Source organism: Chlamydotis macqueenii, chromosome 25 (genome assembly GCF_036417535.1).
Source record: "Chlamydotis macqueenii isolate bChlMac1 chromosome 25, bChlMac1.mat, whole genome shotgun sequence".
In the NCBI taxonomy this organism is placed as follows: Eukaryota; Metazoa; Chordata; class Aves; order Otidiformes; family Otididae; genus Chlamydotis; species Chlamydotis macqueenii.
In genome coordinates this window covers 1,556,727-1,620,093 of record NC_141580.1, presented here as the reverse complement: position 1 = coordinate 1,620,093, position 63,367 = coordinate 1,556,727, and the positions used below count along the sequence as shown (strand labels likewise).

Genomic DNA, 63,367 nt, shown 5'->3' with positions numbered 1-63,367 from the left:
CCCCTCCCCCACCCCTTTCCCCCCGGTGCCTCAATGGGATTTTTCTGGGTGTAAAAAACTTCGGCATCAAAGGGGCCGGGAGGTCCCCTGGCGCCAGCAGATTGGGGATGGGGGGGGGCGTGGGACACACGGCCCTCCCGCCCCCCCGAGGCTGGCCCGGCCCGATGGGGGGATCTGGGGGGGCCCCCCGGGGGGGGTATTGTCCCCAGCATTGTTTTAAGCCCCTTCATGTGCAGCCCCGCGGAAGCCTTCGGGGATGGGGGGCGGGGGGCTGCTCCCGACACAAAAAGGCCCCACGCTGGAAGGGGGTTGTTCCCCGACGGGGCCGGGGCTGGGAAGCAGGGGGGGCGTCGGCAAAGCAGCGTGTGCGGAGCCCCCCCCGCCCCCCTTCCCTCCTCGCCTGCCTTTTCTGGAGACTTTTATTTTTAGGCTCAAGATGGGTTGAAAATAGCAGCGAGTCGTCCCCCCCCGCCCCCATTCACCCACCCCCTCCCCTTCCTGCCTCCCCGACGGGGCGGGCGGGGGCCGGGGGGGCTCGGGGCGGGGAGAGGCGGGGACGGCCGCGGGTCCCCCACCCCCCCGGACACCCCCCACTCCCCTCCGTGCTGCAAGTAGAGGCACGGTCCGGCCCCTCCGCGCCTGCAATTACGGGGAACGCGCCCCAGAAAAACTCGCTCCCGCCCTGCCCCGCCCGCTGGGCCGGGGGCTCCGCGCCGCGCCCCCCCCCCCCACCTCAACCCCCCGGAAAAAAAAAAAAAAAAATTCCCGAAGGAAGGTTTTTTTTCCCCGTGGAGGGAAAGGCTCGGCTGAGGGCTTTCCGGGCGCGGCTCTCCCGCCCAGCTCCGCGCTCCCTGCGCGGGCGCGCAGCCGGATCCGCTCCCCCACCGCCCCTCCTTTCCCCGGTCGCTTTGGGGGCGGCCGCGCTGGGGGGCGGGCGGATCCGGTTCGCCCCTTGGTGCTGCGCGGCCGCGCCGCGTTCCCGTGCGAGACGCGGGGTTTGGGATTTCGCTAAATCTCGCTTTGTTGTTATTTCACCCCCCCGCCCCCCCCCCCCCCCCCGGTTGAGGAAGAGCCACGCGGAGAATTTGTTGGTAAATAAATGGGATGTTATCGAGGAGCCCGAAGTTGTGCGAACCCCGGGGAACAGATGCGGCAGCTTCCTAGGAAACTCATTAAATGAATGATAAAACCCTGGGAAACGGTCACTGAACGCAGGGAAAAAAAAAAAAAAAAGCCTTTGGCTTTCCCTCCTGCGCCCGATCCATGCCGTGATCCCGGGATCTCCGCCCTGGGACCGTGCGGGGAATTCGGGGCTCCCGTCCTGCGGCACCCACCCAGCCCGCGGGGCGCGGTCCCAGCTCAGCACTCGCAGGTGAAAAGAAAAGAGCGCTGAAAATTGGGAAATCTGTTTCCTGCCGCTCAGAAAGCGCGCTTCAAGCCTTCCCTGGCCGAAAACGCAGCGAGCACCTTCCTCCGCGGATTCGTGTCCCACGCAGACACAGCTACAATCAATGATCTGCTTCGGGTCTGGGCTAATCCTGACCAGAATCCTTCTGTTGCTTTTATTGGTTTGCTCAGTGCCTTCGCCGTGTAACCTAATCCCTTGCAATAATGAAATGAAGGAAACCAACCTAGGAAAAAAAAAAAAAAAAAGGAAAAAAGAGAAGACAAAGATAAAAAGAAAAAATAAAGGAAAAAAAAAGAAAAAAAAGAAAGAAAAAATAAAATAAAAAAGAAAAAGAAAAGAAAAGAAAAAAGAAAAGAAGAAAAAATAAAAATAAAAGAAAATATTTAAAAAGGAAAAAAAGGAAAAAAGAAAAAAGAAAAAAGGAAAAAAGAAAATAAAAACAATTAAAAATAAGAAAAAAAGGAAAAAGAAAAAGAAAAAAGAAAGAAAAAAAAAAGAAAAAAAATCCAAACAAAGAGGGAAGTCTTCAATTTAGATCTGAAACAAGAAAGGCTATCAGTCAACCTCCTTCCCCTCGCTGGAGCATTCCAGATGCGAGGTATTTGGGGAATGCGAAGAGCAGAGACGAAATCATTGATCTGCTGGGGGGGCAGAGCTGCGCTCACCCCTGCGCAGGGGCTGAGGGCTGCCCCCCCTCCAGCCCCAGCTCTGCAAAATCCCCCCCGAGGGAACCGGTTCTCCCCTCCCTGATTTAAATGTTACCAGCAACTGCCACAGAAATCCAGTGGGATTCCTGGAGCCAGGGAAGGGCTGAGCAACAGTTTGCACCCGGGCACTGTCACTCCTAAACCCCTCTGTGGCCTTTTCCCTCCCTCAGGATTTTCTTACATTGAGTTGCAGTTTTCAGAGTCACTCTGAGGAGCTGATTTTTTTTTTTCTTGTGAGTTTACAAATATTTTCAAATTTTACTGCCCCACCCTCCCGTCAACGTAAAGCTGCTTTTGATTTTACACATGAAATCTGATTTGGGCAAAAGTTGGGGTTTTTTTTTTTAAGATTTAAATATTTGAATCAGGCAGAAAAGGGCTTAATGAGTTTTTACAATTTATCTACAAGTTCAAATGGTTATTGTTGCCACTTAGGGGGCTGGGGAAATTTCTTAAGGGAGAAGGTTGAAGCTGGGTGGTGAATCGTGCAGCTAAGATTTCACTGAAATGGGGGTTTGGTACAAAAGGGTGTAATTACTGCAGTCTGCTGAAGTGGTGGTGATCTGAGGCAGAAAATAACTTAAATAGAAATAGTCTTTGTGACAGATTAGCAGTAAACAAGAACAGATTATATTCTTTTCTTTTTCTGCTAGGTATCATTTGAATCTTTCTTTAATTTGTTTTTTGTTGTTTTTTTTTTAATCTCTGGCGATATCACTGGTGTTTAAATTTGGAGAACATTAAGGATGCACTTAGAAACCCCAGAAACTTTGACAAAAATCTTGATTTTCAAAAGTTTGAAAATAGGTGTTAATTACTATCTAATAAATATGGGCTGAAAGTTTTCAGTGAAATACATATGTCATAAACAAAAAAAAAAAATAATTTCGGTTTTGTAGAACCTGTTTCAATCAAATCTCAACTAGCAGGAATAGTCTGAACACGGAGCAAGCCTGTCCTTAAAACATGGGTGAGAATTCAACAGAATAAGAAGAGTGAGGGTTACAGTTGGGAAATATTTCCTTTTACTTAAGTGGAATCCCAGTTTAAACCACCTTTTGTTCAGTTTTTATTATGTGGAAAATATTCATGACTGGAAAAAAGCAGCTCATATCTAGGAAGATCCAGCTGATTAAAGCTCATGTTGGTAAATTTGTTCAGAATCAAACTCGCTACGAAATTAATGGTTTGCTTTAAAACAAAATTCAGGTTTGGAGTAGATTATTAATGATCCCCTGGTTCTCTCTGCATTCCAAACGCCCTCTTGGCATCGACCGCTGTTCGGTTCGAGCGGAGGAGCACGGGAGCATCCCCAGCCCCAGTGGGAGATGCCCGGGCTCCCCAAGGGTGGGAGGCTCCCAAGCAGCAGCGCTGGAGGTGGAAATGGCTGAAGCTGCACCTTGCCCCAAGACCTGCCCGTCCCCCAAACATTTCGGTGCTTCAGTTACGAACAGAGCGAGTACCGCACTAAACTCTGGCTTCACAATCAGCTCCCATCCTGAAAAATCCTTTTGTTCTGGTACTAAAAAGCCAGAGTCTCTTTAAAACAAGCCCAACAGAAAACCACAACCAAACAACTGTTTGCTTCTCCTCTGCATCTGCTCGGGGCTGGGGCTGCTCGCGCTTCCCAGGTCTCCTGGAACAACAACCTGAATCCTCCGCTGGCGCTCGCGAACGCGCAGAGAAATGTTCAAATTTCCACCCAACCAAGCTGCTTTGCGTGGGTTTATTTTGTTCCCCCACAAGGATAAGGTTCGATTTGGGTTCTTCTGTCCCTTTCTTCAGGTAACAGGTAAACTCAAGATGGGAGGAAAGGAAAAAGCTGATCAGAATTAGCCCTGAGAAGTTGTTGTTCAGAAAGTCCCTTTAATTTTCCTTTTTTCCCCCGAATTAATATGCCACCATTTCTTTCTCGCAGACCTTTCTAACCTGTCGATTTAGTTTTTCTTCCACCAAAATCACCGTGAGCAGCTGGACGCATAGCTGGAGCAGCCATTTCTCCTACGGATGGCTGGAGCGGCGGGAGAAAGCTTTGGTCTTGGTGCGGCGATAAACTGAGCTAACGTGGTTGAGAGAGCATGGTGGGGATGAATCCTGCCGTTGCTGAACTCCCCCTGACCTTATTTCAAGTGGGAGCTGCTCTTTTGAACCCCCCTCCAAACATTTGCAGCACTTATGAAGCGCAGATTAAACGTTTTCCTTTCTGTAACTATAGGTATTTGTATCAGATTTCCTCCAGGCTGAAATAAATGCGTTTCTATCAGATTCATCCTCCGCGAGCACAAATTTGGGGGCCCTATAATTTCGAGTCATCGTTTAAATCCCCCGAAGAACCGCGGGCTCTCCAGCGCTCGCTGCTTTTCATCCCTCCGCTTTTTAAACTCCCTGTAGCGGGAGGCAACGGAAGGCTCAGCCACCGACACCGTTGCGTTCATGCCTAATTCTTTCTACCCAAAACAAGGGCATCCCGGGAGGTGGGAAGCTGCGCGGCAACACTCGCTGTTGTGGGTCACTTTAAAAAAAAATATAGGTCATTTCACAATCGAAACCTTGACCCATACCCCACCGCCTGCGCCGGGGCACCAGCACCGCTGGGCTGCCGGAAAGGTGATGGTAGGAGAGCGGCGAGGGCACGCGATGGAAATAATTTCACGTTACTGAACCGGCTACTTGGGCAGGCGCCTTGCCGTGGACCGGGTTGTCTAGTTTCTCGTCCTGCTGGTACATACTTGGGATTTAGCGGGACTGATTATTTCCTCTCTCGTCCTGTGGCTCCACCGCTCTAATCTCCCCAGCTGCTGGGTTCTGGCTCCGGCTTTGCTGGGAGGGGGAGCGCAGGTTGGTTTCCACGTGAAGATAGCTGCCGCGAGGTGAAGCGCTAACCGGGTAAAGCACGGGTAGGTTTAGTGCTGGAGTAGGTCCGGATCGCCTCTCCAGCCTCTCGAAGCGGCGGCAGTGCTCTCTGCGCAGAGGTGAAAGCCGCAGTGGTGAGATTTCTCACGTGCAATTCAGCGGTTCAAATAAACCTTCCCCGCTCGCGTGTTCCAGGTGCTGTCCTGGGCTCTTTGTGACTCCTGCAGGTCCCTGCTCCTCAGGGGGACGACAAGAATTTAAGATAAAAGAAACAAGCAGAGCGTGCCACAAGCATCCCCACCGTACTCTCCATGTTTTGTGGATCCCATTTTTAGTTCTTGTGGGGTTTTTTGCCCCCAGAAGGAATGGGCAATCAGGAAGGCTCTGAGACAGCCACCCCAGTGAGCTGAACTCCTAAAGCACAACCGCTGGAGCCTCAGAAGGCCCTGGGGTTTGTTTGCAGTTAAAAAAAGAGAACTGGCATTTAAAAACTCATCTGGTATTTTGCCATTGTAAAAAAAAACCTGTTCTGTCCCCGCAAGCGCTGGAGGGGGAGGCAGGGCTGAACCCCAAAGAGAGGACGGCGCGGTGTTTGTCGCTCCAGAGATGCTCTGCAAACCCTTCCAGCCCGTCACTCGTGTCCCCAGCGCAACTCGCCGTCACTCGTGTCCCCAGCGCAGCTCGCCGCGCGCGCTGGGCGGCGTTACGCACCCGGGGTGAGGAGCCAGGCAAACCCTCGCTGCCTTCAGCTTCGGCCGCGGGAAGAAGTTCGTATTTGGGACTTGTGCTCTGCCAAGGTGCAACAGGGTGAGGGAGAACAAAGCGCGTGAGAGGTATCTCCTCCGGGAGACGTTGCTGTAAGTCAGGGAGAAAAATGAGCTCCCAAGAAAAGCCTGGAGCCTCTGTGCCTTCGACGGCAGCCAAGCTGAGCTGAGAACAGAATCAGTCCTGACTCAGGACCGGAGATTGGATGATACCCCAACGCCTGTGGTGTCAGTGAGAGGATGGGCGTGAAAAACCTAAAAATCCCTCCTGCCGCTCTCCCTCTGATTTGAGGAGCAGAGCGAATGCTAATAGTGATCGATCGTAGCCGGATACAACCGGGAACCTCCGATCAGCCTAACGCTCGCACACAAAATGGAGCAGCCAGTGTTATTTCCACCTGGGACACACAACACCCAAAATCCTTCCCTGGCAGAGCAGAGCTGCCCTGAGCGGTGCCACGCAAACAGCGACCGAAGGGCACTGCTCCAGAGGGAAAGGAAAACCTTACCGCATCCCCTGGGAAGAGCGGAGAGGTGTGAACTGTGCCATTGAAGGCGAGATGTTAGAGCCGAACACTAAAAATCCCTTGAGAAAGTTTGCAGCATTTCCATTTCTGAAAACTTTGGGGAATGGATCAGACTCATCCGTTCGGAGCGATTTAAGCGGAGCCGAGGCTGTCTGGGAGCAGGGGAGGGAAGGGATGACCTCTTAAGGTCACTGCAAGCCCTATTTTCCATGATTACAGGGACATTTAATACTTGAAATGCTTTGTAATCAAAGTTGCCCTTGAGATGTTTCGGTGTCTCAAAGCGGAGCAGAAGGACCGTTTCAGTAACGCAGCTGTGATCTTCCCAACGCATTCCCGAATTCCTGAAACACCAACTCCTCGCTTCAGGTCTGGCGCGGAGGAGAGCCGAGCTCCCTCACCAAGCGCTGCGTGGATGGAGCGGGGCAGCCCCAGTTCTCCCGTTGAATTTGCAGGGAGACGAATGCCGCGGCCGGGTGAAACCGAAGCCAAAGCGTCCCCTGTCCCACGCTGGGACCCAGCTGGAGCTCGCAAAACGACTTCTGTTATCAGCGGGGACCACAGATAACGCTACGAGGGTGGCGGTGCTGTGGGTGCCGTGGGCTGAGGCTGGAGAAGAACGAGGTTTACAGCGTTAATTACACCCCCTCGTTACCCTGGAAAAAGCAGATGTGGGCACGTGGCCCTGCTCCAGGTCAGCGCCTCAACTCCTCGCCTCCGCGCTTCCCCGAGTTCCCCGAACTGGCACGCGGAGGCTCGGCGTGCGGAGATCCCACTGGCAGAACCAAAGGCAGACGGTGCCCACCCGTCTTTGGAAATAACTGCTGCATAGCTGGGGTTTGGGGTTTTTTTTGTTTGAAAAATTGTGAGAAATTTTAGCGTGATGCTGCTGTCCGAACTGCAGCACGAGCAGACGCCCTGAAATAACCGTCACCGCGAACCCCGGGTCAACACTTAATGTTGCTGGATATTTATTTCACTCTATTAACTTTATATCCTACAGAGGCACTTAATGAGAGGAAAACAAATAGGTTGCACTTTGGAGAAACAAGATATCTGAGTTGGCTGGGAGTGAAGTGCCCAGAACACATATAATAAAGGCAGCAGGATAAACTATTGCACCTTATCGATCAGCAGCTGTGCTGGGAGTGTAAACCGGTTACCTGTAACTACGACAGTAGTTTTATTGCAGCAGGCACGACACTCCTGCATGGGTGAGAAGCTTCTGGGGACCCTGGCACGCGGGCGTGCTGGTGGCGAAAGGGCTGAGCCACGCGTTACGCAGCTCCCGTGAAAGCAGTAATTACTCCCTAATAGCGCTGAACTCTTAATCTAGACTAATAACGTCGTTCCGAGCCCTTATCGTAACGCAATATAGATGCGGCACTTTTTGCTGCAGAGGCTGATTGTGCAGGTCCGGAGCAGGAGGAGCTCGCCTCTGCCCGCGCCGGGGCAGGCTGGACGCGGTTCGTTCCGCGCTCGGCGCTCTCCTGGTGCGGGAACAGAGGGAGCGGTTGGAAGCAGCCTGTATCCGACAGCGCATCGCAGCAGCGCTTCTCAGCAGAGCAGGAAAAATACTTTTTAGAAAGGAACTGTGCCTCATCCCGCTGGCTCGCTGCGCGCGGTTGGGATAAGATACACGGGGGGCACGGCGCCAGCACAGCGAAACCCTCTCCCACACCAAAGCCACCGACACTCCGGTTTTGCCATTATTGCTGCGGTTCCACTGAGGGCTGCTTCGCGCTCAGCCCCATCAGCCAGAAATCCTCCTCCTTTCCCACACAAATCCCTGATGTAGCTGAGCCAGCGCAAACCTGGGAGGATACACACACAGCCCTCCTACACCCAGGTGCACGGGGTTCCTGCTCCGAGCCGCCCAGCTGAACTCCACACAAAAATAAAATAAACCAAAATAAAATAAAGCTGGCAGACCTGAGGGGAAGGTTGTAACTTGGATAACCTCCTGGAAAAGTTCGGGCTGCTCGGAGGAACCGAGCCGCGGACGGGACCGCGCTCTGCCAGCCAGCGCAGCCAGCCACGGGCACGGCGTCACGTCGGTGGTGAGGTGAGCAGGGCTCAGCCTCTGGGTTAGGCTGGCACCGACGTAACCCTGCTCTGCTCCTTCAGCAGACTGAAGGCGGGCGTGACGGGGATCCTAGAGCAGCAGGAGCAGCCCTGGTAGCGGTCCCCGAACGGGATTTATGCGTTAAAATGTCATGGGTCCAGTTCTCCCAGAGAGACCCAGGGAAAGCAGGGCAGGTCAGACGCTGGGGAGAACTTCTTACCAGGCACGGAGCCACAGCGGAGCTGATGGGAAGGGGATTTACCCCTCGTCCTCCGATGGCACAACAAACATCTGCAGAACATCTGCTCTCCTGGATCCAGCCGCGCAAGGGCAGGGCGAGGTGGTGGCCTCACTGACCCACATCCCCAGCAGCTGCAGAGCCACAGGGAACCACTCCATCACTCACTCAGGCCAAAAAAAAAAAAAAAAAAAATTTAAAAAATCCCAACCAGGTGCTCAGGTCCAGCTGCTAGCCCTCACCCCACATAGGCGGCCGCTGTGCCACCACCCTCACCTCGTTAGCCAGTGCTGCCTCATCGCTTCCTACTGCTTTCCCGTCTGCAACTCTCCATCCCAAGTTTTCTCCTCTTAGTGTGCACGTTTAGGGGGGCAAATGCCATTTTCAGTATTTGGGGTTTGCAGAGCACAGTTGGGATGCCCAGACTTGATGGTGACAAAAATAACAATGACGAGAGCTATTGCTTTTAGCAAAGTTATTCCTCCTGTAAGAAGGAGAGGGAGCAGATTGCATCTCTCGAAGATAGCGCTTACACTTGGCAAAAGAAAAGATGGAAATGAAGGTTGTTTTTACCACGGGAGGAGGTGGAATTAAGGTTCAGACCAACGCCGCGTGTATTATGCCCGCAATCCATGTTCGCTCTTGATTTTGCGATATAGCAATGTTTAATTGCCATTAATGTAAACATATTTTAGAAGGTTATTTTCCCGCTCTGTGGGTCAATGGAGCTAATGAAGCAGCCCTAAGTGGGTTGGAATTGCCTTGATTAGGTGCTCGATTTCCTGTTTACCGCAGGGAAGTGGGTTTGGTCCCGCACAGCGAACGTGTATAAAAACCCTGCAGAGTCCTCTCCGAGCACCAGGACGGGCTCAACTCCTCCGGGCAGCTTCAGAGAAGCAGAAAGGTAAGAAGCTCTCTCTCAGTTTCTCTTTTTAACCTTTTTTTACTCCTTCCCCCCCGGCCCCCCCAAAAGATATCAGTGGGAGCGAGCAGGGTTTGTGAGCGTCGGGCGGTAGCTGTAGCAGAGGAGGAGCAGCCCGTGCTGGTGGCTGAGTTTTTCCCAAAGTGGCCGGAGACGGTCCGTTTTCTCAGTGGCTTTGGCAGAAAAGACCTGCAGCAGCGCTGGGCTGTAAAGGCAAAGACTTATTTCGGAGGAGGACTCGGTACGCAGGGGATCTGGGCTTTTGAACACGGGCTGCGCAGGGAAATGAGGAGAAATTGGTTCCTAGTTGCTTTTTGGGACATCCCAGCTGTGGCTAAAACAGGGATAACGCTTTTTCCAAAGCAGAGAGTACTGCACAGGGGACTGGAAGGTCTTCACCTTGCACAGATCCCACCGGTTGCTCCTCCTCTTGTGCAGGAGTCGAACCGCAGGACCCAAGCAGCGCAGGTATCGCAGCAAACTCCGTGCCAGGCAGGGCTGGCAGGGCTCGACCGCAGGGCTCGACCGTGCCAGCTCAGGACCGGGGTCTTGTGTGAATCCAAAAATGGTTTTTCAGCAGTGTCTGAACACGTGGACTGCTTTTCCTCCCCGTCTGGGTAAATTCTGTCCTTTCTTAACACTAAGGCTACAACGCATTTCCTCTCCTAGCGTCACAAATAATTACCCGAAGCAGGACAATGTTCTTGCACAACCTGGCTGTTTTCAGATCCGTCATCATACCACAGTTACATCACCAGTACGTGAAATGAAAAGCAAATAAGAGGGAGAACTTCGGTTATTTAATCATGACGCATTTTTTTCTGTTCTCATTTAAAATATTCCTCAGCTTTTTGTATAATGGAATTTACTTCTGCTGTTAACACTCTGTAACTATTTGTCTTTTATTGCTTTAGCTCTGAGTATTTTAGGGATTTCGCCAGTGATCAGAATATCAAACCTTTGCTTTTCAGAGCACTCCTCAGAACCTGATGCGTCTGAGATAACGTAACACATGTAGTGTTTTTCTCACTTAATAGGAAGGGCTGGAAACGTTTGTAAAAGATGTCACAATTTTCCAGAAATAAAAAAAACTCAATTATGACGAGCATCCAAACTTGCAAATTCTCGCTTTCTCCAAAACAATAATTGGGCTGTTGTAAGAGTACAAATAACTGCTCAGAGGAGTAAAGTTCTATCAATGTATGAACGAATTTTTGCAGGGTGGGACACTCGAGTCCTGATCTGGAGCTTAGCTTTTGTTACCGTGTTACTCCTGTTAGCAGCAGCTCTCTGTCACAACGCAGTTTCTAGAAATATCCACAACAAAGAGCGAGGTGAGGGACAGCACCACATAACCGTGAGCCGTGATCAAACCCATTTTTGTACGGCGTTTGCAGAGCTGGAATAGTAATTAAAAGAGCTCAAATGTCCAAGGGCTACTGAGCCGAACTGCGGACATGAGCACTAGGAACAGCTTGAAACTAATAAATCTTGGAACCCGATCCCGTCACTGTCCATGGGATATTTTTCACAACTGATATTCACGGACTGCAGTCCCTACACAAGGCATTATCCATCCCAGCGTAAAATCCCCCAGAAATTAGATCAGGCTCCTAAATCCTGCCAAACTGCCGCGTAGGACGAGCAGGATGCCATTGCCGCTGAATTGCCTGGTCCAACGAACGTTCTCGTTCGCACACTCGAGACTGAATCGACCCTCAGAGCACAAAGAGGTACCCACAGGGTCAGCTTGTAAACACGGAGGGAGACAAAGCCCCTGCCTCCGGGAAGGCGCAACCCTCAATGAATTTGATGGTTACAATAAAAGTACAGGGAACCAACGTTAAAAGCCACCAGGGTGGGAAAGAGCATTGGCATTGAAAAAGTGATTTAACTGGGAATGGCAGAGGAGGGCTCTGTAGGACGAAGGCTGCTCCAAGAACAAGGGCTGAAGACACACGATTACGAGCACAGGCACGTGCCCAACCACCGCGCGTCCCCCTGGGTTCACTGTCCTGTCCCTTATGTGTCCCATGTGTTATAGGGCCGGACATCAGATTGCCCTCTGCTTTTGAACAGGGAAACCAGCCAAGAAAATGATGTCTCTCAAAGTGCTCCCTCTGCTCCTTGCTTCTCTGGGCTTTGTTTTGATGGAAGAGAATGTCCCGGGGTAAGTGTTTTGGAAAGCTCACTGTGTATTTTGAGCCTTTTCCAGCTCCCCACTGGAGGCAAATGGACTCTTTCCATTGGCATCTTGGTGAGTAGGTGAGAACATGAGTCCTGAGGTAGATCTCAGATAATAGAGACAGTCAAGCGTACAGAGATGATCATAAGATAACAGAGACATCAAACTAAAGCCCTGAGCCTTTGAGCCAGAGCCAGGAACTCCCAAGTTTTCCCTACAAACTTCATGGCTCTGGGTTAGGAGGAACAAGCTGGAAGTCAACCAGGAAGAGAAGGTTGGCTGGGAACTAGAAACAAGACGTAATCATGAATGCGGCTTGGGAGCATCCACTATTTGGAAGCTTCTGAAAACATGACCAGTTATACAAAGCAGGTATACAATAAAGACTTTCCCTCTCTTTCCCCAACTCCTGCTACAAAATTTCCAAGTACCACCTGAGAGTATCCAAAAGAATCCTTATTAGAGCAGTAGGAGCTGCTGCAATTCCAGCTAATAGTACTAAAAAAGGATCAGCCTTGAAATCCGTTGCTAACTGAGGAAGCCACCAACTATGACCACGCTGTCAGATCAGCGCTGGTCTCGGGGTCAGCCCTTGTCCCCTGCCATCCACCCCTGAGCCTCTCCAGGACACAGGGAAAGGTCTCCTTGGCCCTAGGCGTCCAGCTCACTGAAGGAAGGAGCCTGAGCACTCTCGGTGACTTAGGGTGGAACCAAGGTCCACATGAATCAGGCTACGGCAGGGAAAACCACTCTGATTCCAGACTATCAGCAAATAAGCTCAGCTCATCTCCTCCCAAGCTCTCAAATCTGCGCTGCAATTGCATTAGCAGCCAGCAAAACAGATGAGGAGCACGCTAGCCCCTTCGCTGGCCATTTCTCTCTGACCAGGAATGGTCACCTGTACCAAGAGAGATTAAAAGCAACCACAAAACCTCACTGACTCAGGGACCGCACGAGCCACCACGTGCAATTCAAGCAAAACCCCGCAGAGCGGTTGCTCCAGGTCCGTGCGGGACTCACTGTGTCCCTCTGCTCTTCCAGTGTAAGGGCTCCCAGTGGCAGATCAGTGCAGAGACGCTACTCTGAGGCCACCCTGGCAAGCGATTACAGCCGCACGATGGACAACATGCTGAAGAAGAACTTTGTGGAATGGTTGCTGGCCAGGCGGGAGAAGAAAAGCGAGTAAGTGTGTAGACTTCCAGTGCCCCCACGATGCGAACTTACAGCTGTCGTCAGCCAACTGATGGCCACAGAAGAATGCAGAGCCGAAGATATTTTTCTTGGACTGCAGCAGAGATTCTCTAGGGAGTTGGTTTTCTTTTTTTTTTTCTTTTATTTTCCTAAGTCCTAGAAATGTTTCTGCTCTGTCGGCACACAGCACAACCATCCCCTCCCTGGCCAAGAGCGCCTTCTCCTCTGGCCGCTGGTAGGAGTGGGAGGGAGCTGGGGTTTGTGGAAAAGCAGCATTTTGGCCCCCTCTTGTGGCATCCCGGGCTGACATCTTCCCGTTTCGCCTTCCCAGCAACATCATCGAGCCGTCCAAGAGGGAAGCTGAGCCCCCGGTATCGGCTGCGAACGGCCAAAGTTTGGACCTGGGCTCCCAGGAAGGCAAAGATTTCTTCGCCTGGCTTCTGAAAGCCAAGAAAAACCAGAGGTGAGCGGGAAGGATGGAAAGAGAAAATCTGGGTGCAGGGAGGGATGAGGTCCCCAAGTGTTTAACTTTGGAAGGAATGTTTTGGGGCAGGAATCGGGTAAATCCGGTGTGAAGCAGGTAACAGCTTCACACAGGAGAACAAGAGGATTTCCATTTCAAAAGGAAATTTCACATTTTGTAATTCTGTCTCATGAGTGAGGAAGAGAACAAAGACCAAAAAAAGCTTCTCTAATTGTGAAATTTCTCACTAAATACAAATTTAAACAATATAGATGATTTGGGACTTTTTTTGGTTTTGCAAATGTCAGCACAGCCTCATCAAAAGCCAGCGCTTTGATAAGGGCCAAGCACGGACTTTCGACAGGGCTGAGGCGCATCCGCTCCTCTAACATCACCGCAACGGAGGGGTCAAAATGACGTGCTCTGACCTAATCAAAACAAAACCCTCTCGAAAGAAATCTCTCCAGTGAAAACCCAGGTGAAATGGAGACATTTCTGCAAAACATTTTCATTTATCAAATCAACCTAGAGAGGGGAAAAAAGAATCCACTTGTTACACCCGCAGCGTGTTGATCAGTTCATTTATAGAAAAACAAATGAAACAGTTCTTTCCTCGCATCGCTGCTACAAGCTCTTATTACAAAAACCTTGTCATCTAAACGTGCAACCACGTGGGAGAGATGCCTGCCTGACCCAGGAGGAATTTCCCAGTTTGTTTCTGATCTCTGCCCTTTATGGGGGTCAGATTTTTTTTTTTTTTAATTTTTTTTTTACGATTTAATCATCTTAAAATCATCACAATGGTGATAATGACGCCCATACGCGCTCGCTGGGAACCGGTACCTCTGGGCAAGGTAACCGGGCCCATACGGAGCGCTGGGCTGCTGCAGCTCGTGCCTTCGTTTCCCGAGCCATCTGGCTGGGCGCACGCTCGTGCATCGCCGCGCTGCGCGGCTTTGTGCTGTGTCAGCACATCCACAGCCTGTCAATAGCCCGCTTCACCTCCCCCAATCTCAGCTTATGTCACAAATGTTCCAAAAGCAAATTAGACACGAGTCCGAAGAAAAATCTGTTCCCAGGCACCTTCTATATTTAAAATTTAAAAAAAAAAACCCAAAAAACACCAACAAATGAATGAGGGATGCATCTCCTTTTTTTAACGTGACAGGGATTTTGCAAAGCCTAACAGGTTGCTGCCGCTTAGTCCCAAAATGGTGGCGAGAAGGGAAAGAAGGCACTTACCGCACACAGCCCACATCCTTCAGGCACAATCCTAGTGTCTTCTGGCCAAAAAAATGGAATTTCTAACTACAGGGAGTCATGGGACAGTCACCCAGAACACGAATCTGGGGGCATTTGTTGTCTTTTACAGCCTTTGCATGAAAACTGCGTTAGAAACCAGGGTGCGGGGCATGACCGGGGTGGGGGAAAGGAGCAGAGCTGCGGTTCACAGAGGTGTCTCAGGCCAAGCACTCACAAAATCAGACACCGAGAATTGCTGGCCATAGGGAAAATACAGAATCAAAGAAACGAGGGCTTTGAGGGATCTCGGGAGGTCACGCAGTCTGACCTCCGCTCCAAGGCAGGATCAACACGCCCTAAACTGTTCCTGACAGATGTTTGTCTAACCTGTTCTGGGGGGTGGGACGGAGCGGGGAAGGGAAACCTTTGATGCTAGAGATTAATCAGCTTGATTAGCTTCATTTAAAAAAAATGTTTTCTAGTGTCTCCCTTAATCTCCTTAATTGCAAATAAAAAATGCGACTTGCAGGGCAAAGTCCTTCTCGGAAACAAAGGCTTGCCTTTGTGGGTTTGGAGCACGGATGCTGCTTCACCCACGCTCTGCCTTTGTTTCGATGCCTGCTGGGTCTAAGAGGAGGTGGGGGGCGAGGGGGCCACTGGGCCGTTCCTTCTCGTCCCCCAAGCCTCACAGACACGTTCATATGCCAAGATTAAGGCACCGTTGTGTGCAAGGAGCTCACCGTGTCAAAGAGGTTAAAGCTTTTTGTGGGTTTAGCTGAGTCAGAGATATTAGAAGACAAGGAAAACATCGCTGTGAACTGGGGGGGACTGGGGTAAGAGGCTGTTAGGTACTGCAGCTGGATGGTTGCCTCTCCTCTGTCTTACGGCGTGGCACGTCTCTTGCAGTTTTACCTCTCTGGAAGGTTCAGAAGGTCTGAAGGATGTTTTGAACCAGGAGTTTCTGACCTGGCTGATGTCGACTGGTCTCTGCAGAGCAACGTGAGTGGCTGTTCTAGCTGTTCCTGTTGTTACAAGCATCACTACAGATCCTTTCCCAGCCCTTGTCCCCAGAGGTACTTCCTGCAGTGCTCAGTCCATGAGTTTAGGATTTTTTTTAGAGAGCCACTGAGTGCTTACATGACACACCTCAGCTGGATTTGACTGGAGAGTTAAGAGCTCTGGCCAGATTTTGGTTCCGCACAAGTATCTTCAGACCATTGATCCAACAAAGATGGAGGAAGACCAATTAAAAAAAAATTTTACTGTGTAGAGAAGGGAGGTTAGTAAATCCTTTCCCCCTCTTTTTCATGGGAAAAGGTGTTCATCCAACCACTTACAGGAAATACTTTTTCTGTGGATTGTACACTGCTATGAAAGGCATTCGGACAAAAACACAATGAGAAAGTGGGACGCAAAAGGTGCAGGGGAGGGCCCCGAGGAGGCTCAAGGGAACGGCGAGCCCATCCTGTGCTTAGTTGAGGAAAATGAAGGCTGAGAGAAAGTCACCAGAGTGAGAAAAGAGCTGTTCATGCTAATGGGAAAAGCTGGCACAAGAACAAAAAGGGATGGACTGGCCATGAATAAATGTAGGTTGGAAATAAGAGGCAGCTCTGTGCTGCAGACGATTCCACGCAGCTCATTCAGACAACGCGAGCCGAGCAGCCAGCCAGCAGGCCAGAGAAAACAAGTGTTGAGCTCACACTGCAGCCTTTCCTGCAGAAACACTTATTTGCGTCTCTCTCCTCTAACCTTTTGTGGATTTTTCTGAAAACTTTTAGGTACTTACTGCTAGATACTAACTTTGACGCACATCTCGTTATCAAAAAGGATTTGCAAGGTATTGCAGGGGGCTGGAGGGTAGAGAAGGCAGTAACGCGCCTCATTTCCTACAGGAACCAAATGAAAATGGGTTAAGTGTGGTACCACAGTAATTCATATTTTTCTCTCCCACTTCTGCTTTGTTAGGACTGCGTAACTCCAGGATCTTCCTGAGGAGCTCCCTCTTCATCCTACCAAGACACACGAGAAGGAGGAATAAGTCCCATTTTCGCTCTGTTCTGTGCATATTCTCTATTTTGCTAATGCAAACAATAAAGATTTTAGTCTGAAGCTGAAATACGATTCAGATAAGACTTGATTTGGGGATGGACTATAAAATATTGCTAGGAAAAAAAAAAAAAAGTGTCCTTCCAAACAAGGCTTGCAAGAGTCACAACGCACCTCGTCTCAGCGGATGGGCCTGAAGCCCACGCGGGGAGATCCCAGGGCTGCAGGTTTTCAGGAGTCCAGGACTTAAACAGCAGAGAACCAAACCCTGGCCGAGAGCTGGCCCTGCTGAAACCCCGCCGGGAGCAGCCTGCCCTCCCAAAGGAGCCCTCACCCCCCTCCTGAGCCCCCCAAACCGGGGGTGCCCTGCACCCGGGAGGGGGGCACCCCCCCAGACGGGACCCAACCCCACCAACAGGCACTTACCTCCATCTGGGGAGTCACCCTTACCCAAAGTGGGGTTTGCCTTACCCCGGGGGGGACTGAAACCCCCTCCAGTGAGGGCTACCCCCCACCCCGGGGGACACACGCCCCCTCCCCCGGAGGGGACCCGACCCCACAAACAGAGACTTACCTCCATTGGGGGGGGGGGTCACCCTTACCCAAAGCTCCCCCCACCCCAGGAGAGACTGAAACCCCCTCCAGTGAGGGCTACCCCCCACCCCGGGGGGGACAGGACCCCCCCACAGAGGGGACCCGACCCCACAAACAGGGCCTCTCCCCCACCCCGGGGGTCCCAGCCCCCAGCAGGGTCTCATCCCCCCCCAGGGACCCCCCGCGCGGGCTGAGACCCCCAGTTCCCGGGGGTGAGGGGTTCTCCCCCCGTCACGCGTGGGTGCCCGGGGGAGGGACCCCCGCCCCACGCCGTGCGTCGGCGCCGCCCGTCGCGGGGAGATGACGTCAGGCGGAGCGCGACGGGCGGCGGCGCCGGGATGCACCGGCGAGGGGTGGGCGCGGGCGCCATCGCCAAGAAGAAGCTCGCGGAGGTGAGGGGCGGCGGGACCCCGCCGGGGAGGGGGGGCAGGCTCCGTGGGGCGGCGGGGCTGGGCCGGGCCGTGGCGGGGGGTGTCAGCCCCGTGGGAGGGGGCTCAGGGCCCAGCATCCCCGTGGGAGATTGCCCCGGAAGGCTGCCAGAGCCCACCGGTCTCGGGTGGGGAGCTGCCACGCTCCATCGGTCCCGTGTGAGGGGGTGCAGACCCCTTCGGCCCCGGGGCGGGGGGTGCCAGGCTCGGCGTGGGGCCGTCCCCGCCGGCGCCAGCCCTGCTCCAAGCCCAGGCTCTGCCCCGCTTGCCCAGAGCACCGGGTCCTCCTGGCTCCCCCATCCCGAAGGAGCACCTCCCTTGTCCGGTTTTGGTTTCTGGTTCGTCTCTCCTTCAGCGTGGTCTCCACCATCCCGTTTTCCTCCTGCAGGCAAAGTACAAGGAGCGAGGGACGGTCTTGGCCGAAGACCAGCTGGCCCAGGTGGGAGACAGGCCCTGCCCTCAACGCGGTCGTGAGCCCAGCCGCGAGCCCGGGATGCGTTTCCCGCTCCGGAGCGTTATCCACGAGCAGTGTGGATCACGACAGCGCCCACGAGGCTGCCTTTCCATCAAGGAGCTGTGATGTTTGCTGCAGCTCTCACTCCGCCTCCCTTCTCGGGACCTCGGCGACATCTCATTTCCCTACAACTGCTCCTGCCCCGCGTGCATCGCAGCGTAACCGCTGCTCCCTTTCTGAGCCCGTCTCTTGGTTCAGAGCAGCTCTTTGCCGTATCTCCCCTGTGGTCCCACACTGGTTTGAATTCAGCATTAAAAGCGTGGAGAATTCAGAGACCCAAGTGATTCCTGAGGGCTCTGCTCACTTAGTGCCTGCTGGGGGCCATGTTTACGGAAAAACTGCCGTAAGTAAGTGTTAAGACAGAAACACTTCTCTGCAATTCTCTTCCAGATGTCCAAGCAGCTGGACATGTTTAAGACCAACTTAGAAGAGTTTGCCAGCAAACACAAGCAAGAGATCCGTAAAAACCCCGAGTTCCGGGTCCAGTTCCAGGATATGTGTGCGACGATCGGAGTGGATCCTTTGGCATGTGAGGAACGGGGCTGGGGCTGAGGAACAAGGATTGCCCTCGCTGTTCTCCTACTGCAGACAGCTCGCAGGGAAGGACAGCTGATGGGGTTTCGGTTCTTAGGGCTTGTGAATTCCTGGGATGTACCTTTGGGTGCCGTTTACTTAAACGGGTGGGGGAAAACAGGTGGGGACAACCAAAATGGAGACTCTTAACGGATCTGAGTCCTCACAGTGAGGTTTTTGGCAGGCTGCTTGGCACCAGTGACTGTGAAGGACGGCTGTTTTGGCCCGTGGTCCAATAGTTTTCCCCTTTCTCGCTTCACAGCTGGTAAAGGATTCTGGTCGGAGATGCTGGGAGTTGGAGACTTTTACTATGAACTGGGTGTGCAGATCATTGAAGTCTGCCTGGCTCTGAAACACAGGAACGGAGGTGAGGATCCCGCTGTGTCTGGTTTATAGGAGGGGCAGTGAGTGGGAGGATTCCTTTTCCCTGTGGAAAATGCGTCGCATCGCTCAGTGTAATGTTCTTTGGTAGATTTCAGGAAATAGTGGGATGGTAGGTTTGCCTTCATCGCCCCTAAAAGCCTTGTTTTGTTTCTACAACACCTTACAGCTCCTCTCCACGGGTAATCACCCAGCTTTATTGATTTCCGCAGAAATCAACCAACTCTGAACCTGTTTAGGTAACAAAACCGTAGCTCGCAGTATCACAGGGAAGGAGCAGGGATCAGTGACAATCTTGACAGAGTAAGAAACTGTAAGTTGCTGCTTTGAGCCTGGCAGTAAGACTGTGATCCTTCAGAGCCAGCAATATCCAGAAGAGTGGAATACCGGTGCTAAGGGCCTCATGAAAAGACAGTAGATGTTCTGCACTCCAGAAGCGCAATTTGAGAGCAGGAACGGGCTACAGCAGAGCCGGTTGAAACTTGAGTCCGATGCATTTGTGGGAGAAGGGAACAGCTGACTGCTGCATGTCCGTTCTGGGAAGAGAAGTGACTGGATGGTTATCTCACCCAAGGCTTGGTACCAGGAACAATGAGCAGCCGCTTGTAAAATGGCAGGCGAGGGCGAGCCAGTGGCAAATGCACAAAGGGCCCTTGACTGCTGTTGCCGGAGTGATTTGGTTGCTATGCTGTAATGCCTTCCTGTCCCCTTTTGTTGACTCCTAGGTCTGATAACACTGGAAGAACTTCATCAGCAAGTGCTGAAGGGAAGGGGGAAGTTTGCTCAGGACGTCAGCCAGTGAGTGTCTGTGTGTTACAGGAAAGGGGAATCAACTAGCACTTGGGGAAGAAAAGGGGGTGGCTGATCTCAGCAGCACTTGAAGGTGCTGCTGTTAATTGGACTCCAAATTTAACTTCTAGAAATGGAGCCACTTACACATGATCCACAATTAATGACTTAAACCATTTCAGAAAGCAGCAGTGTGCTTTCTCTGGGAGCCCTAAGGCATAAAGGACTGTTGCCTTGAGCTGGAGACAATTATTCCCCTGCAAATCCAGCTCTGTGACTGCCACAGGCTGCTGAAGCTGTAAAGGAGGGACTGATAGCTGTCGTTAGAGAAGCAGATTTTGGGACACAACTCCCCACAATCGCTAACTGGGGTTGAATCTTACAGTTGAGCACTTGCAGCTCAGAATGTAGCATGTTGTTTGAGAGACGCTCTCACTTTAAAGCCTTGCATTGACCTCTGCTTCTCAGGGATGATCTCCTTCGTGCAATCAAGAAACTGAAAGTCTTGGGGAATGGCTTTGGGATTATCCCTGTTGGTGGAACCTATCTGATCCAGTCTGTACCAGCTGAACTGAACATGGATCACACTGTCGTCTTGCAGCTAGCAGAGGTACTGAGCCAGGAGACTTTAAAATACAACCACCTTCAAAGAACCTTACTGCTTCCATGCCAGGGAACTGTGATTAGACCAGGCCCATAGGCAAAACCGTCCACACTCTTCTCATCTACGGACTTAAGCTGGTGATAAGCACACAGTATTTTTCCTGTCATTTCAGAAAAAGGGCTATGTAACAGTCAGTGAGATCAGATCCAGCCTGAAGTGGGAGACGGAACGTGCAAAGCAAGTGCTGGTACGTATGAAGGTCTCTTGTGCACAGCGGAGGTCAGTGACAGATGCTTGGCTGGGGATGTGCTATCACAGCACGCAAAGGGGATCCTAAGCTAGCTGGTAAACCAAAGGCAGAGTACACACTGTGTAAATAGAGACTGAGAAAAGCTCTTTGAAGCTGCAGGTGTTCCTGTGGCCTCACTAATCTCTTGCACAAAACTTGCACCATGTTAGCTCAGGTCCTACACAGACATGCATGGCTGGTTGGCTGAACTATATTTCTCCTGGTCAAGTTGAGTAAAAATTATTGTAGCCCAGGTTCTACACCCTCCCTTACCCTAGAATAAAGGTGGGGTCAGGCCTCTCTTGTGAATGGCTTCTCAGCCATTGAAGTTTCACTCACAGTTTCCGCTCTGTTTGTATAGGAACACTTGCTGAAGGAAGGAATGGCCTGGCTGGACACGCAGGCAGCAGGAGAACCTCAGTACTGGCTGCCTGCTCTCTTTACAGAGCTGTACTCTCAGGAAATCACTCCAGAGGAAGCCAAGGAGGCAATACCTTGACTGCTGCTTGTTCTGTGCCTGTATGTAACTCTTCTTGTGAGGTTATTTGCATATCACCTGAAACACAGCAACAGTGGACTTGAAATAAAAGTTTTGTAAAAAGTGTCTAGCTTGAAAAGCTTGATAGGACTAATTCATACTGCTTACCTCTGAATTTCCTCCTGTGGTGTGGGTGGAAATGCCACTTACCATTACAGACAATTAATGACCTTGTCACAGCAAGAGGAAAATTATCTAAGCTACTATTGCAACAGCAGTCTTGGAGCATGCAAATGTGACTCCAGCTAAAGCATCCCGGAGCCAGCAGTGACACTGAGAAACTGTTCTGTAGTCCTCTCCGCTCTGTGAATGAGTCGTTGTTCCACTAAGGAGTACCACAGTCTAGATTCTGCCAAAACAAACTTTATTGCACAAAAAAAAAAAAAAAAATCTTATGTACAATAGTATATAAACAAGGTATCTTAGAGTGACTCTTGTGCATATATTTTCAACTCAATTAGGTCTAAAAATCTGTTGCTAAAACATCTCTGCCTAGAGCAGTCATTTGAGGATTGTCACTTTGAAATGGAAACATTCAGAAATGGTAGGACAGACAACATTAGAGCTATAAAATAATACTTCTCTTTTACAGCCACATGCTAGTTATGTGAATAGTGTCCACAATAAGGCATTTTCTTGTTCCGTTGTATTGGTGGATGGTAACGCCACATGCATCACAAACAGATTTCAGAACCAGCTCTGCCTTGGGAAGGCAGCAGTCACAGCTCTGCCCACAATGCTACTGAACGGTGAAAAACAACGTGACATTTACAATGGGCTTGAAGAGGCGGTAAAACAGCACACAGCTCATGACTTCTCGGGAGAGCCCGCTGCCTCCCCTGACCTCACAGCAAGGTGAACACCGCTTTATTTACTCTCATCTGGTGTATGTGTGGAGTGAGTCCTGTGTAAGTTCAGCTTTCCCTCAGGGGAAGACAGGGTTTAAGTCTAAATCAAGCCAATGACAGACCTAGGGGAGCAAGGGAAAAAAAGGTTCCCAAGTTGTTAAACGGCACCTTAACAATTCAGAAATGTTTCCACCTTTCAGCTTTTCAGAGCTGCTTAAGCAGCAGCGTGCACGCTTCTGAGTTCTGCAAGAGTTGATATCAATCACAAAGACTGAAAATAATTCAGTGACGCATGGGGCATTGCCTTTCTGCACAGCGCACGGCAGGGGGCTTTTGGCCCCTTTTTCTGCGCTTTTTTTTTTTTTTACAACAAAGATGACTGCGCTGGAAGTTCTCCCACCACCATGAGGAGTCTGAAACAGGGCCAAGCTGGTGGGAAGGTGTTTAAGGAAACTGGGAGAGGGCTCAGGACAATGTGCAACTTTGTGCTTAGCTTTCTATCAAAGCTCCTGTAAAAATAATTTTTAAAAAGTAGATTAAGCTCGTTATCAACAAAACATTATACTGCTCCAATCAGTCACCACCAGGCTCGTTTACCTGGAGAAACCGGGTATTTCGCCTCCACCCAAGTTACACTGAATACAACATCGATGTAACGGCACCCGCCGCCAGCAGACGCCCCTGCGACAGGCTGGCCTTCGCTCACGGTAAAAAGCTGCTGTTTAAAACGTTCAAAGCACTGAAGGGTTAAACTGTATGACACCCAGCTAGCTTGTGCTCGGCCAAGTTTGGCAAAGGAATTTGTCAGTAACAAGGCGTACACCTCCGAAGAACTCCACCCAGAAACAGCGGCTTCCGTCGCTAGAATTGCCCCTTATTCTAGCATTTCAGTCTGACGGACCAAGGTAGCAGCAGGGAGTGAGGTGGCAGGAGGGAAAAGGGAGGAAAATTAACTGTTACACTGAGGAGAGGTGGAAAGCAAAGAGTACTTCAGTTAAGGGAACAAAACAGCTCCGTTCAGAGCAGCCAGAATGAAATATTTCTAGAATGCTAAATTCAAATCAACATCTTAAAAAAAAATAATACACAAACTAGACTTATTTTTAAGTGCTCCCCCATCACTGACCAATGATTTTCTCACCCTCCCTTCCCCAAAATGCCAGGATGAACACACCTGCGCTTGGTTTATGGATTCTTGCACTTTCCACTTTTCATCCGCCCCTTTGCGCCTGAAGTCTCAGCGGACGCAGTCACCCAGGGCTTGAGTAAAGCTTTCAGAAAGGAGCAACAATTCCACCACTGCTCTTTTATCTTTGGTCTGTCTAGAACAGTGTCTAGAAGAAAGACATCAGGTAGATGGGCTCCACAGAGCAGAGAGGCTCCATCTCTCCCACCCCGCACAAAAAGGTTTTGCCTGGGCACGCGGTGCGTGGGCCCTGTCCTACCCTGGACTCATCAAAGCGCTCCCACAGCTACAGCTCCACGTTCAGCATGGCCCCAGCGACGGGCTCACTGTCTAGGAACAGAAAAGCTGTAAAGAGGAGTCGCAGTCTAGATCTCATTCTTTAATCAAATGGACAAAAAAAAAAAAAAAAAAACCAAACCCAAAAAACAACCAGTGTAGGTGTTTCCAAAAAATAACCTGATGCCACATGCTCCGGCTTTCTAGCGTAGTAAGTACCTTTTAAGAGTAGCCTGTCACAAGCTTGGCTTTGTCTAGCATGAAGTCTTCTCGTTCAGCGTTATCCACCAGAGCAGTAAAAGGAGACAGAAGACATCCCGCAGGTTGCTCTGCTCTGGCATTGGTGTGGTTGTTGAGTCTGTCAGGGGTACTCTAGAGTTTGAAGACAGAACATCCCCACAGCTTGGCCTCTCCACCGTTAGCGCAGCTCTAAGCTTTAGAGCAACCTTGAGTGTCTGTCTCTGTCTCGGAGGAGCTGCTCTCAGAGTCTATTTCTGTATTCTCCTGCTGGTGTTTCTCTTGCACCTTCTGCCGAATTCCTTGCAAACGCACTAATAGGGACTGATAGTCGAAGTGGCCTCGTTTTTCACCAAAAGGATCCTGGAAGAAAACCATAGATAAGCCTGTTAGTACAGACTATTATCCTTCCAGCAAGAGGTAGAAAGAAGAAAGCTGCGTAGTAATTGGGCGACAAATGGTCAAAGACTTAAGGATTAAATCCCATCTTAGCTGGAGAGGCCCCTTAACTTCTCACTGTCGTGACAGAGGTTGAAGCCTGATGATAATTTATGTCTGGAGTCTCTTTTGGGAAACCTTACAAACCCAAGCAAACTTCAAAAACAGATGAAAGGCCAAGCAGACACGGGTTGGATTTCTACTACCAGCTTTGAGAAGTAAACTATTTCAAAGATTTGATCTCAGGACCACTCCAAGGACGCAGGGAAAACATTACAAATGAAAGCCACTAAAACTCAGAGGCCAAAGACTTGACCACACCTCATGTAAGTGCTACCAGACCCTTTCCAAACGAAAGCATTGCTATTCTCGTTTTAAATTAAGGCCCCCAGCTGAGATGTAGCCAAGTCAGAGACAGAAAGTCTTTGGAAATTATTTAACATTTGCTGCTTTTAGTCACGTTCCAGGTCGGGGGACTCTCTGCCAGGCCCGTGTAAGGTGGTGGTGGAGTTGACGCTCTTCTGTCTGATGGGAATCTTTGGTCCAAGCCAACGTGTGACCCCAGAGTTAACAAGACAGCACATCTGGCAAACACTCAACTGATACTGAGCCTGGAGCGACTTAATTTTAAATAAAGGGTAGCGAAGACAACAATGTCATCCCTCCAGCATGTTGTGTTCACGCTCACTACTATTCACCAGTGAGCAGAAAACAGATCACGGCATTCGCTGCCTCTGAGACCTGAGCACAACGCAGTGATCTCCACAAACTCCAGAGAAAGCAACTGAGCCGCGGATCCTTGAAGAAGAAACAAGAGTGGGTCACACCTGACAACCCTCTAATGTCACCAAACTTCACTACACAGCCTTCAATTCAGTACTCTCTGCAGCTTTAAGTCAGGCACAGACCTTCCTTACGGGAACTTCTCACTCCAAACCAACTCTCCTGCTTTGGGAGTGCTTTCAGTTTATGAATTACACAGCCAGTGATGGCACTGACAGCTAAAACGGGCTCAGAGACACAAGATCATTAAATTAACCACCTCCATCTTTTCTTAGCAGTGGAATTTCTCAATGAGTCAGACAAGAGGTGGCTGATGAGGGAGGAAGACACATCTGTTCATATGCAAACAGCTTGGCAAACTATTCTTTAAAGTCTACTTCCCTGCAGAAACAAGCTCCTGTATTCAACCTGTCTAGGTGTGTCTGCCGTATTGTCACTGTTCCCCATCCCTTCCTCCTCCAGTAACTTTTGACTCAGCCACTTTCAATCTCATCTGACAGAACAAGGAGTGTCAGGGAAAAGTTCCTATCTGCTGCACGAGCAAAGGAACCTCGGAAAGAGGAAACTCTACCAGTGACCCAACAGGAAAATGCTGCAGTGGAGTTCAGTTGCTACCAGCACTGGCTGACCTGCATGTGACCTCCCCGCTCCACACAAAATCCACATGAAAGCAAACTGTACCGGTTCCACTGCTGAAGGAAGTACCTGCCTGCCTGAAGGGCGGCTCAGGTCCAGCTCTCTGAGAAGTCTAACAGTCTTGTATGCCCTGAGTGCATACTCTGAACTCGGCAAAGGTAGCGTTCTATCCACAGGAACGTCTCAGGTCTCAGTTTCGTGGTTGATTCAGAGTTGGAATACACATTTTATAGAAAAGATCCGGATTCGTGCCACACACCTCCAGGTGCTGCACATTGTTGTTTGTCACTAACCACACACCCTTATTTAAGGCAGTGTTATCAAAAAGAAAATTGTCTGGCACCCACCTGCATTGTCTGACCTTGGAGATAAAGCCTCTCTTTACACACCCCTTCATAGAAGTCGTAGTATTCCATGAAGGACTTCTCCATTACACCCCTGAACACAATGACAGAGCAAACAGTCAACACAAAATGACAGTGTTACAGCAGTCACATCATGCAAACCCCATCCCACTGAACTCCAGTTCGTGTCATCAGCGTGGACATCCATACAGGGCGTCCCAGACAGCCATCGGGGTGGAGCGAGGCAGGACACAGCGAAACGAGCTGCAGCTGAAGAGATTCCGCACGTGTTTCCACAACAACTGCGCTCCCCTCCCCCTGAGATTTTTTTTCTCCCCCTCCCGTAAGACAAGGCACATTTATACTCCGACATAAGTCAGAGGACGCAGCCATTGTGCACATTAACACAGCCTTTGTCAATGCACAGCTCCTGCGCACCACGCAGACGCAGCCATCCACTCCAGGGGAAACAAAACCCGGGAGAGCTAGAGACTTGCTCTTCCCGGGAGCAACTCTCAGGATTTCAGGAACGGCATCCAGAAAAGTTTATTCTGCTTCCCCTCACCCACTTTCTTATGCTCCCTCCACGCCTCCCTTCCATACCGTAATGGCTCAGGACAGGGACATTTTCCTTCCAGCATGTCGCACACTGCTACCCGGATGGTCTCATGCCGAATGCACTCGTTATAGTTCTTGCTGTCCCCGGGGTGCCTCTCCTGGAAATAGAATTTGGGCCAGTGAGTCCACACGACTGCAACAGCTCTTTGTCTCTCCCTCCTGGGCCCGATGAATTTCACTGGTGCACGAACCCACTATGGCTTTGCCTGTTCTGTGTATGCTGAGCTAATGTACACTGCAAAGGAAAAGCTGGTAAGATTCACCATGTCTCCAGAGCCTCGGACTCACACAACTGTGGAACAGGTCAACTGAGAAAGTCAGCACAGAAACCTGCCTCTCTCCGAAACACTGGAGACACGAAAATGGGAGCAGTTTGGTTCCTGCGTGACAATACGTCCCAAGGAAGCCATTTCAGGAGTCACGTAGCAGAGAAATGAAGAGCCATCCTATCTCCCCGGCAACTTCTCGAATGCCTCTTGTTCTTCTGTTACCTTACACACAGGCAAGCTAAGCAGCCTCCGTGTCAGAGCTGGCTTGACTAGAGGCAGAGCAAGCTGGAAGAGAGCCGCCTGACATAACCTACTTTTGTCCCCATTTTGATTTGCCACCAGGAGCGAGGTGTGGAGGGAAGAGACAAATCGCTGCAGGACCAGAGATGATCCACCTCAAACTCTCACCTGCTCAAAGCCGGGTTCATTGTGATAAGGGTTCTCGGTCATCAGAGACTGGATGGAGATAAGGACTGAGGAGATACTCTGTGCTGGGCTCCAGGCAGGCCCGGTCCAAGTGCTGAGGCATTAAAACAGAAAAGCATCAATTAACAACGCAGGACTGGCCCAGTGGGCACCATCTCTCCAATTACCAAAGATCAGAAAACTTGGGAGAACACGTCTGTACCTTACAGAAATGTGACAGGAAAAGAAAAGGCTGCTACAGATACAGAAAGCACTGCACACTGAGCAAGTTTTCAGGGTCAAAGTAGTTTATTCTCTCCACCAAATGAGTACTTTAGCTCCAGCAACACAAGAGAGGCTGTTAAGCTTCACTCTACTGCTGACAAACACAGGGCATCACACACGAGTTGAGGAAAAGTAACATTTCTGAGCATTTTACAGGGCACATTAAAGCTACGGCTAACGTCTCGCACAGCAGCCTGGAGTCACCAGCACTACCATAAGTCAAACCCAACGACTCTCAAGAACTGAAATCTGATTAACAAGACCATCACTTGTGTGGTCTGTAACTGAGCAAAAGGACTGCCCTAACAGATGCTCTGCCCATTTCGTACACGCAGGGTAGCAAAACCCCCTGCACGGAACAGCACAAGCAGAAAAAGCTGCTGCTCTCCTTGCCCTCAGTCACCTAGTTCCAGATACAGCCCTGCCTCCCTGCGAGCTGAACAAGGATGTGCTGACCCACATATGCTCTTCCTCAGGCCTTTCACTCGCAGCTCCCTCCGCGCTTCCCATTTCTGCTAAGGCCGAGGCTCTTTGTTCCCTCTTCAATAATTCAGCTTCTACGCCAAGGCTACGATTGCACGAACAACTAGGCAGCTTGTGTGGGAGCTGCCGGGCGCCCGGACCCTCGAGATGCGGACATGCCCTACCCATCTCAGTGCTCTGCAGGTATTGGCACCCAGCTCGCTGCATCAGGAAGACTCCTACGCCGAGGAAGGTGTTTCCCAGCACAGTGCATCGCTCTACCAGTCCTGGGCCAGCACCTATCAGGGTATCAGGTACTTGGACCAACTTTGGTGTAAATGGCACACGCACAGCACTGCTGAAACCATCCCATCAGTCCAGAGCCTCACCAAAAACCTTTCTTCACTGGCAACTGAAACTGTCACAGCTGGGGCTGGGAATATCACACCACAGCCAGAGCTGCTCCAGCAGAGCCATTCAATCACCAGGACTTTCAGATGTTTAAAAAACAAGCAGGTGAACACCCAGATGTGCAGCAGTGGAGCCTGTCTGGGTGCTCCTGAATCATTACGCCCACCGCTCAGCCCCACACACTATGTAGGTGGAAGCCCAGAGCAGTCAAATGGCTCTCAAGGAAGTTCTTAGCGGCTTTTAATTTTATTTATTTATTTTTTAAGGCACACTGAGAGAGGAAATTAAAACCACAAAAACCTACATTCAAACAACATTAAGGATCAGGCTGCAAAGCGCAAAAGCAGAAGAAATGCAGTGCTCAGGCTGAGGCTTTGCAAGGGGAAGCAGGAGAAAAGCAGCAGCGTCCACTTCATGCTTCCCCTGCTCCGTTCTCAGGTGCTTTTAAAGGCAAGTTAGACTCTTATTTCAGTAGAGAAATCGGTGCTGCTTTACCACTCTGATTCACGCAGCTTCACAGAAGCGTAAAGGTGCATCCAAGCACAGGTCTGGGGCAAGATCAGGGCACAACGTGCGGAGAAGGACGCGCGAGGTGGAACACAGCCTGTAGCCACCTCCTGATTTCCCACCAAAACAGCCAAAGGCTCCTCTTACCCCAGAATACTCAGGCAGACTTTCCCATTGCGGTAGAAGTTGGGGTTAAACCTCACTGTGTTATTTCCCGTTGTCATCAGTTTGACCCTTGGTGGGTGGATGGGATAATCTGGAGGACAGCGAAACAGGAACAAGAAGAAACCCCCTTCATAAGGCGTGTCAAATGGGCCTGTGATCAATGCATGAATCTGGAAAACAAAAGCCCGTCTTGCGCACCACTTCAAAATTGTGCAGCACCGTCAAATCCTCAACAAAGCCAACCGAAGGCGAGAAACCTCCACCCAGGCAGCAGCACGGAGGCAGCGTCCTCCACAAGCACACGCCATGTGCAGGCCATACGTAACCCTCCCTCCTTCCCTCGTTAGCCGGAGCCGCTGCTGCGCGCTTCTCTCCCCTCCGCCACGCTCAATGTGCAAAGCAGGTTTCCAACGCGAGGTTTGGCCGGAGTCCACAACAGCTGCCTCCCATACATCGCTATACAGCCCAAACCAGACTGAATCGCAGTTCAGCTGGTAAGCTTTACTTAAAAAAAAAAAAAAAAATCAAATATGAAAAAAAATCTAATTTTAGAAAGAAAAAATTCATGATTTCTGCCAAAACTAGAGCATTCCTCAATGTTACGGTCTCGTGCTGATTTGGTCTTATTAAAACCAATCACTCCATTTCCTCTGCCAGGATCTGAAATTAAGACCCTATTCTCTCCATGCTAATTACCCTCACAGATCCCAATTGTATACCAGGAAATCTGCTCCCCTTGGGCTAGTGAGGAAGCTTGCTCCCAAAGCGATCCAAGCAGTCTCCTTTCATGAGGCTCCTGCCTCCCCAGGATTTCGGTTAAAAGCCCCAAGGCTGGTGTTCTACAAACCCACGTCTCCGCGGAAGGGCATTTTGGCACTTTCAGCTCCCGGGGCTGAGGGAAGGCAGCGCGGCAGCTAAGCGTGCCCCAGGTGGGAGCCGGCTGTGCGGAGACACTCCCTGCGTGCTGCCTCCAAAACCCCAGGGGCCCCAAGGCAGGCAGGTGCTCACACGAGGGGAATTTAGGGGAATCTGGGAGATGCCACATTTGTTAGGGAGGTGGGAGAAGTGTGCAGCAGAGGAAAAACCTCAGCAACCTCACACACACACACCCACAACTCTCAGAAACCAGCACAGCCAGACCAGGTGACACTGGCTGGAGAAAGGGCAGCACCAGCCAAGAAACGCACTGGATTAAGAACCCAGCTTGAGAAACCTCTGCCTCCCAGTTCACTGCATTCTCTCTGACATAACTGGAAATTCCCAGTCCTGGAAAATCCCGAAAGCCAGGAGGGGAAGAACGGGGGCAGGAGAGGCCGTAGCCATGCCTGTGTCCCTAGGGAGCGCGTCTGCTGGAGGCGATGTGGTGGGAGCGGCTGCGTGGGTCAGGCCTGCACGCGACCCCGCTACCTGTGAGAACCTGGCAGGCAGCTCCACAGCGGGACAGGGACGCATCTCGCTGCCAGCTCACAACGATTAAACGTCTCCAGGTTCCACAGGTGGATTGCAGACACTGTGGCTAATGGACCTCTCTCATTTACAGCCTCCCTAAGAAGCCCCCCATGGCCAGCAGCTTTCCAAGAAGCGCTCTCTTCTTTGCGCTGCTCTCTGGATTGTTTTCAAGAATCAGCAGGGTGAAATGAGCTGGATCAGCACCCTGCTCGTGCACAGGGCCGCTAAAGCAGTGCTGGCTTTATCTGTGGAAGCTCCTCAGATCCCTGTGACGGCATCTCTCCACAGAGCCAGTTTCCTTGAGAGCCTCCTCCCATTTTACATGCAGCCCATCTCAACGTCACCAAGAAAACTGGTGTCTCACTACACTCTTGCAGGACTCACCCTGACTTCTCAAAACATTATGGGAATACTCCACCTGGGCAAACCCTACAGCAGCCACCAACAGCAACGTATAGAGGAGCAGCAAGCTCAGTCAGCTCCAAATGTTCTCTTACCTTGGTCATGTCGTGGGGATCAGGCACAACAAACATTCCCGGGGGTGGTTCCTTGTAAATGGACATGATATCCCTGGAAAAGGAAACAGGAATCAGTCAAGATCTCCCCTGAGGCACAGAATGTTCTAGGTGACAAATCCGGGCACGGATGCAAAGGAACAGACTTTTAAGATGGAAACTTGCAACTCTTAAAGACCCAAATGTTTTTCTTTTGCCTCTGACTGTTTTTTGGCTGAGTTCTTTCAACTTGTCCCCAGAATCAGTTGAGGTATTTCAACAGCACTACCAGCACCCAAAGAATCAACATGTGAGGCATCAGACCAAGTGCACCTTGACTACTTGCCACCTCGTATTTTACCAAGATTGGCTCCAGTGCACAAAACTTCAACCATAAACTTCCCCTAAGGCAGTTATTTAAAAGTTCTCTCAGGTGAACGTTGTTGTTTAAAGGATGACTTTCCCACCTCACGTTTTCCTTTTTCACGCTCAGACTGCTTACAGGATCTCTTTCCTATCCACAGTTATTTGTTTTCGTAAACATACTGTGACTCAACTGCCTCTGAGAACGTTACTGCTCTGACAAACCCGGGTTTAATCAGACAGCGGGTTCGAGAGTAGTGAGGATGCACACACACACAGAACTTGATCACAATGGCCTCGTTTCCTTAGGTACGTGGACTAAAAGCAACAAATCACCTACAACTCTGCGCAGTTACAGGTAAATCAAATGGCACCCAGGACCTTTCATCACCAAAAAACCTCCCTGCGTAGAGCTCCAGGACAAGCTCCCACTTGATCTTCCCACTTAGGAAGCAGTTGGAGTTCAGAGAGGTTTCAAGGTGAGAACAAGAGTGAGAGCAACAGGAGAGCCTCACCTTCCTGCCTACTGTTATGAAGTCAGTGCTTCTGGCGCTTGGACTGGAAAGTGCCCAAATATCCGGTGCCATCTTTGGAAGACATTATACAAGCTCTAGCACAAGGATGAGCAAGAGCCTGGCAGGCAGTGATACTTGCTCTGAAGGAAGAACTTGTTGAAACAGCATTTCTAACAATACAAGGGCACATTGCTCATTATATCAAAGGCTAGCGACGCGCCAGGTGTAACCAGATGATCCCTTAAAGATCAGAGAAGTCAAACGGGTGGGCACCGGCAGAAAGGAGGATTGCTGCGGGCAGGTTTAGGATAAACACCTTAACTCGACTGTGGATGGGGACTGAGAAGCCTGCTCCGCTCCTCGTTTAACAGCGCCTCCGAGGAGCAGCCAGAACCACGAGCCAAGGAGCTCTACTGCCAAAGGCCCCAGCAACAGCAGATGGAGAAAGAGACCCCGGGGCTGCCGGTATGGGGGTCCACAGCTTCCAGGCAGGCGAGAGGTGAGACTCCACCCTCGCCCCAGCACCTGGGCACAGCGGGGACCGGGTCTGTCCCCAGGAAAGGCTTGGAACACGGTGGGGTGGAGACCAGGGCCTGTCCCCAGGCCCGAACCCAAGTCTCCAGGAGCCGGTGGTGAGGCCCAGGGGACAGTCAGGGCCTCGAGGGCACCGGGAACGAGCCAAGCGCCTCCACCGCGGCTCCGTGCCCGCCTTCCGCCCACGCAGCCCCCCGCAACACACGTCCGGGTAGGGCGGCGGGGGTTCCGCGGCCCACGGCCCCCGCGAGGCCGGCAGAGGCGAGGACCGGGGCCACCCCCCCCGGGGTCGGTACGGCAGCGGGCCCGGGGCAGGGCGGCTCTCTCACCGTTTGATCCGCAGCAGACAGGCCGGGCTGGGCCGCTCGCTGTCCCAGTCGCCGCTGACCGTGGGGTCCCAGAAGGCGGAGTGCGTGAGGAGCGCGGCCCCCGCAGCCGCCGCCGCCGCCGCGATGGGGGCCCCGCCGCTCCCCGGGGCGACGCCGGCGCCCGGACTCGCAGCGCCGAAGCCCGCCGCCGCCCACAGCTCGGCGGGGATGAAAACGCCGGGGCTCCCAGCGCCGCCGCCCGGGCTGGCCGAGGCGCTGCCGCCGCCGCTGCTCGCCGCCGCTGCCGCCGCCAGCACCGCGGCCGGGGCCGCCTCCTCGGCGGCCGGACTCTCCGCCATTCCGCGCCCGGCCTCGGGGAACGCCGCTTCCGGGACTCCGCACCAGCGAGTCCGCCGGCCAGAGCGGCCCCCGCGCCGCGCGCTGCACCACCGACCGCCGGCCAGAGCGGCGCCTCCCCCGCTCTCCCCCCCCGCCCCCCGCACCCGCTACTACCGGCGCAAACTCCCCCCAGCCACCATAGAGTCTCTCCCCAAGGCCAGAGCGCCCCTCCCACAGAGACGCCTCATAGCAGGCTAGAGTGTACCACCGGGAGCAGCGCGCCCCCTGCTGCAGCGGGGGTCTGCCGGCCTAGAGGCAGCAGAAATACGAGTTCGGGGCTTTTTGGGTGGAAAAAGCTCCGCTGAGAAGCGGCTGCTGCATCAGGCTGGCTATCAGCACGCCTCAGCCTGCGGAGATACGGCAGGGCAGGGTTTCAGCCCGGACCAAGGCACAGCCAGGGCCTCAGGCAGCACGGGAAGACTCCCCAGGGCGCAGAGCCTCACCCCGCCAGCCTCGAGAAACGGCCGGGAACCACAACAGCCTGCCCAGAGCGCTGCCAGAGGCGGGGAAGCCGACACTCCGGCTCGCAGGAAACCACCAGCTCTGCTCCTGGCCTCCAAGGCCCATCTCACCCCTACGCCGCCCGCCAGAGCCGCCCAGCAGCGCTCGGTGACTCACAGTAACGGCGTGCAGCCGCCAGCGAGGGCGTTTAGTCCCGAGGTCACTTTTGCTTTACCAGGGATGCAACAACAAGTTATTTATGCAGAGTTTCACGTGTGTAAGGGAGAATAAGTGTAACTCGCTTGGCGGCAGGTAACAGCGGTGCTTCCCTGCGTGCCTGACTGTTAACACCCTGGGACGATTCCCGCAGCACAGCACCACCGCCGGAGGGTGACGCGTCTGCTCCCAAGAGCCGGTCCGGCTGCTGATGGAGGATTTTTCCTCTCTAGCCCAGCCACAGAGTCTCCCCTGAGCTCTTTTCTCCAGAAGTCTCGGGGACAGTTTGTTAAGTGTCTTAATTCTTCTCAGCTCCCCTTCCCCTCACAGGGTGCAGGCCGCTGTTACAAGCGAAGGAACAGAGCAGTTCCCGCACCCCGTTCACGTCCCCAGGGACGTCACAACCACGCTCCAGAGGCTTTAAGCACGCAGAGCAGCTTCATTAATTCAATTACCTAAAGCAGATAACCAGACAAGCTCCCCTAGCGCTCACCTTCCTACTTTCCTTAAAGGCACAGCTGTCTTGCCACAAGGTCCAAGACTGAGGTTAGATTTTAGAACTGCTCCTCCCTAGTGTACTGCAGTCTCTAAAACAGCTGAAGCATGTCACTGTTGGGGGGGGAAGAAAAAAAAAATATAACTCAGCTGTGGTCCTTTGTGTAAAGTGATGCTTTGAGGAGGAACATGAATAGCGTGACCTTGCAAGCAGCTCTTCTTTGTGAAAGAGAACTCAGAGGGCACGGCAGCGCGTACCTTCGGGTGCTCACCGGTAATTCAGTTACGCAGACACCACTCATACACTTCTAAGTACTCACCTGTGCCCATCACCTTTTCTACATACTGTCTTTCAGTTGGGAAAAAAAAAAAAAGAAAGCATAGCATTTTCAACATCAATACGTGGAAAAAACAACGCTTTGTCAGCTCATTGAGAAGTATTTGCTTTACTAGGGCAACGCTTGTCGGGATTTCCGCACAGATTTGAGCTGCTCAGGGACATTCCCCCTTATCTAGCTGGTTTCACATCAGTTTTCCACCCCTCCCACCACCATTCCGCATTCCCCTTCATCAGGGGGCGTCCCCCTGCTGGGATATCGCCCTCTCCAAACAATACACCGATTTTCCCCAAGTACTTCCCCACCACCGGACCAGAACATAAGAAAAAAAAAAAAAATAAAAGCCACCAGTTTATTTAGAGAAATCTTTTCTTTAATTGTCAGTCTGGAACGCTCTGATGGAAGCAGACTCAAACCGCAGAGGACAGAGTGACGGAAGCCGCAGCCAGGCCCAGAAGTTGTCACATAGCAAAGAGGATAAGGAATGCCACCATCAAACAGAAGAGACCCATGGCCTCAGACAGGGCAAAGCCCAGGATGGCATAGGAGAACAGCTGCTGCTTGAGAGATGGATTCCTGTGCGTTGTACGAGGAGGGGAACAAACCAGGGAGAAGGGGAAAAAAAAAAAAAAAAGTATGTACAGTGAGAAAAAAAACACCTAAACCAGAGTCCATATCACAGAAAAAAAACAGGATTACATCACACAGGCAATGGGTTTTGGAGCACAAACCAGTTTTACAGCAGGGAGCCACAGGCTGGAATAGGAAAGCCATGATTTTTCCCTGGTTTTAGCGATGTGTAGACATGTTGAACCCTGACGGTGAGTTTCACCGGCCCTGCTGGTATCAGGCAACAGTTCCTGCTAACAACCAGCGCTTCACCTCTTCTAGAGGCAGAGCTCCACAGAGCAGCCGCGCCGTTCAGGAGTCAGACAGCGTGGATTCAAACAATTCAGGGGCTTTCTTATTTATTTAAATAGAATGACTGATTATAACAACCATTTTATATTCCAAGGGCTGCTTCAGTTCAACACACTGTGTGCTTATATACGCCACACAGGTAGAGCCGGACATATATTCCGGAGAAAGCTCCAGGAATCTACTAAATTTAGTGCTGAGAGAAGGGAATAAATTCAAGCCAGTCTGGCACCTTACTTACCTGGCATAGCCAATGATCAAGCTGCCAAACACCGTCCCGATACCCGCTCCGGAACCAGCCACCCCGACCGTGGCAGCACCGGCACCGATGAACTTCGCAGCAGTGTCGATATCTCTGGAAACAGCGCTGGTTTGGAACTCGCGGCGGGTCAGCTGTGCATGGGAAACGCCAGCTGGCTGCGGGGTACAGGAGAAGAAACACACTAATGACACACGTTTAATCATAAATATTTTTTTTTTTTAGTTAAAACATGATCACCATTTATCGATAACCAAGGCAGAGCAGGATCAGGCAAGCTTGTTAAGCCATCACCGACCTGGGCTAGAAGTTACGTCTCCGTACTAGCCATCCTCACTCCTCCATCTCAGGAGGAACCGTCGCATGTCGCAGGCGGCAAGCACAGAAATACAGGACCCAGCTTACCACACGAGAGTCTCACCTGTACAATCTGAACCTCAGGCCTGCTGAAAACAGACACGGAAACTGGTCTGGCCAGAGCCCTGGGACAGCACCGCAACTGAAACAGAACGCAGACAATTAACTCCTGCAGTTGGATGTGCCCGCACGAATCCTCAGAAGAGAGGAGTTATTTTTTACAAAAAACAATCTTAGCATTTTTTTAAATGTCTTAAGAATGAAACAAGACTAAGAAGCAAAGGCACATACAGACGTAGGATAATTCAACTGGCTAGAATAGAATTTTGTGAGCAACAGTACCACGGACCACACACCGCAGCACAATGAGAGTTCTATCTGCTGCATCAGTTCATTGTTTTTACACTTTTATTACAATTATTCGTTACATTTTGTTACAATTATTACAGTTCCATACATTTTCTTCCTAATTCGCACGTTGAAGAAAGGGGCAATTGAGCATCTCCGTGACAATCAGTTAGCTGATCTTCGGAGAAGCCCTTGGGCCTGCAGTTCACTGCACACCTCCTAAGATGGCAGGAATCACCCTCCGGTCACCAGAGGTCACCTTGTTTCCCCTCCTTGTTAAATCCACAGAAAAAAAAAAAAAAAACAAAACAACAACAAACCCACATGATCCCACCTCAGCTGAGGGTGTCCAGGACAGCGTTTTGAACCAAGCACCACAGAGAAAGGCCTCACAATCATACATCCCCAATGTTATTACTCTGCTCTGAAGAAAAGACGTGACTTACCAGGGCCGGAGAGCTGAGGAGAGCCAAAGGAGCCTGCATTTTGCTTAACCTAGTGCAAACAAGGGGGGCAGAGAAAAAGGAATTGGGAATCCCAGCGCTACGGCCACAGCCAAGCCCCGCTCCCCGGGGCTGACACACCCGAGGCTTTTTTTTTTTTTTTTTTTCCTGCCGGGCTTTGCCGGAGGCTTTTCCCCGCCGCCCCCGCGCCCGGCTGCGGGTGCCCCCGCCGCCCTCCCTCTCTCCCTCCGTTAATCCTCGCTTGGGCCCTTTCCAGGGCAGGCTCTGGGCTGCGCATTCTTCCCTTCCCCGACTCGACCGAAGCTCCCCCCGCCCGAGCCCCGCGGGGGTGCGCGGGGACAGCGGAGGGGCTGACGCTTCCCGCGCCCTCCGCGGCTGCCGCCTCCCAGCAAAGGGCACGGCCCGGCCGGGCGCCGTCCCCACCGGCTGCCCGGGCCCAGCGCTACCCCCGCGGCCGGCGGAGCCTCTCCCCGCTACCGGTGGGGGGGGGGGGGGGGGGGGCGGCCGGCGGCGCCCACCTGCGCGGGGTCCGCTCGGGACGGCGGCGGCGGCGGCTGTGAGAGGAGCCCGGCGCCCCCGCCCCGCTCACCTTGCCGTGTCCCCCCGCGTCCTCCGCGCTCATTGGCTGCTGCCCCGCACAGCGCGTGGCACTCTGGGACAACATCCGCTCTCCCCATTGGCTACGGCCGAACGAGCACCTCCCGCCAGCATCCGGGACAGCGCGAAGGGGCGGGAGGGCGGCGTCTCCACGAAGGTCGCCATTGGTTAGTTATTTCCGCTACGTGCTTGCTGATTGGTTGGAGGCCTGGAGGTCTTCCAGAGGACCATGAGGCGCGCTGGGCTGCTCTTTGCACCATAGAGGTTACCATAGAGGCGGGGCGGTGATGGCGGCGGGGCGGGCCCGGCCGCTCTCTCCGGTGCTCCTGCGCCCGCCTCCCTTCCGATTCTCTCCTAAAAGACCATTTTGAACATTTAAACGTTTTCCTGTCGTTTGTTAAAGCGCCCGGTTCAGCCGTGGCCGGAGCCGAAGTTTAATACCGTCGCCCCGGGGAGGGGGTCTCCGCCCGGCCCAGCTCCGCGCCCCGTTACCGGCGGCCTCCCCCGCCGTTGGGGTGAGCCGGAGGGGGCCGCCGGTGTCCCTTCCCCGGAGGAGGGGAGCGGCCCGGGGACGTAGCTCGTCACCGGGACTTTAAACTCCCGCTTTGCCGAACTGGCCCCTCCCGAGCCTGGCGGCGCGGGACAACCGGCACCGGTGTCCACGGTTTCTCCCGGCGGAAGGGCGGTACCGCACCGAACTACAAGTCCCAGCAGTGCGGACGAGGCCGCCCCGGGGGCGGGGGTGTCCCGGGATGGTGGGGGGGGGGGGGGGTGGCGGTGCTCCGCCTTTTCCTGGCCCTCCGCCTCCTCGCAGCCCCGGAGGTTTCCAGCCGTGGCTGTCGGTGAGTGAGGGGCGGGGGGGGAGGAGGGTGATGGGGTCCCGTACACCCCTCCCGGGGTCTGATCTCCCCCCTCGGGGGGCCGTACGGGAAGCTGGAGGGGCGGGGGGGCTGCCACTGCTGCGGCGACAACTTTCACTTTCGTTTCCCGGCGCTGGAGCCGGGGGTGCCCGGTTGGAACAGCCTCGGCTATTCCCCGCCCTCCTCCGGGACCCCACGCGTGGGGATGGTAACGTGGACCGGAGCGGGGACCTCCCCCCCGCCCCCCCGGCCGCGAGGGGCTGCCCGGCGCATCCCGGCCGCGGTGTCCCGGTGTCCAGCCGCGGCTGGAAATCGGTCTCACTCGGGAAGGAGGATCCGCGTTCTTCTGCACGTTCGGGGCGCTGCAGGTTCATGAAAGAACGAAACAGCAACGCTGATAGAAAAGGGAAAAAAAAAACGGAAAGTTCCCGGAGAGAGGCCGGGCCGTGAACACCGGAGGAAGCGTTGTTTTTCATTCCGCGCTGGGACGGTACCTCGGTACCTCGGCCCGGGCTGGCACTGACACCCCGAGGTGTGCCTGTCCCCGTCCCCCCGGGCGGCAGCAGCCTCGCAGGGCCTCCCCTGCTTTCGCCGGGGACTTCATGTGAGTGTTAATAAAATGTCCTCCCCCCTCGACTTCCTGGAGCCTTTTCCTGGAAGTGAACTGCAGACTCGGCCATCGGTACGCTCTGCACTGCCTCTGGGTTAGTTTTCCTTCAAAATCACAATTATTTGCACCAAAACCAACATCTTTTTTTTTTTTTTGCAGTAGAATGCATTGTTTTGCTGCATCCGCACACTGACTCTTCATTTTAAGCCTTGTAGCAGCAAGGGCTCATGTCCTGTCCTGAAGTGATGCAATAACATGATGAAGGTGCTGTCCTTTTTTTCTTCTTTTTTTTTTTTTAATTTTTTTTTTTCTGTCCGGTGGCTGTCGAGAGGTCCCTGGTGTTTGGGAACTGCAGCTCCTAAAGGAATCAGGGTAGGAAAGTTTGACATCAGCCAGATACAGATTGAGGCTTAGATGAATGGCACGCCATTCCCTACGCTTTCCTGAGATAACTAAAAGTGAAACTGCAGCCCTGGGTGTCCTGGAGGATTGCACCACATCAGTTTCTAGAATCCGCCCTGCCTCCCGCTCCCAGCAGGAGGAACTCTCCGTCCCCCCAAGGCAGCCTGTGTCAGGGCAGTTGTCACAACTCCTTCCAGCTTTGGATCCCAGCACAGCCCCACAATCCTCATCTAAACTTCTGATTTTCAGGCTGCTCTTTGGCACAGAATACAGACCATCTTCTTCTGGGTGATGCAAAAAAAAACCCAGCAGAGTTCCAGGGAGTTCATTTCCATGTGAAACTTCTGGATTGGAGATGACCCGAAATGCTCCAGTGGGATGGTTGCTCATGATGAACTTTCCCTCCATTCTGAGGTCAATCCTCGCTCGCAGCTGCTGTCGCTAAGATCAGCTGAGAAGGTTCTGCTTTGGATTTCTGGAATGGAGTTGTCCGGGATTGGCGGCAGGGTTTTGTCAGCAGCAATCTGCCCCTTGACAGGTTGCCAGTGCTGAAGCCTGGCTGCCTGCAAGGCACAGTCGCAAAGAGGGTGATTTAGTGCCGTGTTTCCAGTCCTGCCTGGGCTCCTGGCAGCCTGGATCCTGTTTTGACCAATGCACCCGCTACAGATTTATGTTGTGTGACTTGTAGTGTCACAACACTCTGCAAAGTTTTCTTTACAGATAACTCAGGCAAAAGCTTTAATGCTCTTTGTTGACCCTGCTGTCGTGCCACACAGTCATTTCGACACTGAGAATCGCCTTGCAGTTTTAGCGTAGCAGTCACGAGTAGCAAGGCTCTACAGCCTTGCGAGACCGAGCTATGGCGACCTGCCTAACCAGGATCTCCTCCCTCTGTGCTCTTCCGTGAGAGCTGAGCTTAGCAAGGTACCTCTCTTCCCTGGGAGCCAGGAAGCCGGAGCTGAAAGATCCTGTATTTGGAGGTGGAGTCATTGCGGTGGATTTGAATGCAGAAAGCAAGGAGGCTGTTGAGTTTGCTTCTTGCTAGCTTCTTTGCTTCTGACCACGCTTTTGTGTCTCAGCGTGGTCAGCCAGTGGAGGTGGAGTTTGTTAGGGCTGGGACTGCGTGAGTCTTGGAGTTTCTAGCATGATGGATTGCAAGCTGCTATTTTTATCTTGTACTATTGTTGGAACATTCCCTGATGCAGCGAAACCTCTATTCTTCTCAAGTAATGTGCTCGCCTCCAGATTTCACAAGAGCCGATGCATTCCCACCTTAACTACATATGGTGGCGATGTGCCTGGAGCGTCAGATCACATGAAAAACATGATGTGAGGCTGCGTGTGGGGACAGCCGGCGTTCAGCAGGGTCTTCAAGCATGGGATGCCACCAGCGGGCGCGCAAGCTCCTGCTGCGAGGCACCACCGTGTCTCCCGTGTAGCAGATCTGTAGGGCGTCTGGTTCACGGGGTCCCACGCAGGAGAGAGGCTGCTGTGCCACACTGGCAGCCTCAGAGCACCAGGCACCGTGGCTAGGAAGCAGCAGTCAGATGGAAGAGTCTTACACGTCTGCTGAAGAGTATCTGCAAGCTGTCGTGGACATCAGGAGCAGCCTGGCCACAGTGGCAGGGACACCAGTGAGCTCGTGTGCCTCACTGGGAAACCTTGGTGTGTGCATAGCGGGGTTTGGACCCCACAGCTGTCATTCCCAAGCCGTACCTCTTCATACCCTTCACGGACACAACTATGTTGGCAGCATCTGAAGATGAGCTAATCCTCTTATTCTTTCCTCTTGTAGACTTCCACGATGGATGAGACCTCAGACGAGCCTCCCACTTCTGCCGTCCTCTTAGACAACTGTCACTTCTCCCAGGTCGTCTTTAACAATGTGGAGAAGTTTTATGTTCCAGGAGGAGACATAACCTGTTATTATACTCTCACACAGAACATTGTTCCTCGTGGGAAGGACTGGGTGGGCATCTTCCGGGTAAGTGAATGCCGCGATACCAGATGTGCCAAGTATGAGAAGGCAGCAGCAGGAGAGAGAAACAAATACCGTGGGCTTTGACGGTAGAGTTGGGGTGTTTCTTTCAGTAATAACTTTGTGTAACGGAACATCTTTATTGTGCCAAGGGACAAAGTGCCAGACCTGCTGTGAGCTGAGCAGCTTCAGGGCTAATCAAACACTCTGATTATCCTTTTGTGCACATACCACAACTCTTACAAGTCAGGATATCAATGCAAAAGTCCTCCCAGTGGAAACAAAGTCCCATTACCACAGGATAAACATGAACTGTGTGATGCATCTTGCTGTTGCAGGTGGGATGGAAAACAACCCGGGAATATTACACGTTCATGTGGGCTCCTCTGCCCAGTGACGCCCACAGTGATGCCGCAGTGCAGCAGCAGATCCAGTTCAAAGGTGAGTGGGGAGCTTGGGTCACTCACGGGATGTACGTGCGCGTGCACACACAGGCATGCACACACAGACTCCCACCTTGCTGCCACTAATAACTCATTGGGAATTACGGAATATCTGCAGGACCATGCTTTGGGAGACTTATTTCAAATCCTGTAATAAAGGAAAAAAAAAAAGAATCTGCTAAATTCTGCCATCCTAAGTGATACTGTTTGTTTTCTTATCACTGGCACAAGGAAGTACGAATGGTGCAGGAACAATACTGAAGTAGGATGTCTCAGTTTTCTGAGGTTCTCACTTTCTGCGCTGTATAGTTAAGAGACTTTGATAATTAGAAGCTGCGTATGACAGGGTTGTTGTGTTTGTCTGAAGCTTACTACCTACCGAAAGATGATGAATACTACCAGTTCTGCTACGTTGACCAGGATGGCGTGATCCGAGGAGCCAGTGTGCCTTTCCAGTTCAGAGCAGAGACTGAGGATGACATCCTGGTGGTTACCACACAGGTAGGTGTCCTCTCTTCCCCTGCTTTTTCCTGTCTCTGGTTTTATTGGCATATGCTCGTTGCTAAGATGGAGTGATCCGGTAAATCGGATGCCAAGCTGGAACTCGGCAGACTTGGATTCTATTTGTGGCTCTGTCACACAAATTTGGGCAGCCTTTTTTCTCTACCTGCCATTTATCACTAGGATTGTGAGCTCTTTATAACGAGGAGTGACTTAATACATAGTGTTTCGGGGCATTCTGAATATTTTAAAATGCAAATGTAAATTTCATGGAAACAGCCTCCCATTGGGTGGGAGTAAGAGCGCGCACACGGACAATAACTGAGGTGCTGTGAAGCCAAGCACTACGTTGTAGTCTGCAGTCCTTTTGTTAATGACTACACTGCACACATGGTCCTCATCTGACAAACTGCAAAAAGCCCCAGACCTCTGCTTCTGCTGACTTCTGCGGACACAGAAGGTATTGTGCATCTCCAAAGACCGGAGCAGTGTGTGCTCAGTATTCAAGAATTGGGTTGATGGTCTTCACACTGTGCTATTTGGGATGTAGCTTCTCAGTGCTTCTGTTATGACTGAAGAACTTTGTTGCTTGCCAGGGAGAAGTGGAAGAGATCGAACTACAAAACAAAAATTTGCGTAAAGAAAATGAGGAGCTGAAAGTAAGCTGTGCGAGTCTCCAGAAACAAAACATCGATCTGCAGAAAGAGCTCAGCAAGACACAGGTAAACAAAATTTAATATAATAAATCGGAAACTGTAAGTCTGAAAGACGAAGAGGGACTAAGTCAGGTCTTGTTCCAATGTATGCTTCCAGGAGAAAAAGTCCCAAAATCACCTTATCATCATCTTTTCCTCCTTCAATTTTGCTCACGGCTTAAGAGAAATTAAACCGAACCTGAAAGAGCAGTCAGGATGCAAAGGAGAGATTTCCCTCCTTCAGACAGGTTGCCTGGAAATGTTGCATTGGAGGGATTTTGCAGTTCCAGTGCAGAGCAGGACTATTGCTTGGGGCCCATTTACCTCCTGTCAATCTCACTGTGATTTTTCAGGAGCTGCAGGATAGTTTAGAGTCTCTAAGGAACAACACAGAGAAACTGGAGCTGGAGCTGAATTCCCTGAAAAAGGAAAATAAACATCTAAAGGAGCTGGATGACTGTAGAGAGGCAGAACTGCACCAGTAAGTGTATTTACCATGTATCTCAAAACAGGATTTTATGTAAGCACCTTGCCTTTATGGATTAAATTTCCATCTGTGAAAGTATGGTGTATTTTGATTTGTTCTGAGTAGACTCAAAGACGAAATTCGGAATGTGACCTCTGACAAGGAACGCTTGGAAACCAGACTGAAAACAGCTCTGGATCACATGGACCAGCTACAGGTAGCAAACATACAGCTGCCCTCCTTTGCTTTGCTTTGGGTCTAACAGAGAACTGAGCAATCTTGAGCAAATATGTGGTGTGTCAGTTTCTTTTTTGATTTCATGAGTTCTTTAGGTAAATGTCAACCTTTGATAGGATTTGGCCTCCAGGAAACCTCAAGAAAGCTGTACTCTAGAGGGAAGGGTCAAGGGGGATATACTAAGAGGAACCGGAAGGATTTTCTTCCCTAGAAACCTCCCCTTTGCATGCTCATTAAGTTGACTGAAATCAGACTGTTGTTTACCTCCTGCTAGCTAAGGATCCAGGCAGAAAACACTCCTGTTTTGGAAAACATTCTGAAATAATAGTCAATACTTGGGTGAAAACAAGACTTCTGGCTGGGAGGTATGTGAAGGGAGAAGGTAGGCTGAAAATAGCTTGGTTGGTAGGTTTGGGACATGGGACACCCAGAACGATGGGCTGCCCATCTGGCTATAGATGGTCTGTTTTTCTCTTTGATCTCTGACTTCCCAGGCTAGAAGTGTTGTGTTGAAACTTAGAAAGCTCCTCAGAGAACATATGAATGGTGTGTTTTGATGAATACATCAGCCCCAGCATATCCCCGTGTAACTATTCTCGGTTTCTACAAAGGTTTTAATGGACAAATGTTTGCAGAAAAAAAAAAAAATAAGCAGCCATGGGTTCTGAAACTTTGCTTTCTGCAGCAAAAGGTGCCTGTGCTCCTCACTCAGAGCTGTTAGATTTTCACTTTCTGCACACCCTTCTTTCTCTCTAGTCTCGAGTGTTGAATTATGAGAAAAAAGTGGAAACCCTGTCTCATACAGACCATGACAAGACAGAGCAGCTTGAAAGTTTAAAGGAAGAGAATCGCCAGTTACGCATGACTGTAACTCAACAGGTAAAGCCTTCCCTGAGTATCACAGTGCTTAGGGGAGCCAGGGCGGAGAGGCTGAGGCATCCTTGGCAGCGTGCAGGTACAAATACTGCTCAATCTTACGAGAATCTAGGGGATTCTGTGACAGAAAGAGAGATGTCCATGGTGGCATGGGTGTCCACGTGACAGATTCTTACAGTATACACATAAGTTTTAGTTTTAGAAGAAATGCCTGTATGGCTAAACATTGTAATTCCGATTCTCAGTGCCTGGAGCTGTCATGGTTTTATTTGCCAGTTTCCCACAATTTACCAAGTGACCCTCTTCCTTCATAGCAACAAAACTGCGACTTAGTGAAAGAACTTGAGGAGCAGAAGCGTTTGTATCAGGTTCTGCAGGCACAAAAGAATGAAGCTGATGAGGAAAATCAGGTGAGAACTGGCACAACTGCCTTGCCTTTCTCCCGTATTGAATGTGACACCCATCTCTCAGGCCGGTGTTCAGTTCCAGTAACCCTTCTACCCAGCGGGTCACTAACTGTGCCTGCACGTGGACCGTCACCTAAAGCCAGGCTGTCTGCAGGCACCTGCAAATGACCATGTGCATACACTGACAGTACGTTGTTGCCACGACTGTACAGCCTAAGAAAAAGGGTCCAAAAACTTGCACCTTTTTCCCCCACCACAGAACAGACTGGTTTACCCATAATAACATGGGATTTTCAAAAACTCCCAATGTTCACTTAATTCTGACACCACTGAAATGAATGGACTTAGGCGTTTAAATGGACGTAGCCTTTTTGTCCGGCCTGAGCAATGACTGCTCAGTTTTGGTCCTTACTCTGCATGACTTCAGGATAGCCTTCTGCCTTTTGAAGTGGATTACTCTATTGTGATCACCTTGTCCACCTTTCTGAGCAGGCCACAGGATAGATCCTTGCACTTCCTTACCCCACTTCCTCATCTGGTGAAGCAGCACTAACACTGAGTGACCTAAAAGAAGTTCAGAGCAATTTTGATTCTGATACAAGAGGATCTATGTTAGCGAAAAGTATGACTTTTCTATGAAACGGTCTCCTGAGCTTCTGGAAATTCATTCTGCCCCTCTGCCCCTTGCAGAAACTAAGGGAAGAGAATGACGGACTCCTGAGGCATCTCTCGCAGGCTGGAGAGGTTTCTTCCTTCTCTGTTGTTTCACAAGCTCAAGCTCCAGTTCCAGCTGCTGAAGTAGGAGGCCTTCTGTTTGGAAATCCATATTCTGGTGAGATTACTTGACATTCTGTCTGAAACCGCAAACACACGGCACTTAGAGTCTCAGCAAATTATCCTCCCTCTCAAATTGCATGCTGCAGCAAAGACATTATTAGCAGCACCTCTGTGCAGCTTTGCATGTGTGCAGATGACTTGGCAGCTGGAAAATGCTGCCAGGTGTTAAGAGCTGACTTAAGGGATCAGCTGTCTGTTCGTTTGCTGCCAAGAGAGACGACTATTAGCTAGTTTATTCAGCTGTGAGACAGCTAGTTCTGTGGCTTATGGCCAGTTTCCATAGTCCCAAATATAGAGATTTAGATCCAGAGACACATCCTCACGTTTCAAGAATTACTAGTTATCAGCACATTACATTGTTAATCATTTTGTGGTGGTTAAATTAACTTCTTCTTTTTCCAGCCGCAGGAGCAAACCTGGGGGCAGGAGCTGCAGACTTAGTAAGTAAAGTGGACACGACTGGATATGAATTTGTGGTTTACGGACAGGAATTAGTGGCTTGAAATGAAAAGCTCCAAGTTCAGCTCTGTAGCCAATTGTCTGCTTACTGGTTTAGTCCTGGTAAGGTAGTGGACAGCAAAATTGAGCCATGTATGCTTAACGCGTAGAATTAATAAGAATTGCATCTTTTAAGGAAGAGAAAGGAGACTGTGTTGACCTTAATCTTTAAGGACCAGCTCTTGGCAGCATCTAAAGTCAGAATGAGCAGCATGCAGCTGCTAAATACCTTATTTCATATTGGAGACATGGACATGTGCTACGCAGGATGAAAAGTTGAGTACCTCTCAGAAGCTCTTGGCTTTTAGTTGCTATTTAGAGAAGCCTGGAGACATTTGAAAACTTGAGAGTTAGAAGTCAGATGTCTTCGTCCAAAAGAGATAATATTTGACTACTAAACTGTTCTGTTTCTTCTCTCTTAATATCATTTTTAAACTGCCTTTATTTGCATTTGCTTTGTATTTCAGGTTTCTATAAGGAAATGCCCCATGTGTGATGACGTATTTCCTGAAGATATTGAAACCAGTCAGTATGAGGCCCACGTGCAGAGCCACCTTCTGGAGTGCCCGCTCTGCAGTGAGACCTTTGAAAAATCCAATAAGCAGGTGTTTGATGACCATCTTTTTTGTCATGGCCTGGAATAATTCTGAATTCGTATCTGCTCTGTAGAATAGGTCGCAGAGGCCGCAGTGTAGAATAAACCAAAATCACTGTATACGCTTAGTTCATGCTAAGATCACCCGGACAAGACTGACTGTACTGTAATTCTGAGCCTCCTGTTCATGCAGCACATGGCCAACACATAAATCAGGTCAGACCTCCACTTCCTGAAATGGAATCACCATCAGCATACTTAAGACCTCTCTCTTGGATCAAGTATATATCCTTGTCAAACGAGTTACAAATCCTACAGTTAGTCATTTAGGTGGCTGTGGTACCAGTTCTTTAGAATAGGATTGGCCATGTAACCGGTCATCCAGGTAGGGATCCAAGTGATGGGATGTAGCGCAGCGGTTTTCTGATCCATCTCTATTATAATGGTTTTATGCTTTAATGTAGCACCGTCATTGCTGACCAAAGACCAGGAACGTTGTATAATCTTTTAGGCTCAGCTTCTGGAATGCAGAATTAATTACTAATAAGTAAAAGTCTAAATAAAAACACATCTCTTCTTTCACCATCAATTGTAAACCAAGGAAAAGAGACATTTATAAAGAGACACAATATGTTTGCAGATCTGAAGGTCCAGGGCTCTCCTTTCAGTGAAGTGGGCAGCGCGGCTTATTTTAGGGTGAGGCACATGCGCTGTTTTCGCCATCCATCTCGCGATGAGGAAAACCTGAAATTTCTGAAACAGGGATGGTCAGTATGGCACGGAGCCCGTAGAAAAGCAGTAGCTGAGATGTCTTGGCAGCACAGAGGATAAATGGTCTCTCAGTCAGAAACTGGGCATCCTCATTTAAAGGAAATTATGAATTTGGTTTATTTCTCTTTTATGTTTCTGAACCTTCTTGATTTAACAAGAAAAGCCTGTTCTCAAACCAAAACATTGTGATTTAAAAGTAAGTGCCTTGGGATATTACAATGCTTTGTGCACAGATTATGCAGTTACTATTTTTATTTCTGCTTTGGGATTTTCAGTTTATGATTAACAGCTCCTTTTTCCATGCAAACACAAATGGGGAAAGGTTTATTATCCAGCTGTATTAGACTGTGTTTCCTGCTGAATATTCGAAGCAATAGAAAATCCTAAGACATTTACATAGGGTTTTCAGAATATTTAGAGTAACAGAGACTTCAAAATGTTTTACTGTTTTGATTCTACACAAACTTTTTATCAATCTAGATTTAAACAGAGTATTTCTGTCTTGAGATGTACTATACTGGTAAGCGTTATTTAAAAAAACCCGTGAAAGGAAATAACAGCAAACAAAAATAAAAGCTATACGGAGAAAATATTTTAAAGATGTCTGTGTCTGTTCATTCTTAAGAAAATAAATTGGAGGAATTGATGGGGTCTTAAGGGAGCTATTTGCAGGCTTTCAATTACTTGCTGAAGCTTCTGTCTAGCAAAGTACTTAAGCACCTCTCTGAATAACTTTTAGCATGCAGCATGGTATCCCTGTGGGTAGTGAGGCTGCTGCTGTTTAACAGAAAGCACTGTTATTTTAATTTTATTTTAATATTTAACTGGTTGATCCTCAGCGGCTCCTCACAGCATGGGGATATATCATGAAGGCCAAAGCATAGTACGGGATAATGAGATGGAATCAGGAAAGCAAAATGAGCTGTATGGGATCTGTTTGTTTGTATCCGTTCCCAATAGCGCTGATTGAAAACGGAGAGCTGGCTGAATTTCTTCTGTGTCACAGCAACATCCAGCGTATCAACACCTTTATCCCTAGGCTAGGAAAAAAAGCTGAAAACCTCCTCATTTGGGATGATAAAATATAATTTTAAACATACTTGGTATTGTACATGTTTTGATATGATTGATTACCATAGTGTATCTCAGCATTCCTGGCAGAGCTTTCTCCCAATTTGGACAATCAAACATTCCATCAAAATGAGGCTCATTTTTAACTGGACACTTGTTTCCTCAGGAAAAGTCCCGTTGTTTTTCAAGAAAATGCTTTCCCCCCCCAACCTTTTCCCATACGTCCCCATTCTAAATTACATTTTTCTTTTACTGCTTTTCATCTTGACAGAAGCAGGTCAAACACGGAGAGACACAAAAGCAATTTTTATTAAAACCCTGGTAGTTCACCCAAAAGCCCCTTATCAGACCTCTTTCCTTTCTACACCGTTGCTAGGACTGACTTTAGCAGCTCACATCCTAAACCCAAACCTGCTTACCTGAGGTTAAGAGTTACATCACGGTGCTATCTATGTCCTGGAGCTACCAGTGCCAGGTGCCAGTGCCCCCAAACTGCCTCTCCATCCCTTCTACACTGGTACCTATCATTTTCCACTTGCCTGCTCCTATCATTTCTACAAATCTCGGAGCCTATTTGGAGGTGCCGGCCCCGGGACATAGGCAGCAACCGGGTGGCCGGCAGAGGGGGTCAGACTGCAATAAATCTCATGAGGATGCTGGCTTTTGGAAGTATTTTAAGGTATGTCATTTGTTTTCTGTAATAATGACACAGATTCAGACTCCTAGCCATATTCTTTGGCCTGATGCAGGTCATACCTTCCCTGTCCTGGGCAGCCAGGGACCAATTTACCCCTCAGCACAAATTACATCATATATTTTCTGACCAAGTTTTCATTTTGCTTGTAATTTACAGCATTATTTATGTTACTGCTGCATTTAGCCTTTGGAATCGTAAGAGGTTTCAATCCTATCTCGATTTTATGGTTTAATACAGAAGTAGCTCAAATGGCTGATAATTAGATACAGTTATGCTTTGGATGAGATCCAACATTACATTGTTCTGTATTGGATAAGGACCTTGAAATTAATTTTCAAAAGGGACAGCAGGGCTTTGGCACGATTTATACTCTAACTCGTGTAGCATCTGAATGGACATTCATTAGAAATGTATCTAAAAGGAAGAAGTCATACTTTGTGGGGCAAACCTCTGGGAACATATATCTTTTTAAACCTTTACAGGGCTTACCGGTTCAGTCCATCTCAGGAACCAGCCCAGTTTGCTTTCCGTGAGCGATCACTGCTCCGATGCAGTGTAGCATTTTCCATTCCCTCTTCCAGCCAAACCCGCTCAGCATCTGAAGCTCTTCTCTTTATCCTTGGTCCTTTTGCTTCTCTCTCATTTTCGTCAGATCCTTTGCCTTCCTTTCCCAGGAAGGTGGTTCTTCCCTTGGGCTTTCTCTCCCACTGACAGAGAGTATATTTTGAATACATCTGTCCCTGTCCATGGCACATCATTTTCCAACATAACAGGCATGTTTCTGTATGTGTAAAATGCAAACCAGGTGACAATGTCTCTCTAGTTGTAAAGACACACTGCTAACTACAGTGGCAGAGGGCATCACATACCGACTGATGTCAGTTTGTTCCATAGGAAAGACCATTGTTTTGCCTGGGAAAAGTTATTTCTGGTGCAGAAAAAAAGAGACTGGCCACAAGGGAGATGGTTACAGACTCCACATTCCCAAACTAATTCAGCCCTGAAAGTCAGAGTGTCCAAAAGGATGCTTGAAATAACTGACGGGTGGCTCAACATCTTTCAGGAAGCGATTGGCAATCGTACAGCCGCAGCCCCCTTCCTCACTTGAACAGCCTCTTTCCTCCACCCATGCTCCTCCTGGTTCCTCGTCATTTATGCATGTCTTCTTTCCTCTTCCTGCAGAACAATTCGGGCCTTCAGCATCATTAATATCTCCTCCAAAACCACAGTGCTGAGGTTCGGGCCGTGGATGAGGGGGAGGCAGAGGCACGGGGCACAGTCCATCCGGCAGTGCCGCCTCTCCCAGCCTTTCACCCCGCAGAACCCAGTCTGGGAGCTGCTTCTCTCTGCTTCACCTTAATGAGGCTCCTGTGGAGAGCGGAGGAAGCAGAAAGGAAATTAAAAAAGATTCCAGACAAAAAGAATGCAAATAGACAAGATGCAGGTGAACAAAGGAGGAAAAGGAAAGCTGTGTACAAGCCAGCAATTGAGTGGTTACACTCGGTAATCAACTTGTCAGTTTGATTTTAAGACCCAGCAGAAGAGGTCGATAATTCCTCAGAGCAGCATAATGCACATCTTGAGTTTAAAGTGGCTTGATCATCAAAGTCCTTATTTCAGGGATCAGTCCTGTGCTTACTTAGTAAGTGCAGGTGCTCCTGTATTTGGCATGTCAGTGATGGGAAGGAGCAGAGAGCAGAGAAGGGAACAGTGGAAAAAAATGTTCTGAAATGACACTTCGACTGCCACACTGGTTTAGGTGGGGCAGCTCAGAAACATCTGGGGAAGGAAATGCTCACAGGCCCCTGTGAGACTGAAAAATGAAGATATTACACTTATACAGAGAGGGGGTTTTGTTGTTTGTATTATTTTGTAAGGACACATTGCTGATCTTTGTTCTGCTGCGGAGATCCAGACTGCCCTACCCCGGCTTGCACGGCAGTCAATGAGCCCCTTTATCTCTAGTGCACTCGTACAAATAGAGAGCGCTTGGTGGGTATATAACGGCACGAAATCCAAACGCTGCCATCTATCACTCTCTTGTACTGAATTAAATCACTATGTGGAACGCACTGAAGAATCGAACCTTTATTGTTTTGTTGGTGAAAGGATTGGGTCCCAGAATTACATCAGTTGTTTTCTCTAAACAGCTATTAGCCTCCTCCATTATACTAACAGAACTGGTTTCCATCCTCTGCCTCATTTATTCCAAACCAGCATTATTGGAGTGAATGAGGTCTAGGCCCTGGATATTAGAAGAGCTGTTGGTCTACTCATAAATAACAAGTTGTCAAGGATTTTAATGGAAACCCTCAGAGTGCTGTAAATCTGTGCGGTTCTGCCTGCATCCCCTCCCTCATTTCCATCACAATATCACTCCAGTGGGACTGCAGCTTGCAGCATGTGCCAGGCAGCCTAGATTGGTAGGACACGGGGGAAGCAGAGGGGAAAAAAAAAAAAAAAAAAGCTGGAGATGGGCTAGGGGATACAGAACAGTTGGTACTGCGGAAGCATCTGCTGGGTGGCCGGTTTCGGAGTCACCTGGCCTATTCAGCGTGGCAAGGGGAAAGGGCCATTCATCCAGAGGGACCGGAGAGGGGAATAACAGAACCAGGGATGCTTGCGGAATAAAGACGGATGTACTGCAGTTTACATTTCGCTCCATTGGTCTGTGAAGCAGTAAATCTCGGCAAGTAAAGGGTTTTGTTAGGTTTTGATCACAATTTAAGTGGTAGAGCTAGTGCAGTGGTACTGCATGGACTGTCTCCTGCTGTTAGCAAAAGAGGACTTTCCTTTTCAGGATGAATTCTTTTAACCTTCCTAGGCAGGCCAAACCACCTTCAGGGCAAATTTAACACCTGATCCAAAGAGTGATGTTTCTGTAGTTCACTGGACCTGCCCAGAAACTGGATTACTACAAAGTACGCCCCTTGACCTGCACTTAGTCATCCCCCAAATATCTGTCCCTCAGCTGCCTGCTCAGATCACAGCACCCTGCTCTATACAACACTAAAGCCTTCTAGGAAGGAACTTGAGCTCACTCTTCCATTCTCCGTCGGCTGTATGACAGCATGGAGTATATTCTGGTTAGCACCGCCGTGCTCCTGCCCATCCTGCTCACAAAGCAGGCGAGACTGCACGGGGCCCTACTTAAGAGATCGTGTGGACTCTGCCCTCTGAGGTGCCACAGCTCATTAAAATTTGTACGCGAGGTCAGTTTAGGCTTAAATGTAGGCTTGCGCCCTGGCTTACCATGTAGCATAAACGAAAACCTACATTGGTGACAAAGGTTTCTACTAGCTTCAGCATGCCCAGGGCTTACAGTCTTACATAATTACTTGTCTGGCACTGAGAGTCTAAAATACAGCAAAGCTATCAGCAACACAGATCCTAAGCTAATTACTTTGAATATAGCTTCTTTCACATTACAGCCTCACACCACAAGCACTGAAGAAGTAGGCCTTATGAGACTTAAGCTCTACGTAACATAATTAAATATTGCCCCTGTGTTACAGACAGGGAAACGGTTACGCAGACATGAAGGAATTTGGCCAAACTCACTCTGAAAATTTGTGGCATAATCCCCCTTTCCCTCGCCAGATTTAACATTCGTTTTGAGAAAGGCTGAACAGCACAAGAAGTGAGCCAGGACGGAGAAAAAAATGGATGCCTGCCAAAAGGGATTGATGCCCTTCAGACTCCAGGGAGTTTTTAACCCTTCCCAATGGTTTTCCCAGCCTGAAAAACCTGGTGGGGTTCATCAGGCTGTACTTCTCCTCTACTGATCCATAAGAGATTTGCCAGTGGGAGCAGCTGCTTCGAGAGCGAGTTGATAACGCAAGCCCTGAGGCACTTACATCTGTACATCTCGTCCCCTGCCTGCTTCCCTTCCTCAGTAACAGGATGAGACAAGAATATTGCATGTGCTTTCACAATGCGTATTCCTGTGGGGCCTTGGTCATGATTACAGCATCTAAATGCAACCAGAAACAAACAGTGACAATGAAAAAGACAAAAAAGATGGTCAGCCTGAAGATTCTGAACATTTTTCACACTAAATTTCTTTCTATTTAAGAACAAGTTGCAGTTCCGTCAGCCATTCCGTGCAGTCAATTCCTTTTTTAATAACAGTTATAATATTTTGGAGAGCAGCTGCTGCACATGTTATGCAGTACAGCTGAGTGAGCCATATGGATTTTTAATTCCTAAGAGTTATTACTTGGTTGTAGCAGCATCTATGAACCCACGCTTGCCTTAATGGACTCATTAGACTTGACAATCCTTCCTTAAAGAGGGCCATTGTTAGGATAGATCTGATTCAAAACGTAGGAAAATTTGGAAGAGGGGCTCTTCGTTATACGAACCAGAGAACACCAGTAATTTTTTTTTTAAGCAGCTCAATGTTTTTTATACCTTCAGGAAGTTCCTTCTCTGTTAGTATAAGATAATTTTAATGACCTGCGTTCTGTCCTTTCAGAGCTGTACGTGGAATGTGTGCCCTGAGATGTTATTGCTGCTTTACACTGGTGGGTTTTTTAACAAATCAGGTAAAATGGGGACACTCAAACTTTCCTGCAAGCTACCTACTAGAACACCCTTCTGCTCTTAAAGGAAGAAATCTTATAAGAATACTCAGAGTTACAATCATAACTCATAGTCTGGAAGAGACATCAAATCGTGTTTCTCCATTAACTTTTCCGAGACAATCCTTAAACATGAGATTCTTGCACGTCATCCTAAAAGACGTGGTCGAACAAGAGACAGAAGACAGACTAGGTGCATCACTGCGAGATCCTGACAGAAAATTTCTTTAGTCCCAGTAAAGGTTCCAATCCTTGTGTTTACAAGCAGCAGAAGAGAAAAACATGCTGCTTTAATGTAGAAGCTATATATACCTATATATCACTCGGATGCAGCGTATTAAGTATGCTACAGATTGCTCAAATAAATCTAAGGATAGGAAATGTTGGGAAACTCTTAACCTTACGGCACGTATCAGGATTGTAAAATTTAAAATGAATTCTAGTCAATCTGCTGCTGGCTGCCACGGAAATGGAGCAGGTTATTTTAAAGGAATCTGTATTGCAAAAAAAAAAAAAAAAAAAAAGAAAGAAAATGCAATCCAAGCTTTCTTGTGCGTGTCAAACAATTAGCTTAGAACAACCTGCTCCGTTTTTAGCCATCTCAGTCTGTTTCCATGGCAGCAGGAACTGAATTCATACAACTGTTGCGAATTCTGGATGTAAACAGTGCTAGCCATTGTGTCAGCAACACCAACAGGCCTCAGAGCCTAATTTCAGTTTCCCAAAGCTGGTAGTTTTGTTTCGTTATTATTTACTTAGGGTTATTTTTGTGCCATTGTAAAGACCGAAGACAAAGCTGCTCTAGATCTGTACGCTACCGTTCAGCCCAGCTAGCGTCCACAGGCAGAGCCGGCGCAGATCGATACGCACACTTCTGGCTGCCTAAAACCGGGTCCCGAGAGCCCATGCAGGCAGCCAGCTGCGCAGAGCCTCCTGATGAGGTTTGTTACCTCACAAATAAACTCTGGATGGGAAGATCCCGTGTGCCCGTTGCTGCTTTGGGCCCGGCACTCGGCTCTGCCACCGACTTCACACCCGCTCACCTCTCTCCTCCCGGCTCCCCAGGATCACACGCCACAGCGGGCCGACAGCAGAGCCCCCTCGCCCCCCGCCCAAAGCCTGCGGACTGCGGGGGAGCAGGGCCCTGAAATGGAGGCCGGCGTCGTGCCACAGGACCCCGCTCCGCCACGGGGAGCGAAACCACAACGCCCCCGGGGCAAGCCTCCCTCCCAGAACCCCCTGCGCGGCCCTGGCGCCCCCCCGGGAATATTCAAATCAGCTCCGTCCTCACGGCTCTGATTGGCTGTGGCCGTTTAAATGAAGCCACGCCCCTTGGCTAGGCGGGGCCGTAAGCAAGCCGTTGGTTTGGAGGGCGGGAAAGGAGGCCGGGAGCGCTGGAATGCGCATGTGCAACTCCGGCGCATGTCCGTGACGCCAGCGCGTCCTCTTGTTGCCGCAGCAACACCTCCCCCCCTCCCCTTGCTGTTTTTATCCAATCAGAGACACCCCGGCCGCTTGGCCCAATGGAGAGGCAACGTTAGCAAAGGGGCGGGGCGAAAGGGGGATCTTTTTGTCCAATCAGGAGGCGAGAAAGGGTAGGGGTCCGCTTCCCTCCAGCGTCCGGCTGTTGCGGGCCTCGTCTCGGCGGCTCCTTGGGGTGGGCCGGGGGCCGCTGCTCGTCCCGGCTCGGCCCTGCCGCTGCCTCCCTGAGGGTCGGGGGGCCGCGCCCCGGTCCCACCGGCTGTGAGCTCCCCTTGCTCGAGGCTCAGCGGTGCTCCCGGGCCTGCTGAGGGCAGCCGTGGGGGATGGCGGCCTCCGTAAGGGCGCTCCTGGCAGTCAGTTCCTGCTCGGAGAGTCTGCTGCTGGCGTTGAATTGATGCCAAGTCCTGTGTGACAAGTACAGGGGTGAAGCCTTGCGGGGGGAAGGAAAAAAAAAAAAAAAAAGTGCCTCAGAAGTTGTGTTGTAGCCGCAGAGGAGTCTGGGGGGTTCTGGAGTCTGCGCCTGGCGCGAGGATGAACGTTGGGAAAGCGTTTCTGTTGTCTCTGGAATAGGGGAGCCAAAATAACTGCAATGTGGTCAATTCCTAAAGGACTAGTAAGTTTACATTAGCACTGGGGTCACAGCATTACCATATCCCTTGAATTGTTAGAAGGCAAAGACTTTAGTGTCCGCGCATCTTGTTCTGCACAAAGTTTGGCAGCCTGTCTCAGAATTCCCCCGTTGATGCAGTTGGCTTCAGACATGTGCTACCAGTCGTCAGAGATTTTTTTTATTGGCCCCAGAATGTCCCTGTTGTTCCAACACTTGCTCATTGCGAGTGCGTGCTATCCCTAATGTTTAATCTTTCTAAAGTACTAGCTTGTGATCATTGTACATATTTCTCTCATAATGACTGAAGTTAGGCAAGAAGTCAAAACTTAATACGCCTGTGAGCTCTTGCCAGTATTTTCTGGATTTGTGCCTTGAGAGAAGAACATGAAGAAGCACTGTAAATGGCTTTGTTCCCAATTCAAATAAAGCATTATTCAGAGCCGTATTCCAAGAATCTTTGTTTTTCACCACTCGTCAGAAATGTCAATGGAGCTGTTTGTTTTAGCAGTTATTACTAGCGAGTATGAAGCTTCGGAGACAGTAAGAAATTGTTGGTTTGTTTGGTAGTCGTTTATAACCAATTGCCCAGATTATCATCTCGAGCAGGCAGTTTGTGAATAAAACATCCACAGTGAGCGAAAGCAATCCACCTTGATTGATTGCCAGCGTCTAATTGGACAGTGATTCCACATCTCCCTCTGACTCCAAACAGGGAGTTTGAAATTACAAATCTTCATTCTCTTGCGACTGCTGCTGCTCGGCGATGCAGTGGGTGCAGCTGCTAGCGGGTACGGCTTTTGGGGAGCGAGAGATGGCGAGGAGCGAACGGTGTGCTGGACAGATTATAGCGCCTCAACAGATCGGTTAATGGAAATGAAAAATAAGTGCTTGTGAGTGTGAGTTGGTTAGGTCATATGCATGTATGATGGTCCCTTTACTGTTTTCTGCAGTCGAAGAAGATCAAAATATTTGTTTATGGCTTTTTTTTTTTTCTCCTGGCTTTCTTTCTGCAGAAAATCGGCCACTTCCCTGGAAGGAGTGAGATCTGTAGGAAATATTTGCTCGCTAGGAACATGAACAGGGTGGTAAAGCTCTTCCCAAAATAATTCAGCTTCTTTCTCAGTGTCTTTCTTCTCAGAGTAAGCCCTTCTTAAAGCCTAACTTTCCTCTTGGCATGATTATTTTTTGGCTGTCAGAATAAATTCTGTTATTTGCATGTCAGAAGGGGCTAACTTCCAGTGTATTAGAAGCCTCTCCTGAACACTGGAGAAGGATTAATGTGCTGGGCTAGAGGAAAGCAAATAGTTTTTCTGGTTTGAAATTAGAGCTGGAAAATAAATCAGGCAAAATAAGCAATTGTTGATTAAAACTTTTTAAGTGCAGAGTAATCCTTATTCTTTAATCTTACAATATCCTAACAATCCTATTTGCTGTTACAGTTAAAGTTACACTTGTGCAAAATTCTTGCAGTGGTTTGAAAACCTAGGCCTAGAAAATCTGCATTAGAAAGCAGCTTCAGTGCAGTTATTTGATAACTTTTGTAGTGTCCCTCTGTTCTGTTTCCCTCCTCTTAGGACAGGTTGTAGCCCAAAAGCAGATCAAGGAAACACAAGACACATATCTGCAAACTGGACTCTGGCTGTCAGGGCAGAGGCATCTTCATCAGCACGTCTGAGAAGGACGTAAAACCGGGACGGGAGATGATCTGCCAGCTCTACATCTCAAGGGTAATCCCTTCATTCCGTGCTTCAAGATTGCTTCTTTGTCACTGAGCTGCTGGTTTAATATCCAGTCTAGCCTTGCCTTGATGTGGTCAGTCAGCCATAAATAGCATTCACTGGTCATTTTCTTCAGATTCGTCACTGTCGCAAGAATTCATCGCTGTCAAAAGAAAAATGTCTACTTTGCATCTTATTCTGTAAATTCTTGTTCAGAAATGGCTTCTAATATTTTGAGACGGAATGACCTTGACAAGGATTCAGGGTATTCAGGATAGATGAATTGAGCAAGGAAAACTTTATCCCTCATCAGTGAGTGAGCACTTCAAAAGACACTCGTTTTTCATGAGTCCTGTTAAGCCCTATCGTCCTGTTCCAAGTAAGTGTCTCACCAAAGTGGTTTCGATTGACACTTTTAAATCATGTCCTTAATGAAGTCCAATATAAAAACTTCTGTAAGCTTCTAGTTGTTTGGACTTCCAATAATTTGAGGAGCAAAACCTTATTTTGCTTTGGTTTATTGTTGACCTTTGGACACACTTTATTTTATGGACTAAATTTATTTGACTTTGCATTGACCTCACTGTTATTTTTTAGGAAATATTCCGAGGAAAGAATGGAAGTCTGTGAACGTCCGGAAAAAATGCTAAGAGATGGAAGGGAGGACCTTCCATGGGGCCTCTGACATGGAGAAAAAGAAATCACATCCTCTTGAGCAGGAGGTAGGGTGGACTGACCCAGGGGCTCCTTCTCTGTTGTTAATGCTTCATTCCTTCAAACATTTGTGCTTGAAGTGAGCTTCAAACACTTGCTGAGCTGTCTTTACCAGCTACAGCTTGAAAACTTGCTGTAGTGCAGACCCAAGCTCTAGTTTGGTCGGTGTTAGGGACACACACCCCAGTAAGAGATATTTACAGTCTCTTTCCCAGCTCAGCGCCAGACTAGGCTATGGTAGAAGCCCATCTGGCTTAGAAGGGAGTTCAGCAGGGACGTCAGTAGGCTGATCACCTTTGCTATACCAATTAATGAGTTACCAATGTTGTTTGTGTGTTTCAAGCAAGTTTAGAAGCAAATCGACTTCATGTTCCCCTTCCCAGCCTTTTATTATTGGTAGATTTAAGTTTGATCTGAGGATTTATGCGCTGGTGACATCCTCTGACCCTCTGAGGATATTTGTCTATAATGAGGGCCTTACACATCTTGCTACTTCAGCATCCTCTGACCCTTTGCTTGGTAAGTAAACAAGCCTATTAGCAGAAGTTAATGACAGTTCAATACACAGCAGCCAGAGATAGAGAGAAATCATAATGGTTCGACCGTCCGAAGCGTATTCCTCTTGAGAATCTCTAAGCACTTCATAAATACTAGTAATTCATCTTTGTAGTATTTGAGTGCCATAAACATAATTATGCATGAAATATTTGAGCAGGTTCTGTTGTAGAATACAGCATGCGTTATATTATCCAGATCAGTCCTGCATAGAAGTTTTGGCACGGTTAGTACTTCTATAAATACATACTTAATTAACTTTCTGTATTATTCTGGTGCTGTTTTTTTCATGCAGCATTACTGTGAAAAAAGATAATTATCAGAAAAAGAAATCTTGGAAGGAAAAAAAAGTCTTAAATGCTAAGGTATTTTGTTTTCCTTCTATCTGAAAAGAAGTTGTGGCTTAGCCGATGGCTGGAAAAGGTTCTGGTATGCAGTTCTGGATCATTCCGGCACAGAATTAGCTCTACTAATAAGTGATTGTAGAATGGGGCCTGACTGAGAAAAAGGGTTATCTTCCATTGAAACTGCTGATTTCTCAGAAGTGATGGAATTGGAATGCTGATGAGATTGCAGTGGAGTGAAATTGAAACTGTTGAGCTTCATTTATTGGGTTCTTTAGAGTAATGGGATCAGTATAGGGCTGATCATATTTAGTGCCATTAAATCTTCTGTGCTTAATTAAGATGCTTTGTACATTATGCAGTGTGACCAGGATCATGTAGAGAAGAAGGGAGGAGGCTAATACCTTTCTAACCCTGCATCTTGTTCATTCATTTACAGGATAATGTATGCATGCATCTGACAAATTATTCCATTAACAAGAACAGAGTTAATTCTGCCGGAGAAGACGACACTGGTAGAAAGAGGTAAAAAGGAGAGAACATGTCTAAGCTGCTCCCGGAGCGGGTAGTGTTTACCTTTTCTTGTACATCTTCATATGCTTGACACACGTTTTTGGAGCATCTCTTTGTGTTTCCCCAATGCACCATATGTTTTGCTGTTGAATAAAGCAAGTGAAGAAACTCAGATGAGTAACAGAATTGGACCCCAAAATTGGGAAGAGGGGAGTTAACAGCATGCATTAGATTTTTTTCCATTTTTGTCTTGAGATTAAATACTTCCCTGCTTTTCCTAGGTGCACTGGTTTCTCTAATAAGGTGTTACTACTCCTTCCAAACTTTGCTTGTGACCTTAGATCATCATGCTACAACAATTCTACACCTTCACTGTATTTATCTTTGTCAGCTGTGATGGGCAGTTTTATATTAGTTTACCTAAACATAATATGTTTTCCTGTTGCAAGCATTTCTCTTGCAATGTTCCTTCTGTCTTTGTAAATAAATCAGCTGCAGTGCTGTGATTGCACAAGGCATACCTCTTACACAGTGATCCAGGAGGATGCATTTCTTCTTTACCTTTTCCTTCCTAAATCCTCTCCTGTACTAGGAAATGGGGTTGCTCTGACTCAGAATAGCTTGAGCAATAGAAAATACAGTTATAAGGATATCAAGAAGCAGTGCAGAGATTGAGCTATTGCAATATTAGGGTAAAATACACTGGTTCAGTTACATTTGTGTTTGTGATCAAAGTTTCCAACCCTCTGCCCTTCCTAGGAAACTGTCCACTTTTAACAACTGCATGCATGTGGCTGTGATACCAGCCAGATGTGGCTGCATGTAGCAGATGTTATTATTCAAACGTGGATAACAGCACATGCTGTTGTGAAACATAACTATCCAGTAGCTCCCCCAGTTACACCAGGGTAGTGCTCTCTTTGAAATACGCGAGTTTGATATTCTCTTGAATCACAAATCCAAGCCCCGGTTGCTTGAGGATCCTGATCAAAGTCTTTCTTTGATGCTGCAACACGATCCTGTGTTAACGGATGGTTTTTTTTTCCTTTTTCCCAGTCTGTTGGTTGCTGTCATCAGCCTCTGTTTCACCACCATTTTGGGATTGCTTGGGCTCTTTGCAGGTCTCCTGGAGTTCCCGCAGCCAGCTGGCTGGTGGGTGGCCGGCAGAGGGGGACAGACTACACCGAATCCTTGGAAAAATTGTGATTTTTGCTCCCGGCCACATGCGGGGAGTATTGCCAGCCTGCAGGACTCCTCACCTTTGTGGCCAGCTTCACTCCACTTCTTTGCGTACAGAAGTATTTCAGAGTTACCCGTTATCTTCGGCAGAAGTTTCTTGGTACTGGAAGGGACAGGCTGTGGTTCTCAGAGCACAGCAAGTTAATGCCAGTTCCTCCTCTTCTGTTCCCAGCACATACTGGATTGGTATCAACTCTGCATTCAGCCTGAGACTGTAATTTCAAACCGAGTCTGTTACTTACTTGTTTCCCTCTTTGCAATGTATAGAAAAAACAGCTGGCATCACTCGACCAAGAACACGCTGGGTAAGAAAGCAATTTTTCCAGCTTAAGTGACTTGTGGACAAATCCTTGTTGAAACCAGCAGCGAAACTCCAGATTTCCTGTCAACTATGACCTTAGATGCTGGGATCAAGCATAGTGAGTCCCCTGACCTGGCTGCACACATCTCTGTCACCTGTGAGATACATTTAACTTCCTAGTACACCATGCACACTGTGTGCTAAGTAGCCATCAAATTGAATAGGAATTCAGTTTATATGCAGTTTGAGGCAGGTAGGTGAGGGATCTTTTCAGAAAGGCTTTCATGTCAGTTGTTGTCTCTTATCAGTCCTAGTAACAGAGGCAGTGGGACGAGATACAGAGCCCGGTTTGTGGGGTCTGCTTCCTGCGGAAAGTTCTGTGCAAAAGGAGAGAGTGGGCTCAGGTTTTCTCTAGCGTTTCCTGTAGCCGCACAATACAAATACAGTTCAGATCTAGGCAAGCGTGAGTGGCTGAGATTACACCTAGGATGTGGTGTAGACCCGTTCCTTCAGCCCATCTGTGAGCTCAGATATGCTGAATGGTGTTGTCTCTGTTGCTCCAGAGTGAGTATGGTTTTTTAACAAATATCAAGTAAGATTTGGAGCCACTGGATGGCTACGACTCCAATCCAGTCCTAAGAGACTGTGCAGTATGTGGTCATCACCCTGTAACAGATTAGAATCAGATCAGCAAATAAAAAACACTCGGAGGACTATATTCCCAGTATGTTTTCTGTTTTCTAATTCCAGTTCTCTAAAAAATACTAAATGGCTTGTGGCAGCAGCATACTAGCTATTTGACGCAAAGAATATTATAGCGTGTCCTAAGTCACGAACAGTGCAAGCCACAAGTAAATTTGAGGACAAAGGAGAGAAGACAGAAAAACTAGGTGGTAGTATCTGTCCGGCCAAGAGCTATCACCTTCCAGAAGTATTCTGCAAATAGTGGGTGCTAGCCAGCCAGGAGTGAGTTGCATTTAGTGAAAAATGGTGTATTTCGGTGGGCCCCATCACTTGCTAGGTTTGACTTCACACTGGAGGAAGGAGAGTTACTCAGCAGGTGATTTTTCTTCCTCTGACTCAGCTTTGTATCCTCAGCATACTATTTATAGATGTTAAGGCAAAGCATCAAAAGAGCAAAAGATTCCTAATTTTAATTTTAAAGTGATGTGGGAATGAAGGATTGAACACTGCTAAGAGGGGAACCGATTTGCTTTGCGTGCTAGATGATTAATCAGCAATACTCAGCATAGGACAACTGTCTCCAAAATGATGTATTGACTTGACAGAAGTTATTTTTAGAAGGAAAAACCTTGACAAGGAAGGTGCTGGCTTCTGCTGCCTTCACTTTGACCACCATGTCATTGGAGACAATACAGGACAAATATACTGCCAGGCAGGGGATGTTCAGGATCGGTTTTGCACGTTGTTCAGCAGTCCCCAGCGCAGGTTTAACAGAATCTGTGGGAGGAGTGTCACGAGCTGGTGGGGAAGGGTGTGCTTTCCTTCAATCTATTATTTCAGTCTGCTTCCAAAGCGTGTGTCCATTCTGCAGTACAGTGGTAGTACAGAGCAGCTGCTCTCAAACTGTGATGCCTTTATGAGCAATGGCAGGTAGGTTGCTTAACATGATGAGTGAGTACCGCCAAAATAATAAAACACTTCACTGCATGCAGGT

The 63,367-nt window shown here is 49.5% G+C and overlaps 5 protein-coding genes and 1 long non-coding RNA gene across 10 annotated transcripts; 4 read left to right on the top strand and 2 right to left on the bottom strand.

The window, feature by feature from the left end:
* Positions 1–9,254: 9,254 nt before the first annotated feature.
* Positions 9,255–16,681, top strand: GIP (gastric inhibitory polypeptide). 2 transcript variants are annotated; one of them, XM_086766814.1, is made up of 6 exons: positions 9,255–9,466; positions 11,564–11,654; positions 12,711–12,851; positions 13,192–13,323; positions 15,472–15,564; positions 16,531–16,681. In XM_086766814.1, exons 2-6 carry the CDS (start codon positions 11,581–11,583, stop codon positions 16,538–16,540), a joined length of 450 nt encoding a protein of 149 aa, XP_086622940.1. In that variant the 5' UTR covers positions 9,255–9,466; positions 11,564–11,580; the 3' UTR covers positions 16,541–16,681. The 2 variants fall into 2 exon arrangements, with proteins under 2 accessions (XP_086622940.1, XP_086622939.1); XM_086766813.1 differs by having other exon boundaries at positions 11,529–11,654.
* Positions 16,682–17,507: 826 nt separating this feature from the next.
* SNF8 (SNF8 subunit of ESCRT-II) lies at positions 17,508–21,387 on the top strand. Its single transcript, XM_086766681.1, has 8 exons — positions 17,508–17,597; positions 18,022–18,072; positions 18,538–18,676; positions 18,983–19,087; positions 19,827–19,899; positions 20,359–20,500; positions 20,667–20,741; positions 21,145–21,387. The coding sequence occupies exons 1-8, from the start codon at positions 17,544–17,546 to the stop codon at positions 21,280–21,282; spliced, it is 777 nt and encodes a 258-aa protein (XP_086622807.1). The 5' UTR covers positions 17,508–17,543; the 3' UTR covers positions 21,283–21,387.
* A 277-nt stretch (positions 21,388–21,664) lies between these two features.
* Positions 21,665–33,300, bottom strand: UBE2Z (ubiquitin conjugating enzyme E2 Z). Of its 3 annotated transcripts, none has more exons than XR_015261095.1 (8): positions 32,876–33,300; positions 31,138–31,210; positions 29,174–29,361; positions 27,365–27,476; positions 26,673–26,785; positions 26,073–26,163; positions 23,851–24,231; positions 21,665–23,700 (listed from the first exon to the last, which is right to left on the bottom strand). XR_015261095.1 is itself a non-coding variant. In XM_086766679.1 (7 exons), exons 1-7 carry the CDS (start codon positions 33,211–33,213, stop codon positions 24,061–24,063), a joined length of 1,086 nt encoding a protein of 361 aa, XP_086622805.1. In that variant the 5' UTR covers positions 33,214–33,300; the 3' UTR covers positions 21,665–24,060. The 3 variants fall into 3 exon arrangements, 1 of the variants encoding a protein (XP_086622805.1); XR_015261096.1 differs by having other exon boundaries at positions 21,665–23,503; XM_086766679.1 differs by having other exon boundaries at positions 21,665–24,231.
* A 1,783-nt stretch (positions 33,301–35,083) lies between these two features.
* On the bottom strand, positions 35,084–37,757 carry ATP5MC1 (ATP synthase membrane subunit c locus 1). 2 transcript variants are annotated; one of them, XM_086766671.1, is made up of 5 exons: positions 37,679–37,757; positions 37,072–37,120; positions 36,342–36,419; positions 35,903–36,078; positions 35,084–35,319 (listed from the first exon to the last, which is right to left on the bottom strand). In XM_086766671.1, the coding sequence occupies exons 2-5, from the start codon at positions 37,108–37,110 to the stop codon at positions 35,205–35,207; spliced, it is 408 nt and encodes a 135-aa protein (XP_086622797.1). In that variant the 5' UTR covers positions 37,111–37,120; positions 37,679–37,757; the 3' UTR covers positions 35,084–35,204. The 2 variants fall into 2 exon arrangements, with proteins under 2 accessions (XP_086622797.1, XP_086622796.1); XM_086766670.1 differs by having other exon boundaries at positions 37,608–37,713.
* Positions 37,758–38,077: 320 nt separating this feature from the next.
* On the top strand, positions 38,078–48,454 carry CALCOCO2 (calcium binding and coiled-coil domain 2). The gene is made up of 12 exons (XM_086766801.1): positions 38,078–38,528; positions 41,354–41,542; positions 41,875–41,977; positions 42,347–42,480; positions 43,077–43,202; positions 43,529–43,656; positions 43,768–43,858; positions 44,635–44,757; positions 45,069–45,164; positions 45,852–45,993; positions 46,401–46,438; positions 46,964–48,454. Exons 1-12 carry the CDS (start codon positions 38,439–38,441, stop codon positions 47,138–47,140), a joined length of 1,437 nt encoding a protein of 478 aa, XP_086622927.1. The 5' UTR covers positions 38,078–38,438; the 3' UTR covers positions 47,141–48,454.
* An 8,863-nt stretch (positions 48,455–57,317) lies between these two features.
* On the top strand, positions 57,318–60,225 carry LOC147597693 (uncharacterized). Its single transcript, XR_015261098.1, has 4 exons — positions 57,318–57,444; positions 57,880–58,032; positions 58,621–58,745; positions 60,076–60,225. It is a non-coding gene; the product is annotated as an uncharacterized LOC147597693 (long non-coding RNA).
* Positions 60,226–63,367: the final 3,142 nt, after the last annotated feature.

Coding starts and splice junctions, on each gene's coding strand:
- SNF8 (XM_086766681.1), top strand. CDS start 17,544: ATGCACCGGCGAGGGGTGGGCGCGGGCGCCATCGCCAAGAAGAAGCTC. Junction 17,598..18,021: donor CCAAGAAGAAGCTCGCGGAG/GTGAGGGGCGGC, acceptor TTCCTCCTGCAG/GCAAAGTACAAGGAGCGAGG. Junction 19,088..19,826: donor TCTGAAACACAGGAACGGAG/GTGAGGATCCCG, acceptor GTTGACTCCTAG/GTCTGATAACACTGGAAGAA.
- GIP (XM_086766814.1), top strand. CDS start 11,581: ATGATGTCTCTCAAAGTGCTCCCTCTGCTCCTTGCTTCTCTGGGCTTT. Junction 11,655..12,710: donor ATGGAAGAGAATGTCCCGGG/GTAAGTGTTTTG, acceptor CTGCTCTTCCAG/TGTAAGGGCTCCCAGTGGCA. Junction 12,852..13,191: donor AGGCGGGAGAAGAAAAGCGA/GTAAGTGTGTAG, acceptor TCGCCTTCCCAG/CAACATCATCGAGCCGTCCA.
- UBE2Z (XM_086766679.1), bottom strand. CDS start 33,213: ATGGCGGAGAGTCCGGCCGCCGAGGAGGCGGCCCCGGCCGCGGTGCTG. Junction 31,211..32,875: donor TGTCTGCTGCGGATCAAACG/GTGAGAGAGCCG, acceptor TTCCTTTTCCAG/GGATATCATGTCCATTTACA. Junction 26,786..27,364: donor ATGAACCCGGCTTTGAGCAG/GTGAGAGTTTGA, acceptor TTCTATTTCCAG/GAGAGGCACCCCGGGGACAG.
- CALCOCO2 (XM_086766801.1), top strand. CDS start 38,439: ATGGTGGGGGGGGGGGGGGGTGGCGGTGCTCCGCCTTTTCCTGGCCCT. Junction 41,543..41,874: donor ACTGGGTGGGCATCTTCCGG/GTAAGTGAATGC, acceptor TTGCTGTTGCAG/GTGGGATGGAAAACAACCCG. Junction 45,165..45,851: donor AAGCTGATGAGGAAAATCAG/GTGAGAACTGGC, acceptor TGCCCCTTGCAG/AAACTAAGGGAAGAGAATGA.
- ATP5MC1 (XM_086766670.1), bottom strand. CDS start 37,711: ATGAGCGCGGAGGACGCGGGGGGACACGGCAAGGTGAGCGGGGCGGGG. Junction 37,121..37,607: donor CCCGAGCGGACCCCGCGCAG/GTGGGCGCCGCC, acceptor TGTTTGCACTAG/GTTAAGCAAAATGCAGGCTC. Junction 36,079..36,341: donor CTGAGGTTCAGATTGTACAG/GTGAGACTCTCG, acceptor TGTACCCCGCAG/CCAGCTGGCGTTTCCCATGC.